Raw genomic sequence first — 72,089 nt, forward strand, 5'->3', positions numbered from 1 at the left:
CTCTCTCTCACGCGTTAGTTGTAAGTCTCGCGATATCTTCGTTGCGTTCTCTCTCGCGCGTTAGTTATAAGTATAGCGATATCGTTCTCTCTCGCACGCGTTGTTCTCGCGCTATTATCGTTCTCTCTTTCGTACGCGCTTAGAATAAGTAATCTCTCTCGCGCTATGACACAAAAATGTATATCAGATTTTTAATAAATTTTATATTTAGTATTGAAAAAAAAAATGTATTTATTTACGCGCCTCTCCTTGCGCTCCCATCCCTTGCGTCTCTCTCTCTTGCGCTAGTTGTAAGTATAGCGATATCGTTCTCTCTCGCACGCGTTGTTCTCGCGCTATTATCGTTCTCTCTTTCGTACGCGCTATCGTTCTCTCTCTCACTCGCGTTGTTCTTGCAATATCGTTCTCTCTCGCACGCGTTGTTCTCGCGCTATTATCGTTCTAAGTCTCGCGATATTATAGTTCTCTTTCGTATGCGTTCTCTTCGCACTATCGTTCTCTCTCACACACGTTGCTCTTGCAATATCGTTTTCTTTCGTACACGTTGTTCGCGATATTATTGTTCTCTCTCTTTCATATGCTCGTCGCTATCACTCACTCACTTACCTTTGCGTCGTCCTTCTCCCACCTATGCGTCATTTTACAATGCGTCGTTCTTGTCCCACGCCATCCTTGTCGCACGTTGATGACATCCTTGTGGCACTGTCCTCTTCGCACACGTAGCGCTATCCTTCTCACACCTTCGCACCGTTCTCCTTCTGCGGATCCCCCCTACCCGCGCGGACCCCCTCGTCCATCGGTCGCGCCGCGGATCCCCCTTCCCCGCGCGGACCCCCTCGTTTATCGGTCGCGCCGCGGACCCCCCCCTCCCAGCGCGTGACGTCACTCCCTCCTTTTCCCCGCGCGTGACGTCACTACTCCCTTCCCCGCGCGTGACGTCACTTCCCCGCACCGCTTTCCCCTCGCGCCTCACCCCCCCTGAGAGGACCTGAGTTAGAACCGGCCCTATATCACTACTTAATTAAAATTAATTATAAATTTTATTATATATATTTGTGTGTGCAGGTGTATTTTAATATTATATAGATTCTCTAAATCCATCACATAAGGAAATGGAAGATGAACACAATAAACATCCAATGAAGAAACACAGAAATTGTTATTTAGAACCCAATTATACGCAGTTGCATGTAAGCAATGTTACTAATCAACGTTGGACAGCGGTGGCTTCAGGTGCTCGAAAATCATTAATAAATTGTACGTAAATATAAAAGTAATTTATTTTTACTAATATTCCATTAAATAAAAAACTAAAATTGAAAATTTATTTAACATTTAAACATGAAAACTTATTCAAATAATTTTTAATTACATCTAATTTTAGATATTATGGGTTTAGGTATATATAGTTGGAGCTATATGTATACAAAAGTTAACAATGTTGATAAGATTTCTTGAAGTATATAGTGTCCAAAGATAACCACAATACCTCAAATATCATTTATTTTCTCATATTTTTCCTAATGTTTTTCTTTGAAATATCGACATTTTTCAAAATAAAATAATGCAAAATTTTCTCTGAAATGTTGCTTATTTCTTTGAAATTTCTCAAAATGATTTCAAAATTATAGTGAAATTTCCCACATCATTTCTAAAATTGTTTTGATTTTATATGTTCTCATATTTCTCTGAAATTTCACTTTTTTTCTTATTTCTGGGAAATCATTATTTTCAGAAAAGGTATGAGAAATTTTAGAAAAATTCAGCAAAAATTTTCGACAAAAGTTTTATTTCTGGGTATTTGTACTTTTCACATTATTATTTGAATATTCTTAAATTCAAATTTATTTCTTTTTAATAGATAATGTAACAACTGAAGAAAGTACTGGAAACACGCAAGGAAAAGAAATAGATACATCTGCGTTATATGTACAAAATGTACATTATTGTTCCGAAAAAGATACAACAAATGATGAAACAGAGAAATATAATAATATTGTTGAAGACAAAGAAGTGAATGTATTTTTAACAGGAAGTGACAAGTCTTCCATTGAAAATACTGCAGATTTGTTTACAAGTGATGATTTAAGTCAAACAGATGATAACACATCTACAACCGATGATCATTATGAAGACGATAAATACGATTATTTTGAAAATAACCGTAACACAATGTTTTCAGAAAGTGGCGTAAAAGTGCAGGAAGTTTATTGTATGGTTCTAGGACTGTCTATGCGTTACCATTTCTGTAAGGAAGCAGAAAAAGCTATACTTAATTTACTTAAATTCTTAGCTGGTTCAACATTTAATAATTTAAAAATAAACCGTAAGACGTTATCGCAGAACTTACCAATATTACCAAAAGAAATAATTTCATACATTTTTTATTGCTCTACATGTTATGAACCTCTGTTAGAATTTCTTTCGAAGAAAAAATTAGTAAAACAAAATATTATTAATTTTATATTTCGAGTCTTATATTTATTAATTTTTGTAAAATATTATTTGCCGTAATTGTAAGCAGAACAATTTGGTTAGCTTTAAATCCAAAAATCGCTTTCTAAAAATTGATATTAAGCACCAAATTCAAACATTATTAAACAAAAGAAATATTCTGAAAGAATTAATAAACAAAACTTGTACAACAAAATCAATAAATTGCGATAATTTCCCAATATGCGATATACATGATGGAAAGTTGTATAAAAATAACATTAATTGCGCTAAATCTAATAGTAAAAGAACTTCTTTGATTTTAAGTTATAATCTAAGTACAGATGGAGCACCGCTTTTCAATAGCTCAAAGAGAAGTTTTTGGCCTTTGCAAATTTTGATTAACGAATTACCGCCAAAGTTAAGATATACAAATTTGATCTTAGCTGCCTTATGTATACTTAAATCAGAACCTACACCTAAGTTAATGAATTTATTTATGACACACTTTGATCAACAAGCAAATAAATTAAATACTAAAGGGCTTACTGTCATTGATGCAGAAGGTAGAAAATTCAGAATCACATTAATTCCGATATGTGCTCCAGTAGATACGGTTGCGAGACCTATTATACAGAATCGTATACAATTTAATGGATATTGGGGATGTTCTTGGTGTTACGCCCATGGAGAACATATAAAAAGTTCAATGCGTTATCCAATGAATCTTTATAAAGACGAACGTCTTCGAACTAATGAAAGTCACTTTGAAGATGTTAAGCAAAGCATTGAAAAGGGAATGGCATTCAAGGGTGTAAAAGGAACAATGGTTATGATTGATTTGGCGTATTTCGATTATATATGGGGCTATCCAATAGACTACATGCACGGCATGATTTTAGGCATTACACGTCAAATGTGGGAGCTGTGGATTACTTCAGGTACCACCATATTATCTAACACCCTCGAAAAGAAAAGAAATAAATGAGCGGTTACTAAATATTAAGCCACTGCAATCAATATATCGTTCCCCCCGATCTTTAAATGACCGACGTAAATGGAAAGCTGCAGAATAACGATCTTGGCTTTTATTTTACAGTTTCCCTTGCCTAAAGGGTATTTTAAAATCAGAGCTACTCGAGTCTTTTTTACTTATAGTCCGTAGTATACATACTCTCTTGCAATCAACAATTTCTGAAAATGATTTCAAGAAATGTGAAATTGATTTATTTCAGTTTGTTGGAGAATGCCAATTTTATTATGGTAAATCTGTAATGACATTTAATATTCATAGTGCACTGCATTTATGCCATTCATGCCCGTTTCTACCAACTTTGGATTAACCACAGTTTAGTGAAACTTCGATTAAAATTAACTCTCAGTTTAATATTGATTGGTTTCTACGAGTAAACTATCTGGAACGTTTAGCTAAACTTATAACATGTTTGATATAACTCAGAAAGCACTAGAATGTGGAACGTTGATTGGTCCAATAATCATTCTAACGGAATTGTGGAATCATATTTTTGGAAATGTTTCTTTCATGAATGTGTCTGTTGTAAAACGAAAAAAAGATAAAATTAACAAAAATGAATAAAGAAAAATTAATTGTGCAACGGAAACGGTCCCAAAATTTTTCTGAAAAGGAAAAATTAATTTTAACAGATTTGGTATTAAATTATAAGAACGTAATAGAAAATAAAAGGACTGACGGAATAACCTCAAAAGATAAAGAAAAATGCTGGAAAATAATTGAAAATATTTACAATAGTACATCTTCATCAAGCGAATTTAGAAGTGCGGAAATCTTGAAAAATTGTTGGGACAATCTTAAAAAAAATACACGAAAATTTTTCGCCAATGAAAGGACACAATTATATAAAACAGGTAAAAGGTTGCTATTTTGATGTAATATAATATAATATAATAAATTGATATTTTTGTGAAAAATATAGGAGTATTAAATATCAAAATAAGTATATTATAATTTTTAGAAGTATATATAATTTTTTATAAGTATATTGTATATAGTAATAAATTACGATTTGTAAAACTAGGTGGAGGACCTTGCGAATTCCGATCAAATATAGTGATGGAACGTGTACGAGAAATTATTAAACCTTCTGTTGATGGCATCATAAGCACTTATGATAGTGATGCCATAGAAGGTAAAATATATATGTATATATATGCACAGAGTATAAAACAATGTAACGAGTCTCGCTTTAGCTAATTATATATATATATATATATATATATATATATATATATACAGGGTGACCCATTTTAACTTAGGCAGCCAAATAACTCGAAAAATAAGCAAGATAGAGAAAAATGTTTTAGACAAAAGTTGTATGGTTTCGAGGGGGCCATAACATGGTATCATTGGTTTGACCTTGAAGAGTCATTTGAAGGTCACGTGAAGGTCACTTCAATTTTTTTAAATGGAATACCCTATATATTTTTGTACATTCTTGTAGCTTATTTCGAGAGCTTTCCAAAACACTATAATTAAGTACCTTTCCGTTAAGTACTTTTTGAGTTATGATGCTTGAAATAATTTCTTAATTTTACATAAACCGTAAAATATCTTGTAAAATATTCATTTTTCGATTATCTTACCTTAATACTTTTATGTACAAAATAATGAGAGGAATCAATTGGTGTAAAGAAAACACATAGTTGTTTTTAAGAAAAAATATGGAATTGTTAATTGCAAATTACATATTTTTTCTTCGAAACAACTATGTGTTTTCTTTACACCAGTAGATTCCTCTCATTATTTTGTACATAAAACTATTAAGGTAAGGTAATCGAAAAATGAATATTTTACAAGATATTTTACGGTTTATGTAAAATTAAGAAATTATTTCAAGCCTCATAACTCAAAAAGTACTTAACGAAAATGTACTTAATTATAGTGTTTTGGAAAGCTCTCGAGATGAGCTACAAGAATGTACAAAAATATATAGGATGTTCCATTTAAAAAAATTGAAGTGACCTTCACGTGACCTTCAAATGACTCTTCAAGGTCAAACCAATGATACCATCTTATGGCCCCCTCGAAACCATACAACTTTTGTCTAAAACATTTTTCTCTATCTTGCTTATTTTTCGAGTTATTTGGCTGCCTAAGTTAAAATGGGTCACCCTGTATATATATATACAGGGTGATTCTAAATAACTTTATGTTTTTGCAAAAACATAATCTTGACCGAATTCTAAGGCGATTTTTCCTTTGGCAAAATTTCATCCGAAGCTTAGTTTTTGAATTATTAAAGGAAGTAGTTAACGTATGACGGGTCGAATACAAGAGGCAGGCAAGGGTAGCGCGATTCACCGTTAGACGCGGGTGCTTACGCGGGGCGCCTGCTGCGATCAGCTGGTCGCTATACACATACAGACACACATGCGAACACATACATTCTCTGTCTGTCTGTCTGTCTGTCTGTCTGTCTGTCTGTCTCTCTCTCTCCCTCTCTCTCTCTCTCTCTCATTCACTCACCTGTAATTTTTTTTTTTTTTTACGAGAGAGGGGAAAATGCATTTTATGCATACCCACCGGTCGATCCAGTGAGTTATGTGGGACTCGAGTACCAAGTCGAATTACCAACTCGGTACTCCCTACCCACTAAAACCCCTCTCTTTTCACGAATTTCCTTTGACACACTGTCCCTCTGACTTCCCGAGATCTGTTTTCACATAACGTCAAAAAATAGTTATTATTACCTTGTTCGATGACTTTTGATGTATTGCTGTAATTGCTTGAAGGAGAAATGAATTTTCCGATAGATCGTACGTTCTCAAATTTAACGTAGATATCACGTTGCAAAAGACAAGAAATCCACACTAAATTATTAACTGAAAGTTTTTCTTCTTTCATGAACTGTATTCTTTTATAAACTTTAACGTAATCACATTTATTTACTCACTCGATGAGATAAGAAATTTACTAATGACTCTATCACTGATCACTATTAATCACTGTCGAATAATAACTGTTGGCGATTAAAAATCACTTGATGAAAGAAACACGCGCGGACACGTTACTACACGACGCGACGACGCGACAATGCGACGATAATTACTCGGCGACTGCAAGCAATTTTTTGTCATGGTAGGTTGCGGTAGGTTAAGGTACTACTGGCGCAATCGAACGCGATCATGTGTTCGATTGAAGAATGAGGTAAACATAATAAACATTTAACATATTAATATTATTATTATCATGAATGTGTGTGCAGTAGTGCGTTTACCTATAGGCTTTTGGGGTTGGAGCCCTAGGGCGCCAAAGCGCCAGGGGCGCCATAGCTTTAAAAAATGAAAAATTAAAAATGTACGTTTCGATCCTTCTTTCGGATCATCCTCAGCAAATTGTGAATCGGATCAAGTAATGATGTATATTTTTGTATGTAGTTTTTGTAATTTGCTTTGAGCCCCTGGACGCAATTTTTATAAACGCGGCCCTGTGTGTGTGATATCCATACATCGTATGATATCTATTTAAAAATTAATTAGATTAAATAAGTGTTTTTAAAATATTTATTACTTTTACTATTATCTTAAATAAATATTTAATATTAATATTTTGTATGATAATAGTAAAAGTAATAAATATTTTAAAAACACTTATTTAATCTAATTAAATTTTAAATAGATATCATACGATGTATGGATATCACACACATTCATGATAATAATATTAATATGTTAAATGTTTATTATGTTTACCGCATTCTTCAATCGAACACATGATCGCGTTCGATTGCGCCAGTAGTACCTTAACCTACCGCAACCTACCATGACAAAAAACTGCTTGCAGTCGCCGAGTAATTATCGTCGCATTGTCGCGTCGTCGCGTCGTGTAGTAACGTGTCCGCGCGTGTTTCTTTCATCGAGTGATTTTTAATCGCCAACAGTTATTATTCGACAGTGATTAATAGTGATTAGTGAGAGTCATTAGTAAATTTCTCATCTCATCGAATGAGTAAATAAATGTGATTACGTTAAAGTTTATAAAAGAATACAGTTCATGAAAGGAGAAAAACTTTCAGTTAATAATTTAGTGTGGATTTCTTGTCTTTTGCAACGTGATATCTACGTTAAATTTGAGAACGTACGATCTATCGGAAAATTCATTTCTCCTTCAAGCAATTACAGCAATACATCAAAAGTCATCGAACAAGGTAATAATAACTATTTTTTGACGTTATGTGAAAACAGATCTCGGGAAGTCAGAGGGACAGTGTGTCAAAGGAAATTCGTGAAAAGAGAGGGGTTTTTAGTGGGTACGGAGTACCGAGTTGGTAATTCGACTTGGTACTCGAGTCCCACATAACTCACTGGATCGACCGGTGGGTATGCATAAAATACATTTTCCCCTCTCTCGTAAAAAAAAAAAAAAAAAAGATGAGTGAGCGAATGAGCGAGAGAGGGGAGGAGCGAGAGAAAGAGACAGACAGACAGACAGACAGAGAGAGAATGTATGTGTTCGCATGTGTGTCTGTATGTGTATAGCGACCAGCTGATCGCAGCAGGCGCCCCGCGTAAGCATCCGCGTCTGACGGTGAATCGCATCACCCTTGCCTGCCTCTTGTATTCGACCCGTCATACGTTAACTACTTCCTTTAATAATTCAAAAACTAAGCTTCGGACGAAATTTTGCCAAAGGAAAAATCGTCTTAGAATTCGGTCAAGATTATGTGTTTGCAAAAGCATAAAGTTATTTAGAATCACCCTGTATATATATACACGGTGAATCATTTTAATCTATAATCCCAATTATCTCGTTGGCAAAGCATGACAGAGAAAAAATTTTCCCACAAAAGTAGTTTGTTTCTTTGGGGGCCATAAGATGGCACCATTGGTTTGACCTTGAAGAGTCATTTGAAGGTCACGTGAAGGTCATCTTCAATTTCTTAAATGGAACCTACATTTTCTCATTACATATTCTTGTAGCTTATCTCGAGAGCTTTCCAAAACACTATAATTAAGTACCTTTTCGTTAAGTACTCTTTGAGTTATGAGGCTTGAAATAATTTCTTAATTTTACATAAACCGTAAAATATCTTGTAAAATATTCATTTTTCGATTATCCTACCTTAATACTTTTACGTACAAAATAATGAAAGGAATCAATTGGAAAATATGGAATTGTTAATTGCAAATTAATTGCAAATTTTTTCTTAAAAACAACTATGTGTTTTCTTTACACCAATTGATTCCTCTCATTATTTTATACATAAAAGTATTAAGGTAAGATAATCGAAAAATGAATATTTTACAAGATATTTTACGGTTTATGTAAAATTAAGAAATGATTTCAAGCCTCATAACTCGGAAAGTACTTAATGAAAACTAACTTAATTATAGTGTTTTGGAAAGCTCTCGAGGTCAGCTACAAGAATATGTAATAAAAAATAGGGGGTGCTATTTAAAAAAATTGAGGTGACCTTCACGTGACCTTCAAGTGACTCTTCAAGGTCAAACCAATGGTGCCATCTTATGGCCCCTAAAGAAACAAACAACTTTTGTGGGAAAATTTTTTCTCTGTCATGCTTTGCCAACGAGATAATTGGGATTATAGATTAAAATGACTCACCGTGTATATATATATATATATATATATATATATATATATATAAAAGAACCGAAAATATGTTACATTATGTTCATATATATGTATATTCGGTGCTTTCTATTTAACGACACAAGTCGATACAAGCATATCATTCTATCTTTGTTATATATTGATGTTGTAAAAAGACAGAATGATGCTTATGTCTACTTATGTTGCTAAATAGAAAGCACCGTGTATGTTTATGTTATATTCATATGTTATGTGTATGTTGTATATTATATTTATACAGATCAAAGTACATCAAATACATGCAATATCTACAAAGAAAAATTCATGCGAAATATTATCAGATACTACAGAGGAGTGGCTTCATGATGATAACAATGATCAAGATGTTCTACATGTAAATATTACAATATATTACAACGTATATTATATTTGTTCTTCAAATATATTAAATATAAATTAATATGAAATTGTAGTATCTACAAGAAAATGCTGGTGTTGCGAGACAAGATTCATTTGAATCAGATAATAATGTATCAGATACAGATGAAATGACAAACTATGAGAAGGAAAATTACATAATTGGAAATGATAGTGTATTAGATGTTAACGAAGACATTTCGGTTGTAAGTGAACAAAATTTTCATATATATATAAAAATATATATGTAATATTATTTATCTTTGTATTTATAAATTTTTTTATTACAGTTTATGAATTATGAGCACTCTCTTAAAAAGAACAATATACAAAAATCAGAAAAGCAAGGTGAACAGAACATATCCGCACTACAGACATTAAAACGAAAAATAAGTGCTCCACTTCAAGTAAAAACCAATGTTTTAAATGATCAACATAATTCAAGAAAATTTAATAAACAAAACAAAACCATATAAGAAAAAAGAAGATATTGTTACTTCAAAAATATCACAATTTGACATGTTAACAGAATCAAAGGTGAAACTTGCAGAATGTATGACAGAAGATTTTAAAGCAAAAAGTAAAATAGAGATGCTAATTTTAAATACACGATTGATGAAAGAAGAATTAGAAATAGAGATATTAAAAAAAGAGTTGTTATTACAGGAGAATAGATTACAAAGGGAGGTGCAACAAAAAAGCTCATTTAACGTTTTATAGAAACAAATTCTATTTTTAATTCGTTGTACTAGATAGTGAGATAGTATTGAGAAAGACTGATAATATAAACCATATATGAAAAAGCTTTAAAATATATTAAAAATGATAAAAATAGGAAATAGTAAACAAAAATAATTGTGATAATTGTTTTACGTTACATTATATATATAAGAATTATTTCTCTTGTTACAAGAAATTTAATTTATAATTTGTTCTTATTGCAAAGTAATATATTAATTTTATATTTTTAATTTAATATATTAATTTTATTATTTCCGTTCAATTAGTCTAATACAAAGTATTAATAAAATAATACATGAATATGTAGAAAGAGAGAGAGATTTTTTTTTGATAATATATATTTTATTATGTATAAGTACAGGATGTTTCCAACATACACATTACTAAGTTGGGATGCCCATCGTCAGGGGCATACTTTATTAGACTCGCTGTATGTATATACAGGGTGACCCATTTTAACTTAGGCAGCCAAATAACTCGAAAAATAAGCACACTACGAAAAAATGTTTAGAATCAAAATTTTGTCATTTCGAGGGGGACGTACAATGACGTTAAAATGAGCCCCCCCACCCCTCCCCCTGGGCGGTGAGGGGGGGCAAGTTTGAAATCTTAAATGGGAACCCCTATTTTTTATTGCATATTCGGAATCTTTGGCTAAAAACACATACAATTTGTCTGAAACATTTTTCTCGATTCATGATAGATGGCGCTGTAATCGACGAAATTCAATTTCTTCGATTTCTCTTACTGAGAACCCATGCTTACGATTCTGCAATAAATTAACAATAAAAATACCACGTTTTCATTGTTAATACTCGAAATTAGTCTTAAAACAAACTTCTCATTATTTTTTATTACTCATTAATTACTTCTCAAGAAACTGCTTTTAGCGTAACCCAGGAACAACGTCGTGGACGTAGCAGTTTTCTGTTCCCTTCGGGGTGCTTGATTAACGTGAGTCCCCTCGCCTCTCACAATTCGGGGTGCTTGAACGTGTGGTAACCCAGCCAGTGAAGGCAAGGTCGTGTGGTGATCCAGCCAGTGAAGGCAAGGTCGTGTGGTGACCCAACCAGTTAAGGCAAGGTCAAGTAGTGACCCAGCCAGTGAAGGCAAGGTCGTGTGGTGACCCAACCAGTTAAGGCAAGATTGCATTGTTATCAGCTCTCTCCGCATGGAGGAGATGCTCAAAGTGTGCACCATTATTTTCTAAGGATAACAGTAATCGACAGCGAAAGTTACGTTGTACATTTTCTAGCATTAAAGGAGTTATAGCTTCACAAGCTCTTCTTATTCTTTCCATCATATTCAATCTTGTCGTTGGAGCTTTACTATACACTGCATCTTTAACGTATCCCCATAAAAAGAAATCAAGGGGGTTCAAATCCGGTGATCTCGGAGGCCACAGAACTGGTCCACCCCGCCCTATCCACCGATTTGGGAACCTTTGATTCAAAAACATCCGTACAATACGAGCATAATGAGCAGGAGCACCATCTTGTTGATACCATAAATTTAGTCTAACTGCAAGGGGAACATTCTTTAGGTATGCTGGCAAATCATTTTCGAGGAATTCTAAATACATTGGACTATTAATTGGACGTTCAAAAAAATGAGGTCCAATGACTTGGCCATTGCAAATGCCTACCCATACATATAAACTCCAACGATGTTGATTAAGCACCTCACGATACCAATGTGGATTTTCTGGTGACCAATAGTGGCAATTATGCCTATTGAGACTACCATTGCTGATGAATGTTGCTTCATCACTGAAACAAACATTACTAAAAAAATCTGGATTCTGATCTAACATCTCAAGAGCCCATCTACAAAATTGTACTCTGAGTACGTAGTCGGCCTCACTTAATTCCTGTACCAGAGTAATATGATACGGATGGTAATTGACTGATCGTAACAATCTATGTGCCGTAGTTTGAGGGATTCCCAGTTCTCGTTCTATTTGACGGGTACTAATATGGGGATTTTGATGAACCATAGCCAAAACTGCGAGCAATCTAGGGTCATTATTATTATGAAGTCTATTCCTTCGCCTTTCGCGATGAAGTGGATTATTACGAGATCTCCTTTCAATGTTTATAATTTGTTGATCAGTAGGATGGCGGCGATTTGGGAATCGCTCCGCATAAGTACGGGCAGTAAGTCTGTAATTTCTACCACATTCGCCAAAGGTTATAAGAATATCGACTACTTCTGTAGGCGTATAATTTGCCATTTTACCAGAATTTTATCAGAGTACAAATGTTAAAAAAATACATAAACACTTGTGACTTTGGCACTAAATGGACAAAATTTTGGAGGGATACTTAGAGGAACTCCATCAGATGGAAAGTCCAAAATGTCTCGGTACTTTGGACCATTCAAGTTGCCTAAAGGGCAGGTTACGCTAAAAGCAGTTTCTTGAGAAGTAATTAATGAGTAATAAAAAATAATGAGAAGTTTGTTTTAAGACTAATTTCGAGTATTAACAATGAAAACGTGGTATTTTTATTGTTAATTTATTGCAGAATCGTAAGCATGGGTTCTCAGTAAGAGAAATCGAAGAAATTGAATTTCGTCGATTACAGCGCCATCTATCATGAATCGAGAAAAATGTTTCAGACAAATTGTATGTGTTTTTAGCCAAAGATTCCGAATATGCAATAAAAAATAGGGGTTCCCATTTAAGATTTCAAACTTGCCCCCCCTCACCGCCCAGGGGGAGGGGTGGGGGGCTCATTTTAACGTCATTGTACGTCCCCCTCGAAATGACAAAATTTTGATTCTAAACATTTTTTCGTAGTGTGCTTATTTTTCGAGTTATTTGGCTGCCTAAGTTAAAATGGGTCACCCTGTATATACATAAACCATATATGTATATTACAAAGAATAATTTTTAATCGTGTTTAACATGTTAAAATCAGATATCTTTCTGCTTCTTTATCGCACGCATATCGAAGCATGTAGATAACAGAAAAATATAGATGTGTCTGGCATGTCATATGTATAATTTAAACACAATTTCATGATTATTCATGACTATACATATATATATATATATTATATTGATTATGTATCTTCTCATGTATCTTACAAGAGCAATAACACATTTGACCATTTGTGTACATATGTATATATAAATATATACATTTCTATATGTTATATTCTATATATTCTATATTTTTATATATTTTTTACAATATAAAATATAAAAATTTATTATTCTGTTACGAGTAAGACCATGTATTGTAAATGTTTGTAAATTTCTATTACAATTATATAAATAATTATACATATATATAATGAAAGAAACATTTACATGAAAAAAATTTAATTTCATAAAATGTATTTTTGTTAATTCCATTATACTGATTATGTGTTAAAAAAACAATCTGTACTGCATAGATTGTAACTTATATAAAGTTACATTATATATATATATATATATATATATATATATATATATATATAGTAGGTATTATCACACATGTAACTTTTTATAAAATACAATCTATGCAGCACAGCTTGTTTTTTTCACATATAATCAAATTAGAAAAAATATTATATGAAGTCACATATTTTAATCATGTGTACATATTTGGTTTGTTACATGTGTGTACAAATGTTTATATTTATAATAAAAATTTACAAATATTTAAAACATATTATCTCGATTGGGACAGAATACATTTGTAAAAAATATGGAAATGTAGAATATATAAAATATAATAAAAGTGCAAAAATATAGAAAAATATAGAATGGGCCCCTCCATCGCCCATTCCCGTGAGAACGCTACCAAAATATTTTATGTATTTAATTCGTCTCTCCGACAGTAATTTATAAGCGAAATTGAAGCGCGTTTTTTATTTGTCTTACTCTTACGAGTCAGAATATAGATCTTTTTGTTAAATTATAACATTTCATTTTGAAAAAGGCAACAGTTTATTGCTTTTTATAATTTTATAAAAATGTTTATATTTTTTTAATAACCAGCACACGAATAGATTGCCTTTGGATTACATTTTTTTAATAACCAGCACACGAATAGATCGCCTCTGGATTACATTTCTTTAATAACCAGCACACGAATAGATCGCCTCTGGATTATATTTCTTTAATAACCAGCACATGAATAAAGCGCCTTTGGATTACATTTTTCTAAAATAACCAGCACACAAGTAGTTCGCCTCTGGATATTTTGTTTAATAACCAGCACACGAATAGATCGCCTCCGGATATTTTTTTTTAATAACCAGCTCACGAATAGATCGCCTCTGGGATAAACTATTTTTTTCATAATCAGAGCGCACATGCAAACCGCTTCTGACAAGAAATATTTTCTGAAACAACCAGCTCACGAATAGATCGCCTCTGGGATAAACTATTTTTTTCATAATCAGAGCGCACATGCAAATCGCTTCTGACAAGAAATATTTTCTGAAACAACCAGCTCACGAATAGATCGCCTCTGGGATAAATTATTTTTTTCATAATCAGAGCGTGTTGTTTTCATAATCTGTGCATGTTGTACATATCTCTAATTATGACAACAAAGTTCTACCTTTTAAACCATCCTCTTTTTGTTGTAGAAAGTCGGCGAGCATACAAAGGTAAACATTTAGCGCTATACGTCACTACCATTGTATAAAAATAAATAAATATACAAAAAATAATAAATATATGTAACTTTCGTAACTTTCGATTGAAAACGTCACTAGTCACGATCGACTCTTTTTCCGCGCTGCCTTGTTCTTACGCGTAAGTACGGCGCGACAACGAGTCGAGTACTGTCGGTGAAGTAAAGATATCACAGCATGATTCCGCGTTACACTATAGAAAATACAAATTTTATATTTTTTATTTTTTCGATTTGAAAATAATTGCAATAGATTAATGAGATTTTTTAAATTAAAATGACACCAAACACGACATAAATCGGATCATTTTTAATTAAACATATAATTAAAATTTAATAATTAATTTGATTAAAAGTAATCCGATTTATGCCGTGTTTGGTATCATTTTAATTGTAAAAATCTCATTAATCCATTGCAATTATTTTCAAATTGAAAAAATGTTAACTAAAAATTTTAATTTGTACGATATTTAAATCTATAACAGTTGTTATAGATAAAGAAAGGTCTCCGATTTGAAGAGAGAGCGAGAACGAGTAAAGAGCAAGCGAGATAACGAGTCATAAAAGAGTTCCGAAGTCCCGCTCGCCAGGCTCGCTGTTTCTTATCTTTATAGGTATACATGTCATCTTATTCTAAAAAATAAAATTTTTATATTTCGCATTTTTTCGATTTGAAAATAATTTCAATGGATTAATGAGATTTTTGCGATTAAAATGACACCAAACACGACATAAATCGGATTATTTTTAATTAATTATATAATTAAAATTTAATAATTACTTTAATTAAAAATGATCCGATTTATGTCGTGTTTGGTGTCATTTTAATCGCAAAAATCTCATTAATCCATTGCAATTATATTCAAATCGAAAAAATGCAAAATATGAAAACTTTATTTTCCATAATAAGATGACATATATACGTATAAAGATAAGAAAATACGAGCCTAGCGAGCGAGACTTCGGAACTCTTTCATGATTCGTCATCTCACTTGCTCCTTATTCCTTCTCGCTCTCGCTTGAAATCGGAGACCTTCCCTTATCTATAACAACTGTTATGGATTTAAATATCATATAAATTAAAATTTTTATTTAGCACTTTTCAATTTGAAAATAATTGTAATGGATTCATGAGATTTTTATAATTAAAATGACACCAAACACGACATAAATCGAATCATTTTTAATTAAATAAATTGTTAAATTTTAAATCTTTCTCGTTCACTACGTAGCGCTTGTCAGTTTCATGCTTCATTCTCTTACATTCGCACTTCTCTCTCTCTCTCTCTCTCTCTCTCTCCCTCTGTCTCTGTTTATTTGCCCGGTATTCTTCCATTCGCTTATGTCACTTTTACTTTTCTGATTCTCGTTTCTCCATATAAAATTAAATTATATATATATATATATATATATATATATATATATATGCATTTTTATTTTATAATATTAACAAAATATAAAATATTAAATTTGTCTCTTTCTCTCTGTTTTGTTATAATAAATACACCTATGTAATACAATTAATATGTATTTTTTACATTTGCAGTAAGAAAAACGTTTAGGACAATTGATCATAATTTGCAACTATTTACGAACAATAAAGTTGAATGTATATAGAATCAATTTACACAAAATAAAATTTGATAGATTTTATCAATTTATATTATTAAACATGTATAAGCGTATTCAATTTTATTTTAATTATTTATTTCATACAATACAATAATAATAATCACATGATTTTTATAGCTGATAAGTATGTATTTATAATTTATAAGAACTATATAGTTTATATTTGTCAACAAAACAAAATTTTCTTAAAGTAAAACTTGTAAATTTCATTATTATATCATATGTTGAGGTAATTCGTAGTAGTGATTTTATTAATATATATATTTGTGATGTAAATTGATTCTACTAAACTTTATTCTTGGTAAATAGTTGTGAATTGTTATCAATTATCATAAAGATTATTCTTACTGCAAATGTAAAAAGTATATATAAATTGTATTACATAGGTGTATTTATTATAACAAAACAGAGAGAAAGAGAGACACATTTAATATTTTATATTTTGTTAATATTATAAAATAAAAATGCATACATATAAAAAGCTTTTTTTGATATAGAGTAATAAGAACCAAAAAAACAGTAAAAATAACATGAGTGAATGTAAGAATATAATACCGAGCAAAAAAACAGAGAGAGAGAGAGAGAGAGAGAGTGAGCAAGCGATAGAGAAAGAGCGAAGGAGCGAGCGAGCGCGAGAGAGAGCGAACGAGCGAGATAAAGAAAGAGAGAGAGAGAGAAACGCAACATGTAATGCGAAGCATGAAGCTGAGCTATATGTAGTGAGTGAGAGATTAAAAAGAGAGAGAATGAGCATATAATCGAGAAAACGAAGTGTTAACGCTTCATTTACGTTTCGTTGTTTCAATTTACGCCTCCTAGAAGCTTCGTTTACACTTCTGTTACTCTTTCCTTACATTCGACTTACGCTCCGATATTTATTTTCGCCAGGGCTTGAGTCGTCAATTTAGTTAATTTAGTTTTAAAAAACATTTCATTGGTAAGTAATATCTACTATACGTACTATATATAAGTATAATTATCATAAAAAATAAAAGAAACGAGAAAGCTAATTTAAATTGCATTAAATTCAATTTGCAGATCAAATTGCATTAATTGCATGACAATGAGTGTCACTAAAACAATTGTAACTTTCCATTTTTTCTTTCGTGAAACTTTTTAAAGAATACATCAAAATCTATATTTTTAGTTTTTTCTTTTTCAAATGCTAAAAATATCAAATCTGTCATTCTTTGGTGCGACATTGAATATCTTTATAGTCTGTTTATTTGTGTCAAGGTAGAAAATGATGATTCATTTACGGCCGTCGAACATCCAAACACTGCTGCTGTCGCATACATTTCATAAGTTTTTTTGAATGCGTCTCTTTGATTATATAACGTTTTAAATATATCTTCACCAAGTTTTCTTTGCAAATATTCCCTCACCATTATTAATTCTTCCTTTGAAGGCATATCAATCTGTTCGAAATTGAGCAAAAGATTATTAACGAAAATCTAAATTTCGTATCGCTCTAACTTTCTGGACGATTCGAGTCGTCAAAAAAAAAGATGTATCATCATTGTCTACTCGTGTTTTGTCATCTCATCCAAACAATTTGGCAAAACAATACCAACCGCCATTCCAACGCTTGCGTCGCCTGAGCATGCGCAACCACGTGACGTGATCAGCTGTGAGCGAATCAGCTGATCAAAAGTTGACTCGCGCATGCTCACGGCAAAATTTCACACGTCAGACCTCAGCGGCCGCCTATCGCACACGGCGCCCTGAGGTCACCGCTAATCTTTAAATTAATTGGCCCTCGCGACGATGGGGCCTCTCAATAAAAGGGCCGACCACCGAAAAATCGAGGCAGTCCGCTGTTCTTTCGATATCGCCGCTTTGTTAAACCGCTTAGTTAAACCGCATAGTAAAACCGCTTATAACGACCGCTTACTCACTCGGACTTCCGCTATCTCTTTATTAAACCGCTGATTAACCGCATTATACGACCGCTTACGAATTCGGAAAACGCTCTTATCTCGCTGCAACGCTCCCGATTCCGCTCGCGAAGATCGCGGAACTCTTACTCCGTTACACCGCTGTTCTGCGAATCACTCAATCGCTGCACTGAACACTCTTGTTTTTACTTTTGACTTTAATAAATGTCACTTTTCGTTTTGTCAAACGTGGCGCACTTTTTTTACTGAAAGACCTTCTGCTCCTACTGTCCACTGTCGGATTCGCTCGCGAACACAATCCCTTAAATAAAAAAAAAATAGTTGAAAACCATTTTATCCAAGCAACCTTGAAACAAACTTAAACTTACCTAATTCGGACAAATATTTGAGTTTATCTAGGTTGAATTCACTTATACTAGATACTGCTTCTATCAATTTATCGTTATTATCAAACCTTCGCTTTAATTCAGATAGCAATATATCTAATGTTTCGAAATATAACATTTTACAATTATTTTTAATATTATTAACTTCATCAGAAGTCCTACTAGTGCTTGGTAAAGTCTCCATTTCGATGAAATCTTTCAAAATTTTTGTCTTTTTTCGTCCTTTTGCTCCATCTACATTTTCATAGTTAGGTAATAAATTTGTAGGCGCATCCATAAGAATTATAAAATCTTTCTCAGTTCTTTTTTGAGCCAGTTGGTTTGCAGCAGATTTTGTTATTTCAACAGCTTCACAAAATAAAATGCTTCTGCTTTAAAGTGCAGCGTCGGCTGATTCCAGCATCAATAATATTTTATTTGCTAGAACCATAGCAAAACGAAAATCTAATTTTTTCATAACATTAAGTAGCCCTACACTTTTTGCTATGTCGTCACCATTAAACTTTTCTTTTGGAATTTCCTCCAATGTTTTAAGTATTTCACTATAATTAGAAAGAATTACTTTAGCCGCTGCCAAGTGACCGCACCATCGCTGCTCTAAGAATCGCACTATTTCTTTTCCCTTATATAATTGGGCTATCTTGGCATGGTGAAAAAACTCATGCAATGTGACACATTGGTCAAAACAATGCCTTAGAATTGTAATTTCGGAGATTGTTCTTATAACAATTAAATGCAATCTGTGATTAAAGCAATGTATAAGGTATGGTCTTTTAACTGCTTTTTGAATACGTGCCGAAACTCCTCCTACTTTACCACTCATCACACTTGCCCCGTCATAACACTGACTTAAAAGGTAATCTATATTTAAGTTGTTCTCTTTTAAAACTTTTAAAGTTTCTTGTGTAAATGTCTCCGCATCTAATTTTGTAGTACTTGTTAACATCAGAAGAGATTCCTTTACTTTGCCTTCTTTTACATATCTAATAGCAATTGATAATTTTCTCTATTATTTTTATCGCGCGTTCCATCTTCTAATAAAGTAAACCGATTTACATCGGCACTGTTTATCTCCTGAACAATATTTTCTCGCACAATTTCTGTAATTACAGCTATAATTTCATTTTGTATTTCTGGAGATAAATAGGTTGCATTTTTTGAGATTTGTGATTGACATTCCAAAGGATATTTGTCTTTTTTCAAAGTATATACAAACAAATTCTTAAAAAGGCCTTGTTCTTCATCATTGTCAATATTAAAATGGCCCCGCAAGGCAAGTTCATTTATTACTAAAAATTGAATATCTTCTGCAATAGATTTAATACAATAACGATTTTTTTCGAGGGCATTTGAATTAACAAGGGTGGAAATGGATTGAAAAGTGTCAGTTCTGTGCATCTTCTCTTGCCATAGTGTCATTGCTTGCAAATGATGTCCACTTTTCTCATGTCTCGGAAAACCTCTTGCGTCTTACGCATGTTTCCATAATCGAAATCCTGATTTAGTAAATATATTTTCTTTGTTACCAGGTGTCTCAAATTGCATACAAGCATAGCAAAACGCTGCATCTCTCTCATATGTGTATAGTAACCATTGAAATTTGGAAAACCATTCAGTTCGAAATGAACGAGAATTTCGTTTGGGATAATTATGTAGATGCACTTGTTTTATTGGCTCTCCTCTTCGAGGTACATCTCCTGGGGGAATCAACAAATTTTGTACGTTTTCTTCATTAATATTTTCTATTTCCACTAACTCATTTAACGATGATGTACTCGTAGATGGTTCTGGATTCATACTTTGTGAAGTTTTTTCTTTAGAAAAAAATTTACGAATATCCATGACTGAAAATGGAAAATATTCTTATTCTAATATTCTAATATTTTAAAATATTCTAATTTTTACTTAATTTTAGGTAAAATCATGACTTGAATTCATGGTAAATCATGAAAATCATGAATTTATAATAAAATACTTTTACCATAAAATTGTTAGTATATTTTCAAAATACATAAACTTTTTATTATTTTTCCTATCTTATTTATTCTACACAGAGAAAAATGTTTCTTTGGATTCAATAAATTTTGTTAAAGTCAAACAAATTTAATCATTGGAATAGTCCAACTAAACTAATGTTTGATGTAACAAATACGTTTGTTTGACTTTCAAATAACGTATATGTTTATTTTAAATAAAATATTATTTTAAAGAATTTTATCATTTGTTTGACCTCAACAATTATATTATTCTTTCAAACAATTTTATTATTTTCACAAAATAATATTCATGTTTTATTTAAAAATTTATCATTTTGCTTTGATTACTTTAGTTGTTTCATATAAACAATTTCATCATTGATTCAAATGATTTTATTATTTCCCTTCAATAATTTTATTTTTCCTTTAAATAATAGTTTTATTTATTTAAAAAATACATCGAGTTGTTAAAAATAATTTAGTTGTTTCATGCAAATAATTTCATTATGGACTGAAACAATTTTATTATTTTACTTCAAGAATGTTATTGTTTCTTTCAAATATTTAGTTGCTTTTACTGGAATAGTTTCCTTAGTTTTCTTAAAGAATTTCATTTTTTCAAGAAGAAAAATGAATTATTTATTGTCTTTTAAGTTGTTTTACTTCTATAATTCAATATTTTGTTAAAGAGTACTTTGGTGTTAAAGAGTATTATATTCTCTTTATTAGGTAGTCATTTTTCTTTACTAAATAGATTTATTTACAGATAATATTTTGTGTAATCTTTAACAAAATATTGAATTATAAAGTTTTATGGGCCTAAAACAACTTAAAAAATAAAAAATAACTCATTTTTCAATGAAAAAATAAAATCCAGTAAGAAATTTCACACTATTGCAGACAAAACGCAGATAATGAAGTTCTATGAACGTGACACAAACTGAAAATCTAAGAGAAAATTATACATATTTTTTTAAAGAAGTAATATTAATAAAAAAATAATAGGCCAATAAATTAATAAGTATGCATAATAAGTCATTTGTTTTAGAAACATTTAGTGCGATATACTTATTAATTACTTATGTAATATCTATCCCTAAAAAAATTACCCTTTTAAAAAAAAGGTAAAAAAAGGTGCTAAGTCCGCGTAAAAAACAGTATATGTATTTGCAAAATAGTGTATTATTAACTGTAAAAAACTATTGTAAAAACCTGTCTCCAAAATAGTGTTATTTTAAAACTGTAAAAAACTACTGTAAAAAACCTATCTTCAAAATAGGATTATTTTAATCTACAAAATAGTTATTTTAATCTGCACAAAATAGTGTTATTTTAAACCGTAAAAAATTGTTCTACAAATTATTTTAATTTTGTGTAAAATTGTATATCCTACAAAAATAATGATATCAAAAAAATTGCGCTAAGTGAAAATAAAAACTTATAAAAATATTTTAACCAAAAAAAGTTATACAAAATAGTTGTTTTAATTTTCTACATTATATCCTAGAAAAATGATGATATCCAAAAATTACGCTAATTGAAAATAAAAACTTAAAATATTTTAACTAAAAAAAATTGTACAAAATAATTGTTTTAATTTCCTACAAATAATATTAAAAAGTTGCGCCAACTGAATAAAAATTTTCACTATAAAATATACATTTCTTTTTTATTTCCAATATTAAAAGAAAAATGATATTAAATGAATTGTAATATATCTATTATAAAAAATCGTTGAAAATATGAACAATCATATACATTGCAATAATCATATGCATATATCCTGAAAAGTTTAATTAAAAAAAAAAAGGAAATGATAATACAAAATACAAAATTAAAAATTATTAAAAAAATTAAAAATTAGAAATTAATAAAAAAAAATAAAAATTTATATAAAAATTAAAAATTAATACATATAAAAAAATTTTAGTTAAAAAACTTAGCGCTGCTACGTTGAATAATGTGTTAATGAAATTAGCAGCGTTAAGTTTTTTAACTAAAATTTTTTTATATGTATTAATTTTTAATTTATATAAATTTTTATTTTTTTTTATTAATTTCTAATTTTTAATTTTTTTAATAATTTTTAATTTTGTATTTTGTATTATCATTTCCTTTTTTTTTTTTAATTAAACTTTTCAGGATATATGCATATGATTATTGCAATGTATATGATTGTTCATATTTTCAACGATTTTTTATAATAGATATATTACAATTCATTTAATATCATTTTTCTTTTAATATTGGAAATAAAAAAGAAATGTATATTTTATAGTGAACATTTTTATTCAGTTGGCGCAACTTTTTAATATTATTTGTAGGAAATTAAAACAATTATTTTGTACAATTTTTTTTAGTTAAAATATTTTAAGTTTTTATTTTCAATTAGCGTAATTTTTGGATATCATCATTTTTCTAGGATATAATGTAGAAAATTAAAACAACTATTTTGTATAACTTTTTTTGGTTAAAATATTTTTATAAGTTTTTATTTTCACTTAGCGCAATTTTTTTGATATCATTATTTTTGTAGGATATACAATTTTACACAAAATTAAAATAATTTGTAGAACAATTTTTTACGGTTTAAAATAACACTATTTTGTGCAGATTAAAATAACTATTTTGTAGATTAAAATAATCCTATTTTGAAGATAGGTTTTTTACAGTAGTTTTTTACAGTTTTAAAATAACACTATTTTGGAGACAGGTTTTTTACAATAGTTTTTTACAGTTAATAATACACTATTTTGCAAATACATATACTGTTTTTTACGCGGACTTAGCACCTTTTTTTACCTTTTTTTTAAAAGGGTAATTTTTTTAGGGATATCACTCTTTTTTGTACTATATGTTAAACATCTTTAAATAAATGAGCAAAGAACCTGCCACCACCCCCGTCATATTTCATTAAAATTCGACGGTCCTCTTTGCTTACTATATAGATATTCAGATCCTTCAAACTTCTTTGCTATTCTTATTGCAAAAATAACGGATAATTACAAATCAATATGTCATTAGAAATCTACAAAAGGTAAGCAATGATATTATTAATAATATCTATAAAGATATTTTATAATATAATTTATTATTTTATATATTTTATTTCAATCTTTTATTATAATCTTCTGTTATATATGTTTCACGCATGATACTGTTTAACTTTTATTTAAATGTCTTATTATAATTCATATATGTATTATACATACAAATACATGTAATTACTCATCGCAATAACTAATGATTGTTATAATACATATATATTACTATATGTTGCATGCGTAATACAAATGCATTATAATAAAAAATTAAAATAGACCATTAAAATTAAAACTAACCATTAGTTGTTGCGATACGTAACTATATGTACTTCTGCGTATAACACATATATATGTATTACAATAAAAGATTAAAATAAAGGTTAACCAAGTATTGTGTGTGCAACTCATATGCATTACAATAAGGATTAAAATAATAAAATATATAAAATAATAAAATATTATAAAATTTCTTATAGAAATGATAGATAACAATCTATTATTTCATTATAAAAATGTTTTATAATCTATTTTAATATTTTATTATCTTAATCTTTTATTATAATGCATATGTATTGCACACACAATACTTGGTTAACTTTTATTTTAACACTTTATTGTAATACATATTGTAATACATATATATAATAAAAATATAGAAATATATAATAAAAATAGATGACAAAGAATTAATTTTTATTTTAATCTTTTATTGTAATACATAATATAAAAATATTTTATATTGTACAATATATTTTATACATTTCTATTTTCAGATCTAACGAAAAGGAAAATGAAGAAAATCCTAAAAAGTAAGTGTAACACATTATATTATTAATACATATGCGTAAGAAATGATAGATAACAAGGGAATAAAAATTTATTTTACTATTTTTATTGTAATTCACTTATTGTAATTACTTATTTTTTATTGTAATTCATATTTGTGTTGCACACACAATACATATATGCATTACAATAAAAGATTGAAATGAAGATTAATCATTTATTATCTATCATTTCTACTATCATTTCTAAACATATTTTATAATATATATTTTATATGTTTCCATTCTTTCAGAACCTACAATATGGAAGAAATGGAGCCAGAAATTGAATTGTCGTCCTTTTTACGCGTTGAGGCTGAAGCGGCTTTAAAAGAAAATATAATACTTAAAAAAAATACAAAAATTAATGGAAACAAAAAGAATCGCCGCCACCAACGATGGCATCACTACCACCGCCACTGCCGCCGTCAACGTCGTCACCGCTGCCATCGCCGTCAGCGTCGTCACCGCCGCCGTCGTCACCGATAACGACAGCGGGGCAAGTAAGAGGTAAATAATTTTGAATTATATAATTGGCACGTTAATTAAAAGGAATCAGCTAAATGAATCAGCTATGTTAAAAGTTAATAAATCTATTACATTTTCAGATTTATGAATTTAACATTGCCCAAAGTATTTTTAGCCTTCCATAGAATTAAAATTTTTATTTTCATGAATTTTTGTGTCGTATAAATTATATTTTACAAAAGAAATTTTTAATTCACAAATAATTATTTTTATATTTTAAAAGGCTAAAAGTATTTTGCGTAATGTTAAATTCATGAATCTGAATGTACATATATTAAAATTAGATTTATTAACTTTCAATATAGTTAATCCGTGCAGTTCTTCTTTAAATATTATATTCAAATAAAATAACATTAAAATATTTCTTTTATTGTAGAACAACCGCGTGCACGATGGGCTAGAGCGGGACGGTCGAGAGGACGAGCCCGAGGCCGAAGTTCCAATCCAAGAACCTCAGCCCGTTATAGAAATAATATTTTTAATTTTTATTAATATTTAAATGTGTATGCGTGTGCGTGTATGTGTGTGTGTGTATCATCATACATAGAATATTTTTTATAAATGTGTCTTTTTGTTTTTTCTTTCTATGCTTTGCATAAACTACTTTTTATTTTTCATTTCCTTTTGCAAAGCATAAGCTACTTTTAATTTTGAAATTTAAAAATTCTATGTTATGATGATTTCTTTTAAAATCGCTTCAGCCTCAACATGTAACGATGACGATAATTCAATTACTGACTCCATTACTTCTTCCATGATTAGTTTGTGCGTGTGCGTCTGTGCGTGTGTGTGTGTGTATCATTATAACATAGAATATTTTTTATAAATGTGTCTTTTTGTTTTTTCTTTCTATGCTTTGCATAAACTACTTTTTATTTTTCATTTCCTTTTGCAAAGCATAAGCTATTTTTAATTTTGAAAATTTAAATATTCTACGTTATGATGATATAAAAATATGTTTGTATATGTGTACATGCGTGTGCGTGTGTGTATGTAATATCATCATAGCATAGAGTATTTATTTTTTCTTTCTATGCTTTTGCATAAACTACTTTTCATTTTTAATTTTCTTTCGCAAAGCATAAATTATTTTTAATTTTGAAATTTTGAATTTCAATATTCTATGTTATAATGATTATATCAATTGCAATAAAATGAGCATTATATTTTTTCAATGCCATTGCTAGAGCTGTGATGACTATACCAGAACCACTACCTATTCCTAAACAAATCAAAGGTTTCATCGCATGCAGAATGTCTAAATCTTCTTCCAAAGCATCTACTAAAAGATACGAATCCTCAGAAGGATCATAAACTGTCTTGAGTTCTTCATCTGATAAATTAACTACTGGAGTTTCCATAATTTACAGTGAAAATTGTAAGAAATTTCTTTTATAAAACTTGCAAAGTAATCAATGTTAAGTAATAACAATCCGCTGTTTCAGCTCTATTTGACATATCCTATAACAAAGAGAATAGTTATGCATAAAAAATAATACTCTTCGCAACTTTTGTACGCAACTTGTAGTACATGATAGAAGCACAATTTTTTATAACATTCCAATAATTATATATGAAAATTTAAAATGATTTTCAAAATGCTCAAAAATTCTTGTAAAATAGGTAACAATAAGATATATATGTTGCTTGTGTAAGTAAATCGCAATTTTTTATCGTTACAATTCGATGAATAAACATATATTTTGCAATAAATAGTACGTACTGTGAAAGAAATATAAGAATAATAAATATACGTAAATTTGCAAGAAGAAACGCGAAAAATAAATGTTACTATTATTGCATGCGCGCTGAACAGAAAACTTGACATCACCTTGTGGCGCGAATTCTCTCGTCCAGTTGATCCACCGTAGGTTTCAAGAGACTCATAAGACCTTCCGTTAATGCATCCCGCGTCGGATTTTCGCAAAAGTCATCTATCTTGTCGTCGATAGATGTATTGTCACTCGCTGTGTCCACGTCCATGTTATAGCTGTAGTGAAGTAGACACTACCGTGTCTCTTGATATATATATACAGGGTGACCCATTTTAACTTAGGCAGCCAAATAACTCGAAAAATAAGCAAGATAGAGAAAAATGTTTTAGACAAAAGTTGTATGGTTTCAAGGGGGCCATAAGATGGTATCATTGGTTTGACCTTGAAGAGTCATTTGAAGGTCACGTGAAGGTCACTTCAATTTTTTTAAATGGAATACCCTATATATTTTTGTACATTCTTGTAGCTTATTTCGAGAGCTTTCCAAAACACTATAATTAAGTACATTTCCGTTAAGTACTTTTTGAGTTATGATGCTTGAAATAATTTCTTAATTTTACATAAACCGTAAAATATCTTGTAAAATATTCATTTTTCGATTATCTTACCTTAATACTTTTATGTACAAAATAATGAGAGGAATCAATTGGTGTAAAGAAAACACATAGTTGTATTTAAGAAAAAATATGGAATTGTTAATTGCAAATTACATATTTTTTCTTCGAAACAACTATGTGTTTTCTTTACACCAATTGATTCCTCTCATTATTTTGTACATAAAACTATTAAGGTAAGGTAATCGAAAAATGAATATTTTACAAGATATTTTACGGTTTATGTAAAATAAAGAAATTATTTCAAGCCTCATAACTCAAAAAGTACTTAACGAAAATGTACTTAATTATAGTGTTTTGGAAAGCTCTCGATATGAGCTACAAGAATGTACAAAAATATATAGGATGTTCCATTTAAAAAAATTGAAGTGACCTTCACGTGACCTTCAAATGACTCTTCAAGGTCAAACCAATGATACCATCTTATGGCCCCCTCGAAACCATACAACTTTTGTCTAAAACATTTTTCTCTATCTTGCTTATTTTTCGAGTTATTTGGCTGCCTAAGTTAAAATGGGTCACCCTGTATATATATATATATATATATATATATATATATATATAATCTGAAATAATAATATAGATACAATCTAATCTAAATATATAAATGTTATATGTATATTATTATTTTATCAAGAGACACGGTAGTGTCTTTGCTAAGTCCCAGCGTAAGCAAAAATGCACTCCGTGTATTATTACGCGAGTCGGATTGAGAGTATAACTCGATATTTTTATTTCTCATATAACCGCTCAACGGATCGAGTTCTTAGTAGAATTAATCGATAGCTTGGGTTTAAATTAAATAATAAAAGTGTTTTTATTTTTGCGCTACGTGCTCTGTAAACGGAGATATCATGATGCAAAGTCTGAAATGTGAAAATTTCGATTAAGAAACGTCGTCATGGTCGTCATCAACTCCTCTTAACGTAACAAAGAAAATACAGAAATACGTTTCCAACGTCTGCCACAAGAATGCGCTAGCAGTGATTCACGCGACGCAGCATTAGTAGCGCTCTGTGGCGTTAACGGTGCTTATAAATATGTTGTAAAAGGTTAAGTGTGTCACTTCAGGTAATTATATAAAATAATAATATACATATAACATTTATATATTTAGATTAGATTGTATCTATATTATTATTTCAGATTATATATATATATATATATATATATATATATATATATATATATATATCAAGAGACACGGTAGTGTCTACTTCACTACAGCTATAACATGGACGTGGGCACAGCGAGTGACAATACATCTATCGACGACAAGATAGATGACTTTTGCGAAAATCCGACGCAGGATGCATTAACGGAAGGTCTTATGAGTCTCTTGAAACCTACGGTGGATCAACTGGACGAGAGAATTCGCGCCACAAGGTGAACTGGACGAGAGAATTCGCGCCACAAGGTGACGTCAAGTTTTCTGTTCAGCGCGCATGCAATAATAGTAACATTTATTTTTCGCGTTTCTTCTTGCAAATTTACGTATATTTATTATTCTTATATTTCTTTCACAGTACGTACTATTTATTGCAAAATATATGTTTATTCATCGAATTGTAACGATAAAAAATTGCGATTTACTTACACAAGCAACATATATATCTTATTGTTACCTATTTTACAAGAATTCTTGAGCATTTTGAAAATCATTTTAAATTTTCATATATAATTATTGGAATGTTATAAAAAATTGTGCTTCTATCATGTACTACAAGTTGCGTACAAAAGTTGCGAAGAGTATTATTTTTTATGCATAACTATTCTCTTTGTTATAGGATATGTCAAATAGAGCTGAAGCAGCGGATTGTTATTACTTAACATTGATTACTTTGCAAGTTTTATAAAAGAAATTTCTTACAATTTTCACTGTAAATTATGGAAACTCCAGTAGTTAATTTATCAGATGAAGAACTCAAGACAGTTTATGATCCTTCTGAGGATTCGTATCTTTTAGTAGATGCTTTGGAAGAAGATTTAGACATTCTGCATGCGATGAAACCTTTGATTTGTTTAGAAATAGGTAGTGGTTCTGGTATAGTCATCACAGCTCTAGCAATGGCATTGAAAAAATATAATGCTCATTTTATTGCAATTGATATAATCATTATAACATAGAATATTGAAATTCAAAATTTCAAAATTAAAAATAATTTATGCTTTGCGAAAGAAAATTAAAAATGAAAAGTAGTTTATGCAAAAGCATAGAAAGAAAAAATAAATACTCTATGCTATGATGATATTACATACACACACGCACACGCATGTACACATATACAAACATATTTTTATATCATCATAACGTAGAATATTTAAATTTTCAAAATTAAAAATAGCTTATGCTTTGCAAAAGGAAATGAAAAATAAAAAGTAGTTTATGCAAAGCATAGAAAGAAAAAACAAAAAGACACATTTATAAAAAATATTCTATGTTATAATGATACACACACACACACGCACAGACGCACACGCGCACACGCACACACGCACACGCATACACACACACACACGCACACGCATACAAATTTAAATATTAATAAAAATTAAACATTTTATTTCTATAACGGGCTGAGGTTCTTGGATTGGAACTTCGGCCTCGGGCTCGTCCTCTCGATCGTCCCGCTCTAGCCCATCGTGCACGCGGTTGTTCTACAATAAAAGAAATATTTTAATGTTATTTTATTTGAATATAATATTTAAAGAAGAACTGCACGGATTAACTATATTGAAAGTTAATAAATCTAATTTTAATATATGTACATTCAGATTCATGAATTTAACATTACGCAAAATACTTTTAGCCTTTTAAAATATAAAAATAATTATTTGTGAATTAAAAATTTCTTTTGTAAAATATAATTTATACGACACAAAAATTCATGAAAATAAAAATTTTAATTCTATAGAAGGCTAAAAATACTTTGGGCAATGTTAAATTCATAAATCTGAAAATGTAATAGATTTATTAACTTTTAACATAGCTGATTCATTTAGCTGATTCCTTTATAATTAACGTGCCAATTATATAATTCAAAATTATTTACCTCTTACTTGCCCCGCTGTCGTTATCGGTGACGACGGCGGCGGTGGCAGCGGTGACGACGTTGACGGCGGCAGTGGCGGTGGTAGTGATGCCATCGTTGGTGGCGGCGATTCTTTTTGTGTTTCCATTAATTTTTGTGTTTCCATTAATTTTTGTATTTTTTTTTAAGTATTATATTTTCTTTTAAAGCCGCTTCAGCCTCAACGCGTAAAAAGGACGACAATTCAATTTCTGGCTCCATTTCTTCCATATTGTAGGTTCTGAAAGAATGGAAACATATAAAATATATATTATAAAATATGTTTAGAAATGATAGTAGAAATGATAGATAATAAATGATTAATCTTCACTTTAATCTTTTATTGTAATGCATATATGTATTGTGTGTGCAACACAAATATGAATTACAATAAAAAATAAGTAATTACAATAAGTGAATTACAATAAAAATAGTAAAATAAATTTTTATTCCCTTGTTATCTATCATTTCTTACGCATATGTATTAATAATATAATATAATATAATATAATATAATAATATAATAATATAATGTGTTACACTTACTTTTTAGGATTTTCTTCATTTTCCTTTTCGTTAGATCTGAAAATAGAAATGTATAAAATATATTGTACAATATAAAATATTTTTGTATTACAAGTTATTGCGATGAGTAATTATATGTATTTGTATGTATAATACATATATGAATTATAATAAGACATTTAAATAAAAGTTAAACAGTATCATGCGTGAAACATATATAATAGAAGATTATAATAAAAGATTGAAATAAAATATATAAAATAATAAATTATATTATAAAATATCTTTATAGATATTATTAATAATTATTGCTTACCTTTTGTGAGTTTCATTATCATTAATTGTTGCTGGTTCTTTTTCGTTTCTGGAACTGTAAATGTATAATATAAGTTATAAAATATTTGTATAAAAATGATAGAAAACGTATTGATTTATCTTTATTTTATTCTTTTATTGTAATACATATGTATTGCATGCACAACATATACATATTACAATAACGAATTAAAATAAAGATAAACTATTTCATTTCTATAAAGATCTTTTATAATATTTTATTATTTTATATATTTTTAATCTTTTATTGTGCATATTTGTTGCGTGCACAATATTTAGTTAACTTTTATTGTAATGCATTTATATTGCTATATGTTGCGTGCACAATACAAATGTATTATAATAAAGGATTAAAATAATCATTAATTATTGCGATGAATAACTATATGTATTTCTGCGTATAACATATATTTTATGTATTATAATAAAGGGTTAAAATAAAGATTAGCCAAGTATTGTGCATGCAATACATATGCATTATAATAAAAGATTAATAAAATAATAAAATAATAAATTATAAAATATCTTTATAGAAATGATAGATAAGTGATTAATTTTTGTTTTTATCTTTTATTGGAAGTGAAAATATATAATATAAATTATAAAATATTTTTATGAAAATGATAGATAACGTTTTGGTTTATCTTTATTTTAATATTTTCTTATAATATGTATCACGCGTGCAACATATAATGTGTGTATTACGATAAAAGATTAAAATAAAGGTTAACCAATATTATCTATTATTTGTATATTAATAAAATTTATTATATAATATATATATATATATATATATATATATATAATGTATTTATATTCATGCTTACCTTTTGCGATTAGCCATTGTAAAAAGTAGATGACTCTCGATAAAGTACTTATAAAGGAGGTTAACCAAAAGAGAAAGGGGATTACCCGATTAGACACAGTACGATTAGACACAGCCAATCATATCGACCGATGCCTAGGGTAGCACGATCAAGCACGATTAGCCAATGAAAGCCAGTTGTGTCCAATTGTACTGTGTCTAATCGGAGGTGTCTCAAAGAGAAAGCACAATGGTTGCCTTTTATTCCATAAACATAAAACTAATTAGAAATGAATCTCTATAAGGCCATCTGTTCAGTCGGCAATCACTTGCGTAAACACAATTGCACGTATAAAATTAAATGTTATTAGATTTGGTGATCGCGCCCCCATCACTTTGTTTTTAAGCGCCAAATCTGACAATACTGATGCATTGTCTGCTCACGTTATCATAGAGGGCGTGATAATTATATTATTGTAATCTCTATATTGTTGGTAATATGTTTATATATTATTGCCAATGTTCAGAAAGTGAATATATTAGCGCTAAAGAGTAATAAGAACGTGATATTTTTCTCTTGGATAACATTTCTAATATTTTAATTAGGTAATTATTTTACATTACATCCATACTATTTATTATAAATAAATCAATACATATAAATAAATCATTAATGCATATGATCTTATACATAACAATATAAAATAACTTGTGATATATGCAGTGTTACAAAATACTTTGATCTATTTGAAACTAGAAAGAATTATATATAAGATATATTTATGATATGTATTGTTTATTTATTATTTAGTTTTATTAAACATATGTATAGATATAGGGTTCAAAATTATTAATCTACTTTATATATTGCAGGAAGTTTGGTTATAAACAAATATCACACTGGTGTCACAATTACACACTGGTTATATAGAATATTTCTGGATAATTTATCAGGTAATTACCTCTCACATTACTTTTTATACATACAAGTAGTATTGATTTATTAGAAATAAATATAAAAGATAACTTATATATATGTTTTACATAATGCTTTACGTAATAATTTTATCCGTTAAAAAGTTGCAAAAACTGTATATATTGTTCGTTTAGTTTTAATAAACGTATGTAGATAAAATTTAAAATTATTAATCTAATTAAAATATTACAGGAAGTTTGATTACAAACAAGTGTCGTTTATACACTTTATTGTGGACTCAGTTAGGTAATTACTTTATTTTATTTTTTACACATTGTATCCATAGTATTTATTTGTTATAAATTGGTATATATTTTCACATATACAACATAACTTGTATAATACATACTTTACAAAATAATTGAGTTTGTTGAAAAGCAATAAGAATAATATGTTTCTATATATTATAAACATTTTTATTTAATAAAGGTATGTAGATAGGGTTCAAAATTATTTATCTAATTTAAATATTGCAGGATTTGCTTATATAAAGAAGTGTGGCTATATTCTTCTGGTAATTCGTCAAGTAATCATTTCACATTACTTTTTATACATTTGAACCCTATCTACATACCTTTATTAAATAATATATTCCATAAATATTCTATGATTTTTATTGTTTAAAATTATTTCGTAAAGCATGTATTATACAAGTTATTTTGCATATGTAAAAGTATATACATTAATAATTTATGTCTAACAAATAAATACTATATACAGATGCAATGTGTTTGTAAATTTAATTTTGCAAATATATTTTACTAAGATAATTTGTCATATTGTTATAGTTTTATCGAAATACTATTTAGAAATTAAATGTGCAAATAGTTATAAACATTTTTTAAAAGATCAATATTTTTATATCTATTTTTATAAATATATCTCTATAATTGCAAATCTTAAATTTCATACAATTTCAATATATTTAAATATACAAAAAAAAAGTAATAGCTTCATTATCTTAAAAACAACTTCCTGTAATATTTAAATTCATAAATTATAATGAATTTTAAATCTTACGTATTTTAGAATTAAATAATGTTAAAATAATTATTAAAATAATTATTAAAATAATTTTAAATTGCACATACATTTGCTTGTTGCAAAATTTATTGCAAAATTAAATTTCTATATATTGGATATATTTTAAGTGATATAACTTATGAATTGGATATTTAAAGTATTGATTAAACCTTCAGCCGTTGCGCACGATCTTTAACAAAATACAATACTTAATTGTTTAATCTTTTCGATATCTTTCTGGCAAAAACTCAGTTTTTTGCGAAACGAGAATGTACCGTTTAATTCATTAGGAGCTCTCAAAATTCCACGTGATTCGTGAAAAATCGCACGATTAAAGGATTAAAAAGAGATATGTATTTTATTTTTATTAAGGAAGATGTTGAAAATGTGATATACTGTACAATACTGATATTTATATAGGGTGTTACGCAGGTTTTTTCACTTTTCTTCGTTGAGAATAGAGGTAAGTATAAAATTTTATTTAACTTATTTTATATAAGACTGCTGTGCGCCTATAAAGAACGGCTGCTGTGCGGTATTATAGAGCTGCTGTGCGCCGTTATAGAGCTGCTGTGCGCTCATAAAAGTGGCTGCTGTGCGCCAATAAAAGGCTGCTGTGCGCCTATAAACAACGGCTGCTGTGCGCCGTTATAGAGCTGCTGTGCGCTTATAAAAAGTGGCTGCTGTGCGCCAATAAAAGGCTGCTGTGCGCCGTTATAGAGTTGCTGTGTGCTCATAAAAAGGTGTTATACATAAATAAAACTAATATATATAAAGTTTTTATAAAGTCTATATAAAGTTGTTGTTTGTATAAAAAACGTTTACTTTATATATACAAAATGTCTGTAAAGATAAACAAACAAATAGTCTTAATGCCTAGAGAAAAAGATATAATTATTCGAGGCAATTGGTTAACTGACATTCATATGGAACATTTTGGTCATCTTTTACAAAATTGTTCAGATTATACACCTGTCGAATCCTGGCGAGTGCAGTGTCTTGATACTATTCAATCTATGCCAAAAGATAAAAATCATATTCAAATATTGCATAGTTCATTAGGTCCGTTTGACGGATATTGGGTATGTAGTTACTATAACACAAAATATATATTTATTTATGATTCGTTAAATTCTAAAAGACTGCATAAGCATCATGAACAATTTTTAAAAAGATTATTTCCAACATATGACTTTGAGAAATGTCTTGTTAGATTTCCTACTGTGCAACAACAACCAAATGGTAACGATTGTGGTGTTTTTGCAATAGCATTTGCGATTTCATTATTATTTAATATTAAACCTGAAAGAGTAAAATATAATCATAGTTTAATGCGTTCACATTTGATAAAAATTTTTGAATCAAATATAATTGAACATTTTCCTCAAGATCCACGATATGTTCCTCAAAAAGTGCTTCCATTAGCAATAGTAAAATTCAGAGAAATAGAAGCTGCTCGTGCCCGTAGTATACGGCAATATGAGACTGAATCACAAAAAGAAAATCGGTTAAAAAAACTTGCTGATATTCGTCGATCTAAGAAAGAATTAACCAATAATTGCATGAAAACACAATCCCTCTCAATCAAATGTACAAATTTGGAGAATAGCTGCGCTAAACAGCAACATCAATATACAAAGGATGAAACTAAGCAACAAAAAGAAAATCAGTTAAAAAAACTTGCTGATATTAATCAATCTAAGGAAGAAATAACCAATAGTTGCATGAAAATACAATTGCCTTCAATCCAATATACAAATTTAGAAAATAGTAGCGTTAAACAGCAACATCAATATATACAAGATTTAGAAAATAATCGTGCATTAAAGCGGCGTCAAAATCAACAGAATTTAGAAAATAATCGCCTTAAGAAACGATGTCGATATCAACAAGATTTAGAAAATAATCGTACTAAACAGCGACAGCGATATCAACAAAATTTAGAAAATAATCGCCTTAAGAAACGATGTCGATATCAACAAAATTTAGAAAATAATCGTACTAAACAGCGATAGCGATATCAACAAAATTTAGAAAATAATCGCCTTAAGAAACGATGTCGATATCAACAAGATTTAGAAAATAATCGTACTAAACAATAACAGCGATATCAACAAGATGTAGAAAATAATCGCCGTAAGAAACGATGTCGATATCAACAGGATTCTGTAAGACAATGTGAACAAAAACGCATATGTTATTCTATAAACTTTCAGCGTGAACAGGACAGACAAAAAGCATTAGATTCTAATCGCAAATGGCTTTATAACAAACGATATTATCAGAAAAATAAAAAATCTGCAATAAAAAATAACGATGTTGGAAAAAAAATTATAAAAAAATATGAAAAGTTTTGGTCGAAAAACACCATAAAACTTCAGCATTCTTTAGAAACATTTACTAAAAATATTGTTGAGAAACTCGGTATTAAAAATCATATCGAAAAACGATTAAAAGCCGAAAAAATCGTACGTTGGTGTATGCATGTTAGAAGAAGTTATCTTCGTAATATTTACAAAATGTTATCTTTGATTAAAAAAAAAACAGAAGTAAGTTTGACTCAAGCCGTAAAATGTTCCACAGTTGAAGAGAAATTAAATGTGTTATGTGGCGAATCCAGCCATACAGCCTCATCTGAAAACTATTTTATTGATTCTACATATCGTCATGTAACTTCAAAGGAAACTTTGGTAATGAATGCAGAAGAGAAAGTAGCAAATCTACCGTTAATAAAAACTGCATTGGAACCTTTGGCAATGAATGCAGAAAGACAAGTAGTAAATATATTACCGTTGATAGAAATAGAAGCGAAAAAATCGTGGTCGTGCAATACTTCATGTAAAACTGACGATCCATTTTTAATTAATCGTTATCAGAAATTTCTTGAAACTATAAATACATGTACTTTAAAGAATGTACCCAAATTGATAGAAAATATTCATAAATGTACTATGAAAATTTCAAATGAAAAATTGGGCCATACGCGTAGCTGCCATATTGATTTAACACTTTGCGAAGGAATGTTTCTTCCAATTCAACTATTATTGCCTCATTTTCCACGAGTAAGATATATTAAGCGTTTAATTTATCAGCTTACAGATTTTTATCGAAAGATGGATAATCTGGATGAAGCATTAACTCATGCTGATTTAAACACATTAAATGAAATTGTAACTTCTGCACAAGAAAAAGCAGATATGTACAAACATCAACAGGCAGATACAATTCTGAGCGATGATGATATTATTTTTAAATATCATCAAGCGTTTAAGGCCTTGGTTAAGCGGTCAACAGACACACCACGGCATGCTTGCGTATCATGCGAAAAATTGTGTTATAAGAGAAATGTTTCTGAAGTCAATATTCTTCGAGAACAAATAAATATTCAAAGTTGGAGAGGTTTAATGGCACATATACAACAACAAGAAAATAATGCGCAATATATATGTACTTATTGTGCAGGTAAATTTCGTAAAGGCTTAATGCCTGCGTATTGCATCTTGAATAATCTCCTTACAAATGATGTACCCAAAGTAATATCATCTCTTAATACATTTGAAAAAATGATTATACAGAGAGCTAAAGCGTTTCAAACTGTCGTCAAAATGGGAACTGTTATTAATAAAAAGTTGCCTCAAAGGCAAATGGTACAAAAAGTTAAAGGTAGAACATTTCATTTACCACTTCCGTTACAGGAGACGTTGAATAAATTATGTTTGAATACTGACCCAATAAATATTAATAACGAATTATATATTTTAGTTAGAGGTATTCCGACCAAATCAAAGATTATTTGGGAAGAGATGGTTGATGTTAAAAAAATATTTGACGCTTTAACGTGGTTAAAGCGCAACAATGCTTTATACTCCCAAATTATACTGCCAAATGATCATAATGAATTAAACATTTTAGAACAATTAAAAAGTTCAGAGTTTCAAATGGAAGAGACAGAAGCGATATTAGGTGACGAATCTGACAATGAGTCATTAAATAATCTGGTAGAAGAAACGAAAAATGATGTAGAAGTTACATTAGACGATCAGCAGAAGGCAATGTTAACTCAAGTTACTGATGAAAATGACGGCTATTATGAACAATATACTATTTATCCCTTATATGAAAAGAAAGCAAATAAAACTTCGACAGACTTGTATCAAATGATAAAAATTCAGAATGCGCCTTTGGATAATCGTGAAAAAGATTTAGATTTAATGTGTTTTCCAGATTTATACCCTTTTGGTATTAATGGACAACATGAGATTAGGGAAGTTAAACTTCATGATTATGAATTTATTAAATGTCGTTTGACATCTAAACATCCACAGTACAGATTAAATCAACAATACTTATTTTATTTGTTGAATAATGCGAATATGCGTCAGTTAAGCCGTGGAATTTATCATAAATTGAATGTAACTAATCCTCAAGTTCGTTATACGGCTGCAGAGTATTTAGAAGCAATGTCAAAAGAACAGTTGGAATCTGATCTAACAACAATATTTTCCACACTTCGAAATACGGAACAATATTGGCGTAAACCGAGAAGTAATTTAAGGTGTATGACGCAGCATTACGGACCTGCGACATGGTTTTTAACACTAAGTCCGAGTGAATGGTTATGGGAAGATTTAGGTGAATATATTCGTGAAGTAAATGGATGGCATGATGCTTCCTTATCCGTTAGCGTACTTGTTGTTAAAGATTCTGTATCAACGTCCAGGTTTCTCGATAATAAATTTCGGGCAATGCTTGACTTCATTAACTCCAAAGATCATCCAATTGGAGAAGTAACGCACTATTTTTGGCGACGAGAATACCAAGGTAGAGGTATACAACATTTCCACTTATTAATTTGGATTAAAAATGCACCGATTTTTGGTGAATCTACAATTGAAGAAGTCTCCAAATTTATTTTACAATATATAAGCTGCAAAATGCCAGATGAAAATATTTCACCATTATTGTATAAACGTGTTGATACGCATCAGCGACATAAACATAACGATTATTGTCTTCGCTCTAAAAAAGTAGGACGTAAAGTTATTCGTCGATGTCGTTTTGGATTTCCTCCCGTTACTGAAACTTTCAATATGAGAGATGTGGCAACTTCGATAGCAGGTAGAAAACAATTGAAACATAAAAGTAGGCTTTATGATCTTCCTCGAATGGATAATGAAGTTAATATTAATGATTATAATCCTGTTCTTCTTACTGCATGGGAAGGTAATATGGATATACAATTTATTGGTGAAAAATCATCGCTTCTTACTTGGTACATTACTAAATATATAAATAAAGCGGGAAAATGTGAGTTGTCTGATTCTGTTCTTAATATTGAAAATAATAAGAACAAATCATTAGCAAGTCGTCTTTGGAATATGGGTTTGCGATTTATGAATAATAGAGAATGTGGAGCTCTAGAAGCTGCTGATACATTGTTAAGTATTCCTTTGTATGGAACTGATCGAAATACAACTATCAAATGGTTAGATGTTAACCAAATACGACGTAAAAGAATAAAAAACTGCAAGGAAATTGAAGCTCTTGATCCTGAATCTATAGATATATTTTATCCATCTTTAGTAGATGATCTTTATCCACATAGACCAAATGAACTAGAAAATATATCTCTTTATGAATTTGCACAGTGGTATGATATCTCGAAGATCAAACCTAAAAATAAGTATGTTGAGTATTATAAAATAGATAATGGTAAATATCTTAAGCGACGACAGCGTGGATATCTTATTGATCATTATAAAGTTAATGTTAATACACAACCAGAAAATTATTTCTTTTCGTTACTACTTATGTTTAAACCATGGCGAAAATTAGAAGATCTTAGAAACGGAGACGATACTTATGCCGAATCGTTTCACAAAGAAAAACTGCATCTTGTAGAAGCGTTGCGATATCATGAAAAATTAGAAGAATTGCAAAAAGCATTTGAAACCGCAAAACAGTTAGTTCAGCAATGCCTAGACGACGATTTACAAAAACAACAGTCTCAGGATGATCCTGAAAATCCGATAGGTGTTCAAAATATAGAGGCTGGTGAAGCAATGCAAGATTTTAAAGATCTTGGTGATAAAGCAGTTCGCGAAATTGATGTATCTGAAATGATAGCAAAATTAAATACGGATCAAAAACGTGTATTCGATAAAGTTATCAATACTGTAGAGTCAGATGAATCAGTATTACGATTATATGTTAGCGGAGAAGGTGGTACTGGAAAAAGTTTCTTAATCAAGACTATTAAATGCTGGATAAAACAAAATCTCAACAAAGATACTGCTGTAGCAGCACCTACTGGTATAGCAGCATTTAATATAGATGGTTTGACAGTTCATAGATTGCTTCAATTACCCGTTGAACATGATCATACTCCTAAATATAAACAACTATCTGATCATGTATTGAAAGTTTTACGAGCAGATCTTAAAGATGTTATTCTTTTTATAATTGATGAAGTGTCAATGATATCTAATTTGACTTTAATGTATATACATCTTCGATTGTCTGAAATATTTGACACTAGTGATTGCGATGATGGTTGGTTTGGTCGAAAGCATATTCTTTTATTTGGAGACTTGCTTCAACTACCTCCTGTAGATGATCCTATTTTTAAACATTTATCAAATGAAAAAATTGCTAAATATCTTAGTTCCTTAAATGCGGTTAATTTATGGACTACATTATTTGACTATGATGAATTGACAATTAATATGCGCCAGCAAGGAGATGACTCTTACCGCGAGTTATTGTCGAGAATTCGTATCGGTTTACTAACAAAATCTGATTGTAAGATTCTGGAAAATAAAAAAATTTCTTTTAAAGCTGATTCCTTCGAATCTAGATTAAATGAGTTATGTACTTTCATTAACAATCTGTCATCAGACACCGTTTGTTTACTACCCACTTGTCATATGTGTGATGTTCTCAATGATGCAATGTTAAGCCGCATTGTTTCTAAAGAAATAATATTAATTGCTGAAGACACGATTGACTGTATTTCATATGTAAAAAAGAAAGTATTAAAAGTATTATCAAATAATGATGATGATAATTCTAGAACAGCTGGGCTTTCGAAAAAAATTATAATTAAAATTGGAGCGAAAGTTATGATACGGCGTAATATTGATGCTAGTTTGGGTCTTGTAAACGGTACAATTGCTAAAGTGATTTCAGTTGTACAAGATAATGATTACGTAGAAAAGATCAAACTTCTTTTACCATCAGGTTTAGAATATTTAATTGAAAGAGTAAGTGTTAAATTTGAGGTAGTGGATAGAGCGTACGTTGTCAGAAAACAATTTCCATTATCTTTGAGTTACGGCATCACTATTCATAAAAGCCAAGGATTAAGTTTGCAAAGTGCTATTATGGACATTGGTAACTCTGTATTTAATTGTGGCCAAACTTACGTTGCATTATCGCGAGTAACATCTTTAGAAGGATTATATTTAATTAACTTCGATCCTTCATCGGTAATAGCTAGCGAAGACGCAATTATTGAATATAATCGTCTAAAACAGATACACAAACCAAAAGCAGAAATTATTGCCATGTCAAAGGAACAGTATTACAAAGTGAAAGATGTTTTATGGGCGTTACCAAAAGTAGTTGCTTCTGTTCAAAAATCAAGTTTAGATCAAAATGTTCGACAAAGTACTGCTTGGGTCATGCATGGTTTTCCAAAATACAGATAAGGTTTCATGCTATGCAAATGCAGTATTACAGTGTTTATTGAATTTAAATGCCATTAGGCAGCAATTGTCCAATTGTGATAAATCAGATGTTTTACGTGTGTTAATGCATCGATATGAAAATGGAATATGTAATCTAAATACATACGCAATACGACAATGTTTAGGAGAATATTTTTCAAGTCCCGTAAAACGAAATGCATCTGATTTTTTTATGGCTCTTTGCGAAAAATATGATTGTATAAAAAGTTTGGTGAGGCATCAAATAACTTCTATTAGACGGTGTAAAACTTGTGATAATACAAAAACTATTGTTGATAATAATATTATTATTTCTGTTCCTATTAATAACTTGAAAAAGAAAAATTATAATCTTAATGATTTGTTAAATATTACGTTTTCACATTGGTGTCAGTCGCATAATGAATCGTGTGAATATTGTACTGAAAGTAATATAATATTAAAAAATGAAATAATATTGACAAAAAAGATAGTTGTGATTCGTTTAATATTTTTATCACAGGATAATAAATTAATGAAAGCAACACACAACTTTAATTTGAGTGCTATTCCAACAACTAAAGTATTAATAGATGGACAGTTGTATAAAGTGATGAATGCTATATTTGATCATGGCTCAAGTATCGATGAAGATTATTATATAAGTATGTGCAGAGAAGGAACATCTAATATTTGGATCGAAGCTAATGATGCTCAAGTTAAAAAAAGACAGTGGCCTAGAGGTGCTAAAAATGTTTACTTACTTTTTTTACAGAAGATGGCTAGTAAATAATATATATCGAAAGTTATAAAATAAAGAAGCAGTTAAAAAATTCTTTATTAAAAATATATTTATGTAATATCTAACTTGTGATTAATATTTAATTATTTAATAATTGTATTTCGATCAGTCCCATATAAAAGAATGTTGTAATGTATCAACAATAATTTCGTGAAGACTGCTTCATATTCTGCATTATTTATGAACTGTGAAAAAATATTTAGGTAAGTTGCCAACACTACCGTGTCTCTTGATAATTCGTCTTTATTTTCCTTACTATTAAAAATAGAATTAAATAACTCACTTTTTCTCCGTTCCATTTATATATTCAATGATAAATTAGATAAGCAAAGCAACGATTATTCATTAATGGATGTATAAGTATTAATTGTGAATAATAAATGTAGATTTCTAATGACATATTGATTTGTAATTATCCGTTATTTTTGCAATAAGAATAGCAAAGAAGTTTGAAGGATCTGAATATCTATATAGTAAGCAAAGAGGACCGTCGAATTTTAATGAAATATGACGGAGGTGGTGGCGGGTTCTTTGCTCATTTATTTAAAGATGTTTAACATATAGTACAAAAAAGAGTGATATCCCTAAAAAAATTACCCTTTTAAAAAAAAGGTAAAAAAAGGTGCTAAGTCCGCGTAAAAAACAGTATATGTATTTGCAAAATAGTGTATTATTAACTGTAAAAAACTATTGTAAAAAACCTGTCTCCAAAATAGTGTTATTTTAAAACTGTAAAAAACTACTGTAAAAAACCTATCTTCAAAATAGGATTATTTTAATCTACAAAATAGTTATTTTAATCTGCACAAAATAGTGTTATTTTAAACCGTAAAAAATTGTTCTACAAATTATTTTAATTTTGTGTAAAATTGTATATCCTACAAAAATAATGATATCAAAAATTGCGCTAAGTGAAAATAAAAACTTATAAAAATATTTTAATCAAAAAAAGTTATACAAAATAGTTGTTTTAATTTTCTACATTATATCCTAGAAAAATGATGATATCCAAAAATTACGCTAATTGAAAATAAAAACTTAAAATATTTTAACTAAAAAAAATTGTACAAAATAATTGTTTTAATTTCCTACAAATAATATTAAAAAGTTGCGCCAACTGAATAAAAATGTTCACTATAAAATATACATTTCTTTTTTATTTCCAATATTAAAAGAAAAATGATATTAAATGAATTGTAATATATCTATTATAAAAAATCGTTGAAAATATGAACAATCATATACATTGCAATAATCATATGCATATATCCTGAAAAATTTAATTAAAAAAAAAAAGGAAATGATAATACAAAATACAAAATTAAAAATTATTAAAAAAATTAAAAATTAGAAATTAATAAAGAAATAAATAAAAATTTATATAAAAATTAAAAATTAATAAATATAAAAAAATTGTAGTTAAAAAACTTAGCGCTGCTACGTTGAATAATGTGCTAATGAAATTAATTAGATTAAATAAGTGTTTTTAAAATATTTATTACTTTTACTATTATCTTAAATAAATATTTAATATTAATATTTTGTATGATAATAGTAAAAGTAATAAATATTTTAAAAACACTTATTTAATCTAATTAATTTTTAAATAGATATCATACGATGTATGGATATCACACACATTCATGATAATAATAATATTAATATGTCAAATGTTTATTATGTTTACCGCATTCTTCAATCGAACACATGATCGCGTTCGATTGCGCCAGTAGTACCTTAACCTACCGCAACCTACCATGACAAAAAACTGCTTGCAGTCGCCGAGTAATTATCGTCGCATTGTCGCGTCGTCGCGTCGTGTAGTAACGTGTCCGCTCGTGTTTCTTTCATCGAGTGATTTTTAATCGCCAACAGTTATTATTCGACAGTGATTAATGGTGATTAGTGAGAGTCATTAGTAAATTTCTCGTCTCATCGAGTGAGTAAATAAATGTGATTACGTTAAAGTTTATAAAAGAATACAGTTCATGAAAGGAGAAAAACTTTCAGTTAATAATTTAGTGTGGATTTCTTGTCTTTTGCAACGTGATATCTACGTTAAATTTGAGAACGTACGATCTATCGGAAAATTCATTTCTCCTTCAAGCAATTACAGCAATACATCAAAAGTCATCGAACAAGGTAATAATAACTATTTTTTGACGTTATGTGAAAACAGATCTCGGGAAGTCAGAGGGACAGTGTGTCAAAGGAAATTCGTGAAAAGAGAGGGGTTTTTAGTGGGTAGGGAGTACCGAGTTGGTAATTCGACTTGGTACTCGAGTCCCACATAACTCACTGGATCGACCGGTGGGTATGCATAAAATGCATTTTCCCCTCTCTCGTAAAAAAAAAAAAATTACAGGTGAGTGAGCGAATGAGAGAGAGAGAGAGAGACAGACAGACAGACAGACAGACAGACTGATAGACAGACAGACAGACAGACAGAGAGAGAATGTATGTGTTCGCATGTGTGTCTGTATGTGTATAGCGACCAGCTGATCGCAGCAGGCGCCCCACGTAAGCACCCGCGTCTGACGGTGAATCGCGTCACCCTTGCCTGCCTCTTGTATTCGACCCGTCATACGTTAACTACTTCCTTTAATAATTCAAAAACTAAGCTTCGGATGATATTTTGCCAAAGGAAAAATCGTCTTAGAATTCGGTCAAGATTATGTTTTTGCAAAAGCATAAAGTTATTTAGAATCACCCTGTATATATATATATATATATATATATATATATATATATATATACATTTGTTTATAAGAATTATGCCATTTAATTTTTCACATGAAAAAAAATATCGATATTTTCTTACAACTGATAAATGTATAATATATTTATCAGTTGATAAATATGTGTATAATATAAAAAGCTATAAGGGAAAAACATTTAACGTTGTCGCACGCATTGAGATATCGCGAAGCGAACAGCGTCGCGCGTCGCCCGTCTTTCAGTGCCAGCTTGGTAGGAAAGAGACAGAAGACTGCATTCTGTCCTTTTCTACTATCCGAAGCTAGCCAAAGCGCCGAGCTCACAGGTACGCTTACGCTCACATCCTCGTTAGCCCCTCCACTGCGCGTTGCATGTTGCTTACGGAGAAGATCTGGCAGCTTTGCTGGACGGGTCAAAAGCTTGGCCCAAAGCTGCAGATCTCCGCCGCAAGCAACATACAACACGTGGAGAGGCTAACGAGTATGTGAGCGTAAGCGTACGTGTGCTCGGCATTTCGGCTAGCTTCGGTTAGTGGAAAAGGATAGAGTACTGTTTTCTGGCTTCTACCAACGAAAGCGACGGCCGACGCGCGACGCTACACGCTGCTCGCTCCTCGATATCTCGATATGCGCTCAATGTTTCTCTCTTACAGCTTTTTTATCGTATGATATGTTTATAATATGTATGTATGTATGTATGTATATATATATTGTGACGTTGCCGTCCCGACGCGCGTATCCGCTCCGAATATCTTGACGGGGCGCGAGCCGAGCGGCCGCGCCAGAAAAAGATAACGAGAGCCGTATCATGATCTCCGGAGAGACGAGCTATCATTGTAATTTCGCCTTTTTCTAATCGTAATTTTTTTTTACTATTTTGTACGTCGTGCCACCCGCCGGAAAACAACCGGAAGAAAAAGAAGAGGAATCTTTTAGCGACCACCGGCACGGCGCTTAAAGCCTTCGAGTCGAGAGCGGAGATAGCGCCCGAGGATCAGGAACGCGCAGAGTCATTGGTGGAATTCGCCCCCTGCAATTAAAGGAGGAAAAGCCTCAACGAAACAGCTGTCTCGGGCCGGAATCACAGGGCCCGGTCGGCGCTATCCTCCGAAGACGGAGGACGAAAGATCGGCCTCAAGAAGACCACCGGTAACAGCGTCGCCGACATGAAGATTTTCGAATTATCGGGGCCATTACGGCCCCCGATACGGCGTTGTTGCGGGGCGCATTAATATCTCGCGTGTCGCGGCGCTATTGGCCGCGAATCCGCGCACCCTTGCGCGCAGGAGTGAGGCCGCGATCGACCCTGGATCGCGAGATCCAGGGAGACATTCTGGTGCGGATACTCATGTCGAGTAATCGTCGCTTGTAAAGTCTGGTATCGTGGAAATTCTCGTGAGGAGAGTCGCAGCCGGAATTGGCGAGAGGACGAGCCGAGGATCACATCCCCGGCCCACGGGAGTAAATATCGGTGAGGTTGCCCATTGCTAATTTGTGAGCCACGTACGCGATTCCGTCCGCGGACCGGCCGCTCTGTCGCCGTCGCCATTTTCATGTCTCGTTGTCGCTCGGTCTTTGTACCGAGCTTTCAATTTTCGTGTATCTCGGGAAGACAAATGACCGAGGCATCAAGGACGATCGTAACATCGGCCGTAGTCGATAAGGAACTGTTTGTCTTTCTTCGGAATTCGGGGTGTTGTAAAACGCGTAGCGACCGGCTCTCGTATATCGACCACGTGCGCGGTAAATCGCGGGGGATTGCATTCGCCTTCCGTGCGGTCGAAAAGAATTGTCGGCGCCGCGTAAGACATCCCCGCAATCAGTCTTCGTGCGACTTTCGTTATTAATTAGCGTGTACGTGAATGTGTGACCGTGTGCGTATCGTGACGTTGCAAATGTCGTGCTGTCCTTGTTGCGCTCGTTACGTGTATGATTTGCGCTTATGTCGAGATATTTGTCGTGCGTGTGAATGTGCCGCGGTGTGAGATAACTTACGATAAATTAAGAAATCGCCGAAATTCGAGAACTGCGCGTGAGTAAAAAGGCGTTACGCCGAAAGGAAAGTAAGCGGCGTCCGACGGCTATCGAATATCGATCGCATCGACCGTGTTCGTCGCAAGCGAGATTTCCCGTCTTCGCAAATTGTTGAATTATTCGCGCTCAATTATTAAGCCTCTTTTCGAACATATTGTCGTTGACCAAAAGAGCGAGTGAAAGAATAATGTAAAAAGATCTGTAAAATTGAGTCGTCGATAAGATCGTCGAAATTTCCGTTACGTTTTCGAAACGCCGTTCGGCCTCGCAAAGTCTGGCCATAAAAACGAGCCAGGAGAATTACATATATCAGCGCTTTCTTAGGGTCTCGATTTCGTGTTGTTATTCTTATCACCTCTATCGAGGAATTATCCGTTATATATTTCGTGATTTCAAATTTTTGAAGTTATGTTAACCGCAGTTATATTTCGTTAATTCAGATTTGTTAATTTATATTATTATTATTTCTTTCTTGATTCGTTATTTCTTTTACTTTATATTCTTTATATTCTTTTTTTTTTATATATTTCTTTCCTTGAATAAATTTGTTATTTCTCTTTATTCTAAATTCGCGTAATTTATTTAGATGTCGGCTATGATTGTTGAATTGTCTCGCCTGCCCGATCTTTCCAATTTCGAGGAGCCTCGTAATCAAGGATTATAGCAAACTTTCCCCTAACCCTGACCCTTTACCGTTAGGCGAGTTAGTCGGCCCGTGGCGAAAAAGGCTCGTGTTTGTCGCGAATTTCGCGTTTCGCGAATTAATACGTAAAAGACCGTATCTGGCGCCCACTTCGAGATATCGGCAACGGCCTCCGCTTCGCCGCGGCTCGCGCAGGAACTCCCTCCATCCCGGCTCCCCCGAACGCGAGTATCTTTTCCCGCTCTCTCTTTTTGACGACGTTTCCGTTCCCCAAATTTCTCTCTTCCATCCGAGGAAAACTCTTTGAAATTGAAAAATACGTCGCAATATATATATATATATATATATATATATACAGGGTGGGGCATTTATAGTGACACAAGCCATTTTTTCGAAAACGAAGCGAGATATAAAAAAATGTTTTAGACAAAAGTTGTATGGCTTGAAGGGAGACATAAGATGGTGCCATTAGTTTGACCTTGAAGAGTTACCTGAAGGTCACCTCCAACTTTTTAAAATGGAACACCTTATATACTTTTGCATATTCTTATAGCTTGCCTCGACAGCTTTCCAAAACACTATAATAAAGTATTTTTTCATTGAGTACTTTTCGAGTTATGAGACTTAAAATAATATCTTAATTTTACATAAACCATAAAATATCTAGTAAAATATTTATTTTTCGATTATCTTACCTTAATACTTTTATGTACAAAATAATGAGAGGAATCAATTGATGTAAAGAAAATACATAATTGTTTCGAAGAAAAAATATGTAATTTGCAATTAACAATTACATATTTTTTCTTAAAAACAACTGTGTGTTTTCTTTACACCAATTGATTCCTCTCAATATTTTGTACATAAAAGTATTAAGGTAAGATAATCGAAAAATGAATATTTTACTAGACATTTTATGGTTTATATAAAATTAAGAAATTATTTCAAGCCTCATATCTCGAAAAGTACTAAATGAAGAAATACTTTATTATAGTGTTTTGGAAAACTCTCGAGAGAAGCTACAAAAATATGCAAAAATATATAGGGTGTCTCGTTTAGAAAGTTGGAGGTGACCTTTACGTGATCTTCAGGTGACTCTTCAATGTCAAACTAATGGCACCCTCTTATGTCCCTCTTCAAGTCATAGAACTTTTGTCTGAAACATTTTTTTATATCTCGCTTCGTTTTCAAAAAAATTGCTTGTGTCATTATAAATGCCCCCTGTATATACAGGGTGTCCCATTTTAAAAGTTCCACCCTCATAACTTTTCAGGATCAACGTTTGAAGGAAAACGACTCGGATAAAAGTTGTAGGGAACAAAGGGGGCTATCTAATAGTGACCTTGGATTCGACATTAAAGGTCATTTTCAAAGTCATTTGAAGGTCAACTTCCGTTTTTTAAATGGGAACCTCTATTTTTTATTACTTATTCTTATAGCTCATCTCGAGAGCTTTCCAAAACACTATAATAAAGTATTTCTTCATTCAGTACTTTTCGAGTTATGAGGCTTGAAATAATTTCTTAATTTTATATAAACCATAAAATATCTAGTAAAATATTCATTTTTCGATTATCTTACCTTAATACTTTTATGTACAAAATAATGAGAGGAATCGATTGGTGTAAAGAAAAAACAGTTGTTTTTAAGAAAAAATATGTAATTTGCAATTACCAATTCCATATTTGTTCTTAATAATTTTTAAACCGTTCGACTACAAACGAAACGAAAAGCACTACAAACAACTACAAACGATTCTAAAGAAGACTGCGCAAGCGGATTTGCGATATCTCAATAAACAAAAAAGTTCACTCTTGGCCATTTGTTTAAATGTTTATAATTTTTGAACCGTTCAACTACAAACGAAACGAAAAGCACTACAAACAACTACAAACGATTCTAAAGAAGACTGTGCAAGCGGATTTGCGATATCTCAATAAATAAAAAAGTTCACTCTTGGCCATTTGTTTAAATGTTTATAATTTTTAAACCATTCGACTACAAACGAAACGAAAAGCACTATAAACAACTACAAACGACTCTGAATCGAGCCCCGCAAGCGGATTTGCGATATCTTTAAAATTAAAAAAAATTATTTTTTTCTAAATGTTTAAATAATTATTTCTCGGCAACGGTGCAACTACAAACGAAAGCAAAAGCACTACAAACAACTACAAACGATTCTGAATCGAGTCCCGCAAGCGGATTTGAGATATCGCAAAGTCGGGTGCGTCATTTTTAAAAATTTTTATATTTTTTAATCCATTGAACAACAAACGAAATTAACGTTACTACAAACAACTACAAACAAAATGCTATCATTTTCCATAAAAAAAAATTAATTTTGTAAAAGTCGGGTGCCAGGTTCACACAGGTATGATTTCAAGCCTCATAACTCGGAAAGTACTTAATGAAAACTAACTTAATTATAGTGTTTTGGAAAGCTCTCGAGATGAGCTACAAGAATGTGCAAAAATATATAGGGTGTTCCATTTAAAAAAATTGAATTGACCTTCACGTGACCTTCAAATGACTCTTCAAGGTCAAACTAATGATACCATCTTATGGCCCCCTCGAAACCATACAACTTTTGTCTGAAACATTTTTCTGTAAAACGTATTATACGGGAGATATTTGAGGTCGTTTTTTAAAATGGGACACCCTGTATATATATACAGGGTGATTCAAAATAACCCCTGTGTCCCTGAAATGACATATTCTTGAATCAATTCTAAGACGATTTTTCCTTCGGCAAAATTTCATCCGAAGCTTAGTTTTTGAATTATTAAAGGAAGTAGTTAACGTATGACGGGTCGAATACAAGAGGCAGGCAAAGGTGGCGCGATTCACCGTCAGACGCAGGAGCTTACGCGGGGCGTCTGCTACGATCAGCTGATCGCTATACACATACAGACACACATGCAAACACATACATTGTCTGTCTGTCTGTCTGTCTGTCTGTCTGTCTGTCTGTCTGTCTGTCTGTCTGTCTGTCTGTCTGTCTGTCTGTCTGTCTGTCTGTCTGTCTGTCTGTCTGTCTGTCTGTCTGTCTGTCTGTCTGTCTGTCTGTCTGTCTGTCTGTCTGTCTGTCTGTCTGTCTGTCTGTCTGTCTGTCTGTCTGTCTGTCTGTCTGTCTGTCTGTCTGTCTGTCTGTCTGTCTGTCTGTCTGTCTGTCTGTCTGTCTGTCTGTCTGTCTGTCTGTCTGTCTGTCTGTCTGTCTGTCTGTCTGTCTGTCTGTCTGTCTGTCTGTCTGTCTGTCTGTCTGTCTGTCTGTCTGTCTGTCTGTCTGTCTGTCTGTCTGTCTGTCTGTCTGTCTGTCTGTCTGTCTGTCTGTCTGTCTGTCTGTCTGTCTGTCTGTCTGTCTGTCTGTCTGTCTGTCTGTCTGTCTGTCTGTCTGTCTGTCTGTCTGTCTGTCTGTCTGTCTGTCTGTCTGTCTGTCTGTCTGTCTGTCTGTCTGTCTGTCTGTCTGTCTGTCTGTCTGTCTGTCTGTCTGTCTGTCTGTCTGTCTGTCTGTCTGTCTGTCTGTCTGTCTGTCTGTCTGTCTGTCTGTCTGTCTGTCTGTCTGTCTGTCTGTCTGTCTGTCTGTCTGTCTGTCTGTCTGTCTGTCTGTCTGTCTGTCTGTCTGTCTGTCTGTCTGTCTGTCTGTCTGTCTGTCTGTCTGTCTGTCTGTCTGTCTGTCTGTCTGTCTGTCTGTCTGTCTGTCTGTCTGTCTGTCTGTCTGTCTGTCTGTCTGTCTGTCTGTCTGTCTGTCTGTCTGTCTGTCTGTCTGTCTGTCTGTCTGTCTGTCTGTCTGTCTGTCTGTCTGTCTGTCTGTCTGTCTGTCTGTCTGTCTGTCTGTCTGTCTGTCTGTCTGTCTGTCTGTCTGTCTGTCTGTCTGTCTGTCTGTCTGTCTGTCTGTCTGTCTGTCTGTCTGTCTGTCTGTCTGTCTGTCTGTCTGTCTGTCTGTCTGTCTGTCTGTCTGTCTGTCTGTCTGTCTGTCTGTCTGTCTGTCTGTCTGTCTGTCTGTCTGTCTGTCTGTCTGTCTGTCTGTCTGTCTGTCTGTCTGTCTGTCTGTCTGTCTGTCTGTCTGTCTGTCTGTCTGTCTGTCTGTCTGTCTGTCTGTCTGTCTGTCTGTCTGTCTGTCTGTCTGTCTGTCTGTCTGTCTGTCTGTCTGTCTGTCTGTCTGTCTGTCTGTCTGTCTGTCTGTCTGTCTGTCTGTCTGTCTGTCTGTCTGTCTGTCTGTCTGTCTGTCTGTCTGTCTGTCTGTCTGTCTGTCTGTCTGTCTGTCTGTCTGTCTGTCTGTCTGTCTGTCTGTCTGTCTGTCTGTCTGTCTGTCTGTCTGTCTGTCTGTCTGTCTGTCTGTCTGTCTGTCTGTCTGTCTGTCTGTCTGTCTGTCTGTCTGTCTGTCTGTCTGTCTGTCTGTCTGTCTGTCTGTCTGTCTGTCTGTCTGTCTGTCTGTCTGTCTGTCTGTCTGTCTGTCTGTCTGTCTGTCTGTCTGTCTGTCTGTCTGTCTGTCTGTCTGTCTGTCTGTCTGTCTGTCTGTCTGTCTGTCTGTCTGTCTGTCTGTCTGTCTGTCTGTCTGTCTGTCTGTCTGTCTGTCTGTCTGTCTGTCTGTCTGTCTGTCTGTCTGTCTGTCTGTCTGTCTGTCTGTCTGTCTGTCTGTCTGTCTGTCTGTCTGTCTGTCTGTCTGTCTGTCTGTCTGTCTGTCTGTCTGTCTGTCTGTCTGTCTGTCTGTCTGTCTGTCTGTCTGTCTGTCTGTCTGTCTGTCTGTCTGTCTGTCTGTCTGTCTGTCTGTCTGTCTGTCTGTCTGTCTGTCTGTCTGTCTGTCTGTCTGTCTGTCTGTCTGTCTGTCTGTCTGTCTGTCTGTCTGTCTGTCTGTCTGTCTGTCTGTCTGTCTGTCTGTCTGTCTGTCTGTCTGTCTGTCTGTCTGTCTGTCTGTCTGTCTGTCTGTCTGTCTGTCTGTCTGTCTGTCTGTCTGTCTGTCTGTCTGTCTGTCTGTCTGTCTGTCTGTCTGTCTGTCTGTCTGTCTGTCTGTCTGTCTGTCTGTCTGTCTGTCTGTCTGTCTGTCTGTCTGTCTGTCTGTCTGTCTGTCTGTCTGTCTGTCTGTCTGTCTGTCTGTCTGTCTGTCTGTCTGTCTGTCTGTCTGTCTGTCTGTCTGTCTGTCTGTCTGTCTGTCTGTCTGTCTGTCTGTCTGTCTGTCTGTCTGTCTGTCTGTCTGTCTGTCTGTCTGTCTGTCTGTCTGTCTGTCTGTCTGTCTGTCTGTCTGTCTGTCTGTCTGTCTGTCTGTCTGTCTGTCTGTCTGTCTGTCTGTCTGTCTGTCTGTCTGTCTGTCTGTCTGTCTGTCTGTCTGTCTGTCTGTCTGTCTGTCTGTCTGTCTGTCTGTCTGTCTGTCTGTCTGTCTGTCTGTCTGTCTGTCTGTCTGTCTGTCTGTCTGTCTGTCTGTCTGTCTGTCTGTCTGTCTGTCTGTCTGTCTGTCTGTCTGTCTGTCTGTCTGTCTGTCTGTCTGTCTGTCTGTCTGTCTGTCTGTCTGTCTGTCTGTCTGTCTGTCTGTCTGTCTGTCTGTCTGTCTGTCTGTCTGTCTGTCTGTCTGTCTGTCTGTCTGTCTGTCTGTCTGTCTGTCTGTCTGTCTGTCTGTCTGTCTGTCTGTCTGTCTGTCTGTCTGTCTGTCTGTCTGTCTGTCTGTCTGTCTGTCTGTCTGTCTGTCTGTCTGTCTGTCTGTCTGTCTGTCTGTCTGTCTGTCTGTCTGTCTGTCTGTCTGTCTGTCTGTCTGTCTGTCTGTCTGTCTGTCTGTCTGTCTGTCTGTCTGTCTGTCTGTCTGTCTGTCTGTCTGTCTGTCTGTCTGTCTGTCTGTCTGTCTGTCTGTCTGTCTGTCTGTCTGTCTGTCTGTCTGTCTGTCTGTCTGTCTGTCTGTCTGTCTGTCTGTCTGTCTGTCTGTCTGTCTGTCTGTCTGTCTGTCTGTCTGTCTGTCTGTCTGTCTGTCTGTCTGTCTGTCTGTCTGTCTGTCTGTCTGTCTGTCTGTCTGTCTGTCTGTCTGTCTGTCTGTCTGTCTGTCTGTCTGTCTGTCTGTCTGTCTGTCTGTCTGTCTGTCTGTCTGTCTGTCTGTCTGTCTGTCTGTCTGTCTGTCTGTCTGTCTGTCTGTCTGTCTGTCTGTCTGTCTGTCTGTCTGTCTGTCTGTCTGTCTGTCTGTCTGTCTGTCTGTCTGTCTGTCTGTCTGTCTGTCTGTCTGTCTGTCTGTCTGTCTGTCTGTCTGTCTGTCTGTCTGTCTGTCTGTCTGTCTGTCTGTCTGTCTGTCTGTCTGTCTGTCTGTCTGTCTGTCTGTCTGTCTGTCTGTCTGTCTGTCTGTCTGTCTGTCTGTCTGTCTGTCTGTCTGTCTGTCTGTCTGTCTGTCTGTCTGTCTGTCTGTCTGTCTGTCTGTCTGTCTGTCTGTCTGTCTGTCTGTCTGTCTGTCTGTCTGTCTGTCTGTCTGTCTGTCTGTCTGTCTGTCTGTCTGTCTGTCTGTCTGTCTGTCTGTCTGTCTGTCTGTCTGTCTGTCTGTCTGTCTGTCTGTCTGTCTGTCTGTCTGTCTGTCTGTCTGTCTGTCTGTCTGTCTGTCTGTCTGTCTGTCTGTCTGTCTGTCTGTCTGTCTGTCTGTCTGTCTGTCTGTCTGTCTGTCTGTCTGTCTGTCTGTCTGTCTGTCTGTCTGTCTGTCTGTCTGTCTGTCTGTCTGTCTGTCTGTCTGTCTGTCTGTCTGTCTGTCTGTCTGTCTGTCTGTCTGTCTGTCTGTCTGTCTGTCTGTCTGTCTGTCTGTCTGTCTGTCTGTCTGTCTGTCTGTCTGTCTGTCTGTCTGTCTGTCTGTCTGTCTGTCTGTCTGTCTGTCTGTCTGTCTGTCTGTCTGTCTGTCTGTCTGTCTGTCTGTCTGTCTGTCTGTCTGTCTGTCTGTCTGTCTGTCTGTCTGTCTGTCTGTCTGTCTGTCTGTCTGTCTGTCTGTCTGTCTGTCTGTCTGTCTGTCTGTCTGTCTGTCTGTCTGTCTGTCTGTCTGTCTGTCTGTCTGTCTGTCTGTCTGTCTGTCTGTCTGTCTGTCTGTCTGTCTGTCTGTCTGTCTGTCTGTCTGTCTGTCTGTCTGTCTGTCTGTCTGTCTGTCTGTCTGTCTGTCTGTCTGTCTGTCTGTCTGTCTGTCTGTCTGTCTGTCTGTCTGTCTGTCTGTCTGTCTGTCTGTCTGTCTGTCTGTCTGTCTGTCTGTCTGTCTGTCTGTCTGTCTGTCTGTCTGTCTGTCTGTCTGTCTGTCTGTCTGTCTGTCTGTCTGTCTGTCTGTCTGTCTGTCTGTCTGTCTGTCTGTCTGTCTGTCTGTCTGTCTGTCTGTCTGTCTGTCTGTCTGTCTGTCTGTCTGTCTGTCTGTCTGTCTGTCTGTCTGTCTGTCTGTCTGTCTGTCTGTCTGTCTGTCTGTCTGTCTGTCTGTCTGTCTGTCTGTCTGTCTGTCTGTCTGTCTGTCTGTCTGTCTGTCTGTCTGTCTGTCTGTCTGTCTGTCTGTCTGTCTGTCTGTCTGTCTGTCTGTCTGTCTGTCTGTCTGTCTGTCTGTCTGTCTGTCTGTCTGTCTGTCTGTCTGTCTGTCTGTCTGTCTGTCTGTCTGTCTGTCTGTCTGTCTGTCTGTCTGTCTGTCTGTCTGTCTGTCTGTCTGTCTGTCTGTCTGTCTGTCTGTCTGTCTGTCTGTCTGTCTGTCTGTCTGTCTGTCTGTCTGTCTGTCTGTCTGTCTGTCTGTCTGTCTGTCTGTCTGTCTGTCTGTCTGTCTGTCTGTCTGTCTGTCTGTCTGTCTGTCTGTCTGTCTGTCTGTCTGTCTGTCTGTCTGTCTGTCTGTCTGTCTGTCTGTCTGTCTGTCTGTCTGTCTGTCTGTCTGTCTGTCTGTCTGTCTGTCTGTCTGTCTGTCTGTCTGTCTGTCTGTCTGTCTGTCTGTCTGTCTGTCTGTCTGTCTGTCTGTCTGTCTGTCTGTCTGTCTGTCTGTCTGTCTGTCTGTCTGTCTGTCTGTCTGTCTGTCTGTCTGTCTGTCTGTCTGTCTGTCTGTCTGTCTGTCTGTCTGTCTGTCTGTCTGTCTGTCTGTCTGTCTGTCTGTCTGTCTGTCTGTCTGTCTGTCTGTCTGTCTGTCTGTCTGTCTGTCTGTCTGTCTGTCTGTCTGTCTGTCTGTCTGTCTGTCTGTCTGTCTGTCTGTCTGTCTGTCTGTCTGTCTGTCTGTCTGTCTGTCTGTCTGTCTGTCTGTCTGTCTGTCTGTCTGTCTGTCTGTCTGTCTGTCTGTCTGTCTGTCTGTCTGTCTGTCTGTCTGTCTGTCTGTCTGTCTGTCTGTCTGTCTGTCTGTCTGTCTGTCTGTCTGTCTGTCTGTCTGTCTGTCTGTCTGTCTGTCTGTCTGTCTGTCTGTCTGTCTGTCTGTCTGTCTGTCTGTCTGTCTGTCTGTCTGTCTGTCTGTCTGTCTGTCTGTCTGTCTGTCTGTCTGTCTGTCTGTCTGTCTGTCTGTCTGTCTGTCTGTCTGTCTGTCTGTCTGTCTGTCTGTCTGTCTGTCTGTCTGTCTGTCTGTCTGTCTGTCTGTCTGTCTGTCTGTCTGTCTGTCTGTCTGTCTGTCTGTCTGTCTGTCTGTCTGTCTGTCTGTCTGTCTGTCTGTCTGTCTGTCTGTCTGTCTGTCTGTCTGTCTGTCTGTCTGTCTGTCTGTCTGTCTGTCTGTCTGTCTGTCTGTCTGTCTGTCTGTCTGTCTGTCTGTCTGTCTGTCTGTCTGTCTGTCTGTCTGTCTGTCTGTCTGTCTGTCTGTCTGTCTGTCTGTCTGTCTGTCTGTCTGTCTGTCTGTCTGTCTGTCTGTCTGTCTGTCTGTCTGTCTGTCTGTCTGTCTGTCTGTCTGTCTGTCTGTCTGTCTGTCTGTCTGTCTGTCTGTCTGTCTGTCTGTCTGTCTGTCTGTCTGTCTGTCTGTCTGTCTGTCTGTCTGTCTGTCTGTCTGTCTGTCTGTCTGTCTGTCTGTCTGTCTGTCTGTCTGTCTGTCTGTCTGTCTGTCTGTCTGTCTGTCTGTCTGTCTGTCTGTCTGTCTGTCTGTCTGTCTGTCTGTCTGTCTGTCTGTCTGTCTGTCTGTCTGTCTGTCTGTCTGTCTGTCTGTCTGTCTGTCTGTCTGTCTGTCTGTCTGTCTGTCTGTCTGTCTGTCTGTCTGTCTGTCTGTCTGTCTGTCTGTCTGTCTGTCTGTCTGTCTGTCTGTCTGTCTGTCTGTCTGTCTGTCTGTCTGTCTGTCTGTCTGTCTGTCTGTCTGTCTGTCTGTCTGTCTGTCTGTCTGTCTGTCTGTCTGTCTGTCTGTCTGTCTGTCTGTCTGTCTGTCTGTCTGTCTGTCTGTCTGTCTGTCTGTCTGTCTGTCTGTCTGTCTGTCTGTCTGTCTGTCTGTCTGTCTGTCTGTCTGTCTGTCTGTCTGTCTGTCTGTCTGTCTGTCTGTCTGTCTGTCTGTCTGTCTGTCTGTCTGTCTGTCTGTCTGTCTGTCTGTCTGTCTGTCTGTCTGTCTGTCTGTCTGTCTGTCTGTCTGTCTGTCTGTCTGTCTGTCTGTCTGTCTGTCTGTCTGTCTGTCTGTCTGTCTGTCTGTCTGTCTGTCTGTCTGTCTGTCTGTCTGTCTGTCTGTCTGTCTGTCTGTCTGTCTGTCTGTCTGTCTGTCTGTCTGTCTGTCTGTCTGTCTGTCTGTCTGTCTGTCTGTCTGTCTGTCTGTCTGTCTGTCTGTCTGTCTGTCTGTCTGTCTGTCTGTCTGTCTGTCTGTCTGTCTGTCTGTCTGTCTGTCTGTCTGTCTGTCTGTCTGTCTGTCTGTCTGTCTGTCTGTCTGTCTGTCTGTCTGTCTGTCTGTCTGTCTGTCTGTCTGTCTGTCTGTCTGTCTGTCTGTCTGTCTGTCTGTCTGTCTGTCTGTCTGTCTGTCTGTCTGTCTGTCTGTCTGTCTGTCTGTCTGTCTGTCTGTCTGTCTGTCTGTCTGTCTGTCTGTCTGTCTGTCTGTCTGTCTGTCTGTCTGTCTGTCTGTCTGTCTGTCTGTCTGTCTGTCTGTCTGTCTGTCTGTCTGTCTGTCTGTCTGTCTGTCTGTCTGTCTGTCTGTCTGTCTGTCTGTCTGTCTGTCTGTCTGTCTGTCTGTCTGTCTGTCTGTCTGTCTGTCTGTCTGTCTGTCTGTCTGTCTGTCTGTCTGTCTGTCTGTCTGTCTGTCTGTCTGTCTGTCTGTCTGTCTGTCTGTCTGTCTGTCTGTCTGTCTGTCTGTCTGTCTGTCTGTCTGTCTGTCTGTCTGTCTGTCTGTCTGTCTGTCTGTCTGTCTGTCTGTCTGTCTGTCTGTCTGTCTGTCTGTCTGTCTGTCTGTCTGTCTGTCTGTCTGTCTGTCTGTCTGTCTGTCTGTCTGTCTGTCTGTCTGTCTGTCTGTCTGTCTGTCTGTCTGTCTGTCTGTCTGTCTGTCTGTCTGTCTGTCTGTCTGTCTGTCTGTCTGTCTGTCTGTCTGTCTGTCTGTCTGTCTGTCTGTCTGTCTGTCTGTCTGTCTGTCTGTCTGTCTGTCTGTCTGTCTGTCTGTCTGTCTGTCTGTCTGTCTGTCTGTCTGTCTGTCTGTCTGTCTGTCTGTCTGTCTGTCTGTCTGTCTGTCTGTCTGTCTGTCTGTCTGTCTGTCTGTCTGTCTGTCTGTCTGTCTGTCTGTCTGTCTGTCTGTCTGTCTGTCTGTCTGTCTGTCTGTCTGTCTGTCTGTCTGTCTGTCTGTCTGTCTGTCTGTCTGTCTGTCTGTCTGTCTGTCTGTCTGTCTGTCTGTCTGTCTGTCTGTCTGTCTGTCTGTCTGTCTGTCTGTCTGTCTGTCTGTCTGTCTGTCTGTCTGTCTGTCTGTCTGTCTGTCTGTCTGTCTGTCTGTCTGTCTGTCTGTCTGTCTGTCTGTCTGTCTGTCTGTCTGTCTGTCTGTCTGTCTGTCTGTCTGTCTGTCTGTCTGTCTGTCTGTCTGTCTGTCTGTCTGTCTGTCTGTCTGTCTGTCTGTCTGTCTGTCTGTCTGTCTGTCTGTCTGTCTGTCTGTCTGTCTGTCTGTCTGTCTGTCTGTCTGTCTGTCTGTCTGTCTGTCTGTCTGTCTGTCTGTCTGTCTGTCTGTCTGTCTGTCTGTCTGTCTGTCTGTCTGTCTGTCTGTCTGTCTGTCTGTCTGTCTGTCTGTCTGTCTGTCTGTCTGTCTGTCTGTCTGTCTGTCTGTCTGTCTGTCTGTCTGTCTGTCTGTCTGTCTGTCTGTCTGTCTGTCTGTCTGTCTGTCTGTCTGTCTGTCTGTCTGTCTGTCTGTCTGTCTGTCTGTCTGTCTGTCTGTCTGTCTGTCTGTCTGTCTGTCTGTCTGTCTGTCTGTCTGTCTGTCTGTCTGTCTGTCTGTCTGTCTGTCTGTCTGTCTGTCTGTCTGTCTGTCTGTCTGTCTGTCTGTCTGTCTGTCTGTCTGTCTGTCTGTCTGTCTGTCTGTCTGTCTGTCTGTCTGTCTGTCTGTCTGTCTGTCTGTCTGTCTGTCTGTCTGTCTGTCTGTCTGTCTGTCTGTCTGTCTGTCTGTCTGTCTGTCTGTCTGTCTGTCTGTCTGTCTGTCTGTCTGTCTGTCTGTCTGTCTGTCTGTCTGTCTGTCTGTCTGTCTGTCTGTCTGTCTGTCTGTCTGTCTGTCTGTCTGTCTGTCTGTCTGTCTGTCTGTCTGTCTGTCTGTCTGTCTGTCTGTCTGTCTGTCTGTCTGTCTGTCTGTCTGTCTGTCTGTCTGTCTGTCTGTCTGTCTGTCTGTCTGTCTGTCTGTCTGTCTGTCTGTCTGTCTGTCTGTCTGTCTGTCTGTCTGTCTGTCTGTCTGTCTGTCTGTCTGTCTGTCTGTCTGTCTGTCTGTCTGTCTGTCTGTCTGTCTGTCTGTCTGTCTGTCTGTCTGTCTGTCTGTCTGTCTGTCTGTCTGTCTGTCTGTCTGTCTGTCTGTCTGTCTGTCTGTCTGTCTGTCTGTCTGTCTGTCTGTCTGTCTGTCTGTCTGTCTGTCTGTCTGTCTGTCTGTCTGTCTGTCTGTCTGTCTGTCTGTCTGTCTGTCTGTCTGTCTGTCTGTCTGTCTGTCTGTCTGTCTGTCTGTCTGTCTGTCTGTCTGTCTGTCTGTCTGTCTGTCTGTCTGTCTGTCTGTCTGTCTGTCTGTCTGTCTGTCTGTCTGTCTGTCTGTCTGTCTGTCTGTCTGTCTGTCTGTCTGTCTGTCTGTCTGTCTGTCTGTCTGTCTGTCTGTCTGTCTGTCTGTCTGTCTGTCTGTCTGTCTGTCTGTCTGTCTGTCTGTCTGTCTGTCTGTCTGTCTGTCTGTCTGTCTGTCTGTCTGTCTGTCTGTCTGTCTGTCTGTCTGTCTGTCTGTCTGTCTGTCTGTCTGTCTGTCTGTCTGTCTGTCTGTCTGTCTGTCTGTCTGTCTGTCTGTCTGTCTGTCTGTCTGTCTGTCTGTCTGTCTGTCTGTCTGTCTGTCTGTCTGTCTGTCTGTCTGTCTGTCTGTCTGTCTGTCTGTCTCTCTCTCTCTCTCTCTCTCTCTCTCTCTCTCTCTCTCTCTCTCTCTCTCTCTCTCTCATTCGCTCACTCACCTGTAAATTTTTTTTTACGAGAGAGGGGAAAATGCATTTTATGCATACCCACCGGTCGATCCAGTGAGTTATGTGGGACTCGAGTACCAAGTCGAATTACCAACTCGGTACTCCCTACCCACTAAAAACCCCTCTCTTTTCAGGAATTTCCTTTAACACATTGTCCCTCTGACTCCCCGAGATCTGTTTTCACATAACGTCAAAAAATAGTTATTATTACCTTGTTCGATGACTCTTGATGTATTGCTGTAATTGCTTGAAGGAGAAATGAATTTTCCGATAGATCGTACGTTCTCAAATTTAACGTAGATATCACGTTGCAAAAGACAAGAAATCCACACTGAATTATTAACTGAAAGTTTTTCTTCTTTCATGAACTGTATTCTTTTATTAAACTTTAACATAATCACATTTATTTACTCACTCGATGAGACGAGAAATTTACTAATGACTCTATCACTAATCACTATTTATCACTGTCGAATAATAATTGTTGGCGATTAAAAATCACTCGATGAAAGAAACACGCGCGGACACGTTACTACACGACGCGACGACGCGACGACGCGACGACGCGACAATGCGACGATAATTACGACTCGGCGACTGCAAGCAGTTTTTTGTCATGGTAGGTTGCGGTAGGTTAAGGTACTACTGGCGCTATTGAACGCGATCATGTGTTCGATTGAAGAATGCGGTAAACATAATAAACATTTAACACATTAATATTATTTATTATTTAACATAATAATAATATTAATATGTTAAATGTTTATTATGTTTACCGCATTCTTCAATCGAACACATGATCGCGTTCAATAGCGCCAATAGTACCTTAACCTACCGCAACCTACTATGACAAAAAACTGCTTGCAGTCGCCGAGTCGTAATTATCGTCGCATTGTCGCGTCGTCGCGTCATCGCGTCGTGTAATAACGTGTCCGCGCGTGTTTCTTTCATCGAGTGATTTTTAATCGCCATCAATTATTATTCGACATTAATTAATAGTGATTAGTGATAGAGTCATTAGTAAATTTCTCGTCTCATCGAGTGAGTAAATAAATGTGATTTTGTTAAAGTTTAATAAAAGAATACAGTTCATGAAAGAAGAAAAACTTTCAGTTAATAATTTAGTGTGGATTTCTTGTCTTTTGCAACGTGATATCTACGTTAAATTTGAGAACGTACGATCTATCGGAAAATTCATTTCTCCTTCAAGCAATTACAGCAATACATCAAGAGTCATCGAACAAGGTAATAATAACTTTTTTTTGACGTTATGTGAAAACAGATCTCGGGAAGTCAGAGGGACAGTTTGTTAAAGGAAATTCGTGAAAAGAGAGGGGTTTTTAGTGGGTAGGGAGTACCGAGGTGGTAATTCGACTTGGTACTCGACATAGACTTATACTAATAGACAGCGCGGCCGTTGGGTTGCGCAGTCTATTAGTATAAGTCTATGGTACTCGAGTCCCACATAACTCACTGGATCGACCGGTGGGTATGCATAAAATGCATTTTCCCCTCTCTCGTAAAAAAAAAAAAAAAAAATTTACAGGTGAGTGAGCGAATGAGAGAGAGAGAGACAGACAGACAGACAGAGAGAGAATGTATGTGTTCGCATGTGTGTCTGTATGTGTATAGCGATCAGCTGATCGCAGCAGGCGCCCCGCGTAAGCTCCCGCGTCTGACGGTGAATCGCGCCACCCTTGCCTGCCTCTTGTATTCGACCCGTCATACGTTAACTACTTCCTTTAATAATTCAAAAACTAAGCTTCGGACGAAATTTTGCCGAAGGAAAAATCATCTTAGAATTGATTCAAGAATATGTCATTTCAGGGACACAGGGGTTATTTTGAATCACCCTGTATATATACAGTTGCGCTCATAAGTATTTTGACAAACAGTTTTTGGAACGCGCACAACTAAAGGTCAATATGATAAACAAAGTTTTCAGTCACTTACGACATCTGATAAGAGACGCATGTACAAGTCACAAATAAGTCCGAATTATCAACAGTTATTACTTTTTATTTTTCGTTTTCATTATTCGCTTGGATCGTATGTATTTTGACAAATATTTTTGAGAGCATTAAATCTAAAAAAAGATTGTATTAATGTTTTGAAATTGATTTAAATGTTAGAAATATTATGCCGAAGAGAAAAGAATATTCTGTGAAAATGAGGGAGGCTGTCATTCGTGCTCTGAATGAAGGATGTACACAATCAAGTGTTTCTCATGATTTTGGCATATCACGACAACTTGTAAGTGTTTGGAATCGTCGCTATAAAGACAGAGGTGAAGTATACAACAAGAGTAGGTTGGCACGTCCACGAGAAACAACTATTTGGGAAGATAAATTAATTAAAAGACAGTCTATAGCAGATCCTCAAAAATCTGCCACAGCTATTGCTAAAGATTTACATGAAAATTATGGAGTAAATGTACATGTTTCTACCATAAAACGAGGTCTCAAAGAACAAGGTTTAATAGCTCGACGGCCCAGTAAAAAACCTCTAATTTCTAAAAAGAACAGAAAGGTCCGAATAACGTTTGCTAAAGCGTTTGTTCATCAAAATTGGACATCAATTGAGTGGTCTAAGGCAGTGCTGGGATTTACTTGCAACTTTCGGCCAGATTTCTTAGCTTACGCCTACTGTTCCCCTCTTACCGCTCGCGCCTTAGCGACCGCGCCACCGAACGCTCGTAACTAAGGAGCACTCAGGAACGTGCGCGTCACAAATGTAATGTGGCAATCTATCTAAGTTCTCTTTATTGTTTATTAATAATAAAAATAATTATTCTATTATTAATTACGTATATGTTCTGTAACAATTTAAAATATTTGTGTTTTGAAACGTAATTACAATAAAGAGAACTTAGATAGATAGATTGCCACATTACATTTGTGACGCGCACGTTCCTGAGCGCTCCTTAGTTACGAGTGGCGCGAGCGGTAAGAGGGGAACAGTAGGCGTAAACTAAGAAATCTGGCCGAAAGTTGCAAGTAAATCCCAGCACTGGTCTAAGGTACTATGGAGTGATGAAAGTAAATTTAATTTATTTTCTTCCGACGGAATAAAATATGTTCGTCGCCCCAAGAATGAAAGATATAGTATCCGATACCTAGTACCTACTGTAAAACATGGTGGAGGAAATGTCATGGTCTGGGGATGTTTTTCTCGTAAAGGAGTAGGTCCATTATTTCGCATAGAAGGTAATATGGATCGTTTTGCTTATCAAGAAATCTTAGACACACAAATGCTCCCATGCAAAAAGAAATATGCCACGAGACTGGAAATTCCAGCAGGATAATGATCCTAAACACAGTTCTCGATATGTTAAAGAATATTTTAAAAAACAAAAAATACAAGTTTTGGAGTGGCCAAGTCAAAGCCCTGACTTAAACCCCATTGAGCATATGTGGGAAGAGCTTGATAGGCGGGTAAAGACCCGAAATTACACAAATAAGAACGAATTCTTTGCCGCATTAAAGAATGAATGGTCAAAAATCCCCCTTGATCGCATTTCTAAGCTGATTTACTCCATGCCAAGGCGATGTAAAGCTGTTATTAATGCCAATGGATATGCGACGAAGTATTAAACGTATTTCAATCACAATATGAAAAAAATTTGTGTTCACTTTTTTTGTGTAGGTGGCTGATAAGTTTTATTGTCTTAAAATATTAATATAAATATACTATCACAATAGTCCGCGTACTCGGTGCGTGTGCTCCAAACGAGAGCTCCGATCAGAGAGAGCAAAGGCGAGTCGTGATATCAGAACGCGCTCACCTGGGATTAACGCGCACTCGCATTCACGCATAATTCGGAGGGATTTAGTGCGACATCAGGCGCGGTCTTCAAAACGCGAACATAACACTCTTTCTCCCTCCGCAAGAAAAACTACTCGCTAACGACGTACGCGGCATCCGTGTACCTCCGTGGTGGTCTCCTACTTCGGACTGGTCGTTCCTTTCGTAGCCTTGGCTCCGGAACTTGTGCTTCCTCCGGGGGTTGTTCAATTTCTTGTTCCTCCGGTAGTTGTGGTCTTACTCCTGGATCATGTTGTCCGTTTTGCGGTTCTGCTGCAGCCGATTCCTGTGCAGTCGGCTCTCTATTCGCATTCGACTCGTCATCGTAGTTTTCCGCGTACGGTTCTATTATATGGTCCTTTTGGTCTCCTCTCTTTCGGATCTGGTCAATATGACGCTCCCAGGTCCGACCATCTTCTAATTTGATGACATAATGTAATCTGCCTAAACGCTGTATAATCTTTCCAAATGTCCATTTTACCTTGCTATTATAATTACGACATAGTACTCTCTCTCCCACTGTCAATTCTCGTGTTTTCTTTTTAAAATTAACGTTCGTATTTTTCTTTGGCGCTTCGGGTGTAACAGTAAATCTCGTACGCATTTTTCGATTGAACATTCTTTCGTAAGGGGCTACTCCTGTTACGCAATGAGGTGTAATTCTGTATTGAACTAAAAAGTTACGCACCACGTCTTCTAAGGTTATTCCTTTGTTGTTGGGATCCGCTAATATTTTTTTTACTATTTACGAATCTCTCTGCTTGCCCATTGGTCGATGGGTGATACGGGGCTGTGAATTTGGGTGTAACCCCTTGGGATTCTAAAAATTGTACAAATTTTGTAGAACGAAAATTTCGACCATTGTCCATAACTATAATTTTTGGTACACCAAAATCCGTGAAAATTTCTTTACATAATTTTATCGTGGTTTCCGCGGTTATGTCTTTAACTATTCTCACGATGGGCCATTTCGTGAATGCGTCTACAAATACGAAAAAATATACATTCATGTAAGGCCCTGCGTAATCTACATGGACACGCTCGAGCGGTTCTTCCGCGGGCTCCCATTCATGTATTTCCACTTTTGGTGGGTCGTTTCGCATTACGTTGCATATATCGCAGTTTCTAGCTAGCTTCTCTATCGCTTTGTCTATGCCAGGCCACCAATACATGCTCCTTGCTAAAGCCTTCATTTTAACTACGCCGAAATGATTTGTATGTAATTCGCGAAGAATTTGGTCTCGTAATTTCGTTGGGATTACTGTTTTTCCGTTACATAAAAGTACGCCTTGTTATACGCTAAACGCTGTTTGATTTATGTTGAAACGCATTTGTATGGGTATTTCTTCTTTTTCGCGTAGAGCCGTCAGGAGATTCTTCAATTGCACATCTTCCGCGGTAGCATGTGCTACTTCATCCGCGGATATGGGTATGTCCTGTAATATTCTTATTTCGTAAATATCCACTACGTCGTGTTTCGCAGCTGCAGTAGTAGTGATTGGTAAACGCGATAAGCAATCCGCGTTACAATGTAGTTTCGTGTTTTTGTACTTTATTTCGAATGAAAAACCCTGTAAAAATATTGCGTAATGCTGCATACGCATAGCTGAGTATGCAGGTAATGCTTTGGACGGCGAAAAAATCTGTATAAGCGGTTTATGATCCGTGTATAATGTAAATTTATTCCCGTAAAGGTATTGATGAAATTTTTTTATTCCGAAGATTATCGCGTAAGCTTCTTTATCGATTTGAGTATACCGTTGTTGTGTTTTGGAGAGAGTCTGCGATGCATACTGTAATACGCGTTCTGTGCCGTCGGGATAGCGATGCGATAATACCGCGCCTACCCCATAAGGACTCGCATCCGTGGCTAAAATCAACGGTAGTTTGGGATCGAAATGCGCTAATACCGTATCGCTTTTAAAATTCCTCTTCGCGCATTGAAATGCTTCCTCGCATTCTCGAGTCCATTTAAAAGGGACACCTTTTTGTAGTAATTCGTGCAATGGCGCAAGTATCGAACTCAATTTTCTAATGAATCGCCCGTAATAATTTACCATTCCCAAGAACGAACGTACTTCTGTCATGTTTTTCGGTCGGGGCATAAAATCAATCGCTTGAATCTTTTCTGCCGTCTTATGTATTCCCACTTGATCGATTCGATAACCGCAATACTGTATACTGTTTTGTAGGAACTCGCTTTTACTTTCATTTATTTTAATATTGGCATCCCCTAGACGTTGTAAAACTTGCTCAAGGCGTTTAAGGTGGATTTCATCGTTAGGTCCCGTGATTCGAATGTCATCCAAAAATACTGATACTCCCGGTATATCTCGTAATAAATGCTCCATTTCGTGTTGCCAAATGGCCGGCGCCGACGCGATTCCATACATTAAACGTGTACTTCGGAAAAGACCCCTGTGAGTATTAAGTGTAAGTAATTCGCGATCTTCTTCTCGGACCTCTAATTGTAAATACGCTTGTTGTCAATTTTAGTAAATTTTTTCCTCCCGCCATGGTCGCGAATAATTCATCGATCGTTGGCAAGGAGTGCTCATCAATTAGTAAATTCGGATTGATTGTAACACTAAAATCTCCGCATAACGTATTGTGTTATTTTTTTTTAACACGGGTACAATGGGTGTAGCCCATTTCGCAGTATTCACTTTCTTAAGAATGCCTTTCTGAACCAGCGAATGTAACTCCTGGTCAACTAAAGGCGATAGTTTAAACGGGACTGTACGAGCCTTTAGGAATACCGGTTTAACGTTTTCTTTAAGTGTAAGCTTTGCTTGTAAGCCTCGAATCTTTGTCGACTGTAAATCTAATTTACTTCGGTATCGTTGTAAGAGTTCTGTAACTTTATCCTCGTAATTACACAGCGAGTTTATCGTATTAACAGAATTGGTTAATTGTATGTGCAATTGTCGAATCCACTCGCGGCCTAACAAAGGTTCGCGCTTAATACTAGAGATGTATAAATTTAATTTAATTCTGTTTCCCCGCCAGCTAACCATCACGGGTACGACGCCTACAATATTAATTCGTGTTTTGCAGAATGTAATTAATTGTAATGTAGTCGGTTGCAATTTCTTGAACGGGAAATATTTCTGTAACATGTGCGTATTCACGATGGTTACGGCCGCCCCGCTGTCGATCTCAAAACGTAATCGCTGGCCTTCTACTGTAATTGTCTCGAAAAACTTATCTCTAAAGCTTTGATGTTCCACGATTAGTATTTCTTCAACCTGATTCGCCGGGGCTTGCTTGGTTCCCATGCATACTTTTCGTAGGTGGCCTGGCGTACCGCAATTATGACATTTAACGCTACCAATCTAGGGTACATTTTGTTGCTAAATGATTACCACCGCACCTGAAACAAGATATATTAGAATGGTGGTTTACATTAGTTTTGTTATTCTTATTGCTAAACCCGTTTTTCCCCTTTATGTTTTTTGTTGTAAGTTTTTGTTTTCGCAAGGCTTTTTTTTCCGTCCGCTTGTCCTTGGTACCGATGTACTCGACTGTTGTTGTGGTTCCGTTCTGTAATTGTAAAGTGTCCTTTTCCGATAATTCCGTCGATGTAGCTACTGAAGCTTGAATTGCCTTTTCGAAGGTCAAATCCCTCATCTCCAGCAACCTTGATTGGCGCACGGCTGCTTGCCAATCCAAACACAAATTAATTTCGCAATGCGATCTTCAGATATGCGCCAAAGTTACAGTGCGTGCTCAACTTATGTAGTGCGGCCACAAAGTTTTTAACGCTTTCCCCCTCTTTTTGTTTTCGCTGATGGAAGCGGAAATTTTCCGCAATCTCAAGGGGCTCCGGGGCGTAGAATTCTGCTAGGCTTGAAACCAAAGTATCGAAAGTGGCGGTGTACGGGTCCGTCGGCGCCAACTTATTGCAAATTACATCGAACGCGGACGCACCGATGAAATGTAACAAATATAAGACTTGATGCTCAGCCGGTACCTTAAAAATTTTAACCGCCGCTTGAAATCGTTGGAGCTACCTCGTCCACTCCGTAGTGGTAGGATCGAATACTTCGATACTGAAATTTCCGTGTAACACAATCGACGCCATGGCAAGGGGCTATGTCCGTATCCGGTGTACTATCTCGAAATTTCTCGTCGGACTAATGTCTCTCGGCGTGAGCGAAAATGTCCGGCGTACCGTTTCAAACTTCTTGAGCACCTTCGAGTCCTGTATCTCGTTGTAACGGAATATCTCGCGCCGTATGCGACTAGCGCGAAAACATCTAGCACGTAGAAAATGTATCTAACACGTGAGGAATGTGCTCGCACCGTTGAAACGGACGCCACGTGTGCACCGCGTGGCAATGCCCTTCTATTGCTTTCACGTGTTTCTTACCAGCCGAAATTTTAGAGAAAATCCCATCCTCGTCGCCAGTTCTCTGTTGTGTAGGTGGCTGATAAGTTTTATTGTCTTAAAATATTAATATAAATATACTATCACAATAGTCCGCGTACTCGGTGCGTGTGCTCCAAACGAGAGCTCCGATCAGAGAGAGCAAAGGCGAGCCGCGATATTAGAACGCGCTCACCTGGGATTAACGCGCACTCGCATTCACGCATAATTCGGAGAGGGATTTAGTGCGACATCAGGCCCGGTCTTCAAAACGCGAACATAACAACTTTAAAAACTATTGTTTTTCTTTGATTATTATATTTTGTCAAAATATTTTTGATCACTCATTAAAATACATTAGTGCTTTTTTGTTATAAAAAATTTTAATAATGTTTATTTTTGTTATTCGAAAGTTATAATAATTGATAATACTTTTGTTTATGTACATTATTTATTTATAATACTGTTATAAATAAATATATATAAAAAAATTTATTTGTCAAAATACTTATGAGCGCAACTGTGTATATATATATATATATATATATATATATATATATATATATATATATATACAGGGTGACCCATTTTAACTTAGGCAGCCAAATAACTCGAAAAATAAGCAAGATAGAGAAAAATGTTTTAGACAAAAGTTGTATGGTTTCAAGGGGGCCATAAGATGGTATCATTGGTTTGACCTTGTAGAGTCATTTGAAGGTCACGTGAAGGTCACTTCAATTTTTTTAAATGGAATACCCTATATATTTTTGTACATTCTTGTAGCTTATTTCGAGAGCTTTCCAAAACATTATAATTAAGTACCTTTCCGTTAAGTACTTTTTGAGTTATGATGCTTGAAATAATTTCTTAATTTTACATAAACCGTAAAATATCTTGTAAAATATTCATTTTTCGATTATCTTACCTTAATACTTTTATGTACAAAATAATGAGAGGAATCAATTGGTGTAAAGAAAACACATAGTTGTTTTTAAGAAAAAATATGGAATTGTTAATTGCAAATTACATATTTTTTCTTCGAAACAACTATGTGTTTTCTTTACACCAATTGATTCCTCTCATTATTTTGTACATAAAACTGTTAAGGTAAGGTAATCGAAAAATGAATATTTTACAAGATATTTTACGGTTTATGTAAAATTAAGAAATTATTTCAAGCCTCATAACTCAAAAAGTACTTAACGAAAATGTACTTAATTATAGTGTTTTGGAAAGCTCTCAAGATGAGCTACAAGAATGTACAAAAATATATAGGATGTTCCATTTAAAAAAATTGAAGTGACCTTCACGTGACCTTCAAATGACTCTTCAAGGTCAAACCAATGATACCATCTTATGGCCCCCTCGAAACCATACAACTTTTGTCTAAAACATTTTTCTCTATCTTGCTTATTTTTCGAGTTATTTGGCTGCCTAAGTTAAAATGGGTCACCCTGTATGTATATATATATATATATATATATATATATATATATATATACAGGGTGTCCTAGACCACCCGTACACCCCTTTTCTTTCAAAAACTAAGCATTTTAGAGAAAAACGTTTTCGACAAAAATTGTATGGTTTTGAGGGGAACATAAGATGGTGTCATTGGTTTGACCTTGGATGGCATCGTTAAGGTGAGGTCAAGGACACCTTTAATGTCTTAAATGGAACCACCTATTTAAAAAAAAAATGTAATTGTTAATTGCAAATTACCTTTTTTTTTTTGAAACAATTATGTGTTTTCTTTACACTAATTGATTCCTCTCATTATTTTGTACGTAAAAGTATTAAGGTAAGATAATCGAAAAATGAATATTTTACAAGATATTTTACGGTTTATGTAAAATTAAGAAATTATTTCAAGCGTCATAACTCGGAAAGTACTTAATGAAAACTAACTTAATTATAGTGTCTTGGAAAGCTCCCGAAATGAGCTACAAGAATGTGCAAAAACATATAGGGTGTTCCATTTGAAAAATTTGAGGTGACCTTCATGTGACCTTCCAGCGACTATTCAAGGTCAAACCAATGGTACCATCTTATGACCCCCTCGAAACCAAACAACTTTTGTCTGAACATTTTTCTCTAAAATGCTTAGTTTTTGAAAGAAAAGGGATGTACGGGTGGTCTAGGACACCCTGTATATACAAATATATACACAAATATATTATACAAATATATACACAAATATAAATATATGTATACTAAATATATTATAAAACTATATTTAATATAATAACTTCTTTTAACTTCTTTTCTCCATATATATACATTCAAAATAATAAAATAAAAAAATGTAATGAGTGTGGCAATTTTTCACATCACCCACGAGGTATCACCAATGGCGCGTTAGATTTTTTTATGTGGACCTTCGCCTGAAGCCCTATTATATTACATTGCATTATTTTGTCATTTTCATGTATAATGTCTGTTATACAGACAATATAATTTTTATACTCTTGTTTTTTACAAATATGTTGTCTGTTATACAGACAAGATATTTTCAATACTTTTGTTTTTTACAAATATGGTGTCTGTTACACAGATAAGATGTTTTTCATACTTACCTTTTACATATATGTTGTCTGTTATACAGACAAGATATTTTTAATATTCTTACTTTTTACAAGTATGGTGTCTGTTACACAGACAAGATGTTTTTCACATACTTACCTTTTACAAGCGTAATGTCTTTAATAAATTTATTATTTATGAGATGAGGGGCCAGTTATGTCAATAGCATCTGCAGCATGTAACCTTAAAATACTTTTATTTTTTTTAGCAACGGTAGCATATAATTTATCTGCTGACATAAGAGACAAATGCTTTTTATCAATTTTCATTTTCATAACTGTTTCGCCTCTCGTTTTTAATGCAGATTTAAATACACAAATAGCATTAACAGTAGCTGACGAAAAACTGTTACGTTTTTTCATTTTTAAATTATTTAAAAGAGAAAACATTCTTTCTGGATCGGCATTTAAATTTGGAAGAGATCTAATGTAATAGTACTTATAACATTTGTTAAATTAGGATATTTAACAAGATTAGTGTCGATTTTGTAAAATTTTTTTTCACATGCTGTCGAAATTTAATTTAGAAGTTTTGTTTTTCTTCCATTGTAAAATCTGATAGTAGGGTGATCCATTCTTTCTTTAAATCATCTTCATCAAACCGCTGATAGTTTTAGCTATAAAAGAAACATCATTGAAAAATGTTTCTCTATTATTATCAAATAAACTTATATATGGTCGAAAAACTTGTAA

At 34.4% G+C, this 72,089-nt stretch overlaps 2 protein-coding genes and 1 long non-coding RNA gene across 3 annotated transcripts; 2 read left to right on the forward strand and 1 right to left on the reverse strand.

Annotated features, from left to right (window-relative positions):
* Nucleotides 1–28,186: 28,186 nt before the first annotated feature.
* LOC145969983 (SNAPIN protein homolog) lies at nt 28,187–29,462 on the forward strand. The gene is made up of 3 exons (XM_083096318.1): nt 28,187–28,562; nt 28,638–28,877; nt 29,279–29,462. Exons 2-3 carry the CDS (start codon nt 28,726–28,728, stop codon nt 29,319–29,321), a joined length of 195 nt encoding a protein of 64 aa, XP_082952444.1. The 5' UTR covers nt 28,187–28,562; nt 28,638–28,725; the 3' UTR covers nt 29,322–29,462.
* A 1,093-nt stretch (nt 29,463–30,555) lies between these two features.
* Nucleotides 30,556–32,462, reverse strand: LOC145969982 (uncharacterized). Its single transcript, XR_014438282.1, has 4 exons — nt 32,251–32,462; nt 31,404–31,457; nt 31,109–31,144; nt 30,556–30,803 (listed from the first exon to the last, which is right to left on the reverse strand). It is a non-coding gene; the product is annotated as an uncharacterized LOC145969982 (long non-coding RNA).
* Nucleotides 32,463–36,810: 4,348 nt separating this feature from the next.
* On the forward strand, nt 36,811–42,023 carry LOC145969962 (uncharacterized). The gene has a single exon (XM_083096303.1). The coding sequence runs from the start codon at nt 36,921–36,923 to the stop codon at nt 41,934–41,936; it is 5,016 nt and encodes a 1,671-aa protein (XP_082952429.1). The 5' UTR covers nt 36,811–36,920; the 3' UTR covers nt 41,937–42,023.
* The last annotated feature ends 30,066 nt before the right edge of the window (nt 42,024–72,089 follow it).

This window comes from Camponotus vicinus, unplaced genomic scaffold, assembly GCF_025532165.1.
Source record: "Camponotus vicinus isolate PSW18456_S1 unplaced genomic scaffold, iyCamVici1.0 SCAF_4, whole genome shotgun sequence".
In the NCBI taxonomy this organism is placed as follows: Eukaryota; Metazoa; Arthropoda; class Insecta; order Hymenoptera; family Formicidae; genus Camponotus; species Camponotus vicinus.

Excerpts from the sequence above, each read along its gene's own strand:
- LOC145969983 (XM_083096318.1), top strand. The coding sequence starts at position 28,726 with ATGGACGTGGGCACAGCGAGTGACAATACATCTATCGACGACAAGATA. Across the intron at positions 28,878-29,278 it reads GAGAGAATTCGCGCCACAAG|GATATGTCAAATAGAGCTGA; the intron begins GTGAACTGGACG and ends TCTTTGTTATAG.
- LOC145969962 (XM_083096303.1), top strand. The coding sequence starts at position 36,921 with ATGAATGCAGAAGAGAAAGTAGCAAATCTACCGTTAATAAAAACTGCA.